Here is a 72089-nt window from a genome sequence, read left to right as displayed (position 1 = left end):
AAATAGTCTGTTGGGTCCTAGCCTTAATATTTCATATTGGGTGTCATATTAAGGACTTTAAAATCAACTATCTTGAATATCTCCCAAAAAGATGTCTGGTTTAGACATTTATGATCTTCCCAAATCTCTTGAAACAAGCTTTCCTAAATGAAGATGATGTCCCATGGAAATCATACTTCTGTCACCTCCTCCAAATTATTCTCCCTACCCCACAAGTTCTTTAAAAGTTTAAAGTCACTCGAGCCCTATTGGCAAGTAAAGGTCTTGGTGTGGTCACATCTTGGAGATGTAGTCACATATTGACAAGCCGGGAGAGTTGGGTGTCAAAGTCTTGAGAAAGTTGGTGGTTCAATCACTTTCTAAGTCACATAGTAAGTTCCTTTGGGACACCTATGAAATAGACTATGACAAGACTCTTAATGATCTTATCTATTGTTAAGATCAACTTCCTGAAACTTTATGGACATTGACAATGGTGACACTGGAAATACAGAAAAAGCATTCTCTTCCCAATGGAAAGGGATCGGCCATAGTCAACTCGGTTGAATAAATGGTAAAGAGAAAAGCTAAGTCTGTGATAGTCCTATGTACCATTATCAAAGGGTCCATATGTTTATATTGCCAAAGTAAGGGTCATTAGTTGCGAAGCTGCCTAATTTACCTAAGGATGTTAAAGTCAATAAGATTGACTCTACTTCAGGTAAAAGTCCACTAATCTAACTCTGTTAAGTTTCTATTTTGAGATTCTTGATACATGATGTGACTGGGTCACATGGTAATGTTTTAAGAATCAAAGAAAAGTAAAGGAACTTAAAGAAAGAATATGCTGAATCTGATCGCATAGATGGATTTCTATCGCGTAGTTTGAAAAATCGGATTCTTGAGCTAATTCTTAGGAGTTATGAGATATTGCTAAGGAATAGATAACAACAAGTTTTCATATGGGTTGTAAGGATAAGTTTTTCCGCATAGTTTTAAAATAGAAGAAAACTTTGATTTTAGTTATTTTAAAATATCCTTACAATGGCATTTGAGGAAAAATTGTTGCTTATATGATTCCATTAATAGCAAGAGTGGAAGTATGAAATTGATTCTTTCATTTGTGGTAATGTATAAATTTACCAAATAAGGAAAGATTCTCATCACCCAAGTTCCAGTTGGACCAGAACTTGGAATCATGCAAGTTCTATAGCACGATGAATGAGAACTTTCAAGTATTGGAAAAATTAAGACTGATTACTTATTCACATGGATGTGTGAGTCAAGTAATGGACAAAGGGATCGACTACATAGTCTTGTTCACTGATTAAGTCCACCATAAAAGATATAAGGTTATTCGTCATAGTTTACTAAAGCTTAGTAAATAAGATTATACTTACAAGCTTAAGTGTAACTCTGAGACATTGGAAAAGGTTCCAATGTAAGGCAGAGCGAATAAGAAGAATCAAATTAGGCAGAAGGATAAAAGTTTCTCAAATCTGAAAAGATGGGAAAGTACCTTAGTATCAGTTTTGTGATCATCTTAATGATTAAGAAACCATATCAAAAATTAGTTCTCTAAGGAAGTCTTAGTGCATTCTTATGACTAAGAAGAAGGGATCTTGAATTGTTGAAATGGTTAAATCAAGAAGATGAGTCATACTTCGTTCCAATACAAGTCTTAGAGTCATACTCCAAGATTGTAATTTGAGTGACATGTCTTAAAGAAGGTTTAAAACACTTAACAAATGTAAGAGTAAAAGTTTTCTACTCTTGTACATTTGAAATTGGTAAGTTGTGATGTTTTGGATAAAACAAAGACCAACTTCGGCCAATTGTGTGAAGTGTTTGTCTTGATTAGAATCCACACTATCTCTTGGATGTTTGACAAGGAAGTCTTATAGGTCAAGAGGACAGTGGGAGTCTTAAAGGTCTTGAAATTCTCAAGAACTAATCAAGAATGAAACCTGAAGTTCTTCACTAGCACACGACTTGAGGTTTATAACCTATCATGTTGACATATTCTGTGCCCATTCTAATCAAAGTTGGCTTTGCATATGAGTTCTTAGAGTTCTCAATTGGTTGCACAACAACTTGGAAGCAATGGCAGGCCCTTGAGCTGCCAGGTGGCAAGAAGTTAAGATTGAGTTCAGTCCATATGAGTTTGGATTTGTCATTATCCTTGTCTTGTTACTATGGTTATGACAATTCACATGGATAAGAACACATACACCATTAAATCTAAGTGTCATAAGGTTTCTCTCCGATTCATGAAAATGATGGTGAGGAAACACTTCCACTAAGTAGATTTTAGCTAGTTAGCAATTGTGATATTTGCATTCTCAAAGTCGTTAGTAGAGCGTGTGTGGTTTACCGGCACACTAACCTGGACTTGTGAGAAGTGGCAAAAAGGTCTAACCATTATGATTACGGCATCCCTCTTCATAATTGTTTAGACACACAAGTGTACTATCTAAGGGAAGGTGTATGTTTTTTTTTGATAAAGTTCTATCAAAACAATCCAGTATCAGAAATCTGAACTTTGGTAAGAAAGTCAATAAAGTATTGATTTCTAGAAGTCCAACTGATTTCTGAGTACATGTCAAAGCTAGTGGGAGCATAAGTGTTATGCTAATAATCATCATGTTAGTGGGAGCATGATAATTATGATAAGTATTGCAAGTTAGCAATGTTAATTATAGAAAACAAAAGGTTTCAATTGGGAAAAAGTTGTTTTGCTATAATTAAGGGAGAGGAAATTATGCTTCATCTCAAATCTATAAGCTTAGATCGTGAGGTTTTAATCATTTAGTCAAGGATATATATGAATTTCATGTTGGAATGGCTCAACATAAGGAAATTCTGTATATGGGTCCATTATTTGCGTTCTTAAATTCGATTATGATTACGGCATCCCTTTTCATAATCTGAATTATGAGAACTTGGCAAATAGAAATGGAAATGTTATAGCAAAAGATTGGTTTAGTCTTTATGTGAGACATCATGAATCGTGTCCCATATGCTTTGGATATAGGACCGATTACATGTGCTATATTCATCCTTTCTAAAAATTTCCAAATGCCTAAGGCATTAAGAAGGAAAAGGTTTAGAACTGGATATGACTAAAAGGATTAAACAATTATCGAGGACAATCTAAGGTTTACCAAAGATTGGTTGCTCAAGGATAATTGGAAGTATACTGATAATTCTGGAAGGACCATATTGACATAATCTATAAGGAGGCAACTCCTGTTCAGAAGTGATAGTCAAAATGGAATCTGGAAATGTTTCAAAGTTAGAATTTTTCCAATCTGTTTAAGATTAGGAAACTTAATGCAAGAAGGATGTTTCCAAGGAGTTGATCTCCTTTGGAATACTCTGTAATGATTTTTTGCCAAGTCTTTCTGACTTTGTGCATAATCATTACAAGAGGATCAATGCATATAAGTTTAGAATCTAACAGATTTCAGTAAATGGCATAAATTTGGAATTCTTGCATTTGCAGTAAGGATTTGGGAGTGTGAAAAGAGAATCATTGAAGTTGTGTTCAATTGATCTAGTTCACAAAGTAAAGATCATAGAAAAACATTGTATGCATACTTGGTGTATGGCATGACTAGTGTTTAGAAAATTTAGTGTGCATGCTTGGAGCATGGGACAACTATTGTTTTAAATTCAAGAATAATGTTGATAGCTGAAACAGTATACAATGAATAATGTGTAATCATATGGTGATAAATAAAAGGTGTTTTATTTATATTCATAAGTTCTGAGACCATATTGGATTCAATTATTATTGTGTTTCACTTTGCATGTTTTGACTTCCCGAATAAACTAGGTTATTCTTCCGGAATGACTAAGTTATTCAAACCATCCACAGTCGGTCATATGTTGGAAGTAGATATGAATTAAGACTGTCATGGGTTGGCTTGTAGATGTCTAAGGTGTTGGACAAGTGGCTACAACACTCATGAGTGCTCATAAGTTCTGAGTATTGGATTCAACCCGCGCTCATTGGAATCACTTCATGGATATTATCACGAGTGATCATGAGACGATAATATCTTATATTCTTCAAACCTAAAGATATGAGTTGTTACTATGAGTTGATAGTACATTGATTACACGAAACGCATTGGTAACTCGATGTTATAAAACGTGTCTTTGTGTATGATTCAACAAGTAGTAGAACAAGCCATATGAGTCGAAGTTTATCCATTCATTTTACCTTCGGGATAAAAGCGATATCTGTGGGCCCCTCGATGATTTGATGATGACAAATGGAAGTGCTCGGCTGGGCCAGGACTGATTTGATTTGTTCAATTAGTCAGTCGTCATAAATCGGAAATCGGGAAACAACAAATGGATAGAGAGAATGATTATAATCCATGTCTCAGTCCATATGATATCTAGAATGGAGGAATATATGATCCCTTATCTAATGGACAAGTCATTGACAAAGGTCAGCGTTTATCGACAAGGTCAGAGTTCGACAGAAGCTTTTAAGAGCTACGATTGCCAGTGGGTTCCTGAAGTCATACGCAATAATAGTTTTAGACTTATCCAAGTGGGAGACTGTTGGATTAATGTCTAAGTCCATAACTATAATTGGTAAGACTTGACCCGACCCGGCATGGTCCATTTGGGTTGCATGGCATCATGCACTTGGATAGACTATAATGAGAGAAATAAGACACTTATGGTTATTAATATATTATAAGTTTTAGTATATTAATAATAAGAATAATAAGATTATTTAATTAGTATTGATCAAGAATTAATCTAGGATTAATTAAGTGATCAAAAGAAGACTAATTAAATATATGGGTTGATTGTGCAAATCATCCATACTTATATAGTGGGCTAATGCTCCATGGATTATCTAGTTGGGCCAAAACCCATATGATGCTCCATGGATGCTCCATGGTGTATTTGAACCCATGGATCCAAGGAAATGAAAAGTCATGACAATTAGGGTTTACCCTAATTGTATAACTATATAAGCATCTTATTCTTGATCAAAATCGGCCACTAGAGAGAAAAAGAAAGGGTTAGCCGATTTACATGAAGTGTAGATTTCTCTCAAGGTATTCCAAGTGTATTTGGTGTTGTGTGAACCATTTGAGGTGTCACACTTGGGGCACTAGGCACTCAAGCTTCATGAAGACATTCTACATCAAAGAGGTATGTATTCTATCTTGTTATATTGATAGTTTTTGTATGCTAGATTAGGATAATACCTTGGATGTTCATATTTGCATGTATAATAGAGAAAACATAGATCCAAGGTATTTAGGGTTGCATGTACACTTAGGAGTGTTAGAATGCTCATAACCCAACAAATTCATCATACTTTGTCTGATGATATGTGGTCCACTACCATGGCCCATACTGATCTAGCGCGCCAGCCTGGCCTGACGCGCTACTGCCAACCCTGCCTGGTGTTCCCTTGCCAGCCTTGCCTGGCGCTCCCTTTCCAGCATTGCTGGGGACTCTCCCGCCGGCCCGACCTGGTGTTCCCTTGCCAGCCTTTCCTGGCGCTCCCTTGCCAGCCTTGCTAGGGACTCTCCTGCTGGCCGGCCTGGCGCTCCCTTGACAGCCTTTCCTGATGCGCGTCTGCCAGCCTTGCCTGGGGCGTGCCCGCGAGTCCCACCCGGCACCTCTGGGCAGCCTTGCCCAGCTACTTACTAGTTGGGAATGAATTGGACTAGCCCAAGGCCTGCCCTAATCCCCCTTGACCTAATTGTCCCCTATATAATGAACAGTACCTCCTCCATGGAAGGAGATCTTCCCTTTGGCTCAGCCGCCACCCTATACTCCGGTCGGGTGGCTCAGCCGCCACCCTCCACCGTCAACCACCATACACTACCAGCACCAAGATGGTTCTCTCCAGCTATGGAGGTCCATCTCAGATTTATCAGCTGATCTAACTTGATCGTTGGAGTCCGCTCCCGGGGCACAGTCCCTGGGACGGCTCTAACGCGGTTCTCTGTTGTGACCTCACAAATCTGTCTCCGGCGTAGAAGCACTTCTGCATAGCAGGTGGTCGCAGCCGATGTCACATCATGTCAATGGGACCAAAAAGGTCCATGAATCTAAACCAAGAGAGATCTACACTAATAATCACCAAGTTCAAGACTTTATACCTCAAATGATTGTTAAATAATGATGATGTTTCGGATCCTCAAGCTCAAGCTTCACTAACTCTCCTTAAACAACTTCCTTTTTTCTTTCCAATGCTACAATCCTCCAAAAATGATATTCACAAGGTCAAGAACACACACAAATATGATAAGGGTTAGGTTTTAGGGTTTCTGAGCTAAGGAGGTTGATAAAGAGGTTGGGGTATGGAACATAATGAGATATTTATTCAGCTTGAACCCTATAAATTAGGGTTTTCTCAAACAGCGTCCAACTCGTCGAGTTCCCTTCACCTACTCGACGAGTTGCTCCTTAAAAACGTGTTGTCTAAAAGCCACCAAAATGTCGAGTTGCCCACCATCAACTCGACGAGTTGGTCTTTAAAAAAAGAATTATACCATAATCGATCTTCTAGATTTCAGGCATCACATGGATGAAGACGATCGAGAGTTCGAGAGCAATAGTGGCGAATAGGAGTACAACGACACACTATGAACATGAATGTGATGAGGATCGTGAATCGAGAATGACCTACCGATTGCCAAAGTATGCGGTGTATGACAGAGTAGACAAGAGGAGTGATATGATCTCCATACACTACAAAGCACGTAGAATGAAACCAAGTCGATAATTTGGGGGTGGAGCACATAACATGAGTCTGATCGATAATGGCATAAGTGGAGACCGGGGAAAACTAAGGACTGAGGAAGGCATGTTTTTTGGTGAAGTATTAGGATTATAGAGCTCAAATGGTTCACTATCTCTCTGCAATAAAATAAATTAGGTATTAATTTTATTTTTGGGACTTTGTGGAAAATGGTTTTTGTCTTGATTTACAAATAATACTCTCTTTTATTTTTCATTTTAATCCATTCAAGAGGATACTTTTATTTATATAAATTAAAATTAACATATAATAAAATAATGGTAATAATAATAAATAAAATTTTATAATAATAGTTAAAGATTATTATCAATGAAAACTAATTATAATTATAATAATAACACAATTAAAACCAATAATTTGTTTTTGTTGGTAAAAAAAATTTCTATATTTTGTTATGGAAAAATATTTCATAGCTAGTGTGACCACCGGCTATTTCGGATCAATAAAATTCAAGCAAGTCATACAAAAGTCAAATGGTTATGACATAAAGCATGAACTGAAATCATACCTTGACCCAATTCACACATGGAACGAAATCACATGTGATTTTGGTGGTTAAAGAGTGATTTAGGTGGAGATTTGGCCGAAATCACCAATATGATGAGGTGGTGCTTTTCCCAATGTGATATAATCCACATACGAATGCAAACATCACATCACCCTTACACCTTATCTATATATATGGCCGAAATCACCATTTATTTCTCACTTTACATCTCCAAAAATCTCCCAATTTTATTCTCAAGAACGAACCCATACATCTTCAAGTTCATACGCTTTATCCCCAATAACATCATCAAATCTTCTTCATAGTTTCCCAGAAACACCTTCAAACATCCCCAGGAAGCTACTCATTAAGTTGATTCTTAGGAATCTTTGTAAGTTTCCTCATATAAGCTAGTATTTATACAACACTTTCATTGTTAGTTCATCTAATTTACACAGTTTATTATGTGTTTAGGACTATTAGATTACAACAAACTTCAAGTGTTCTAACTTGAAGATCATCACTATCACTTCGTTATCCAGCCAAGAACACATTCTAGGTGAGTTCATACCCCTACATTTTTCGAGATTTTCAATGTTTTAGGGGGGATACAAGTAAAACACAACAAACTTGTGTTAAACAAATATGAAATGGCTAAATACATTTTCTTACCACTTATACAAAGATTCTAAATTTATGATATAACTTTATTTTCCAAATTTGTGAAACATATACATTCAAGGTTTAGACTAAAAACGCAACACTACTAATAACAAAGTACAAATACACTAAGTTATTATATATATATATATATATATATATATATATATATATATATATATATATATATATATATAGTACATACAAAGATTTTCATTACCAACGAAACGTTTATTATAAACTATAATAGGTATAATTTATGGGTCATTACACTGTTATACCATTTTAGGAAAAATATATAATTATTGAAAGTATAATTATTTATACACTCTGAAACTTCTATGGAAAAGTAAGGTTTTCATTTACAAAAGGGTTTTTCATTTCATTACCCGTAAACCCGTTGAATCAATTATTTGTGAGACGCATCTTCAAGTACTTACTAAAGTACTAACAAAAGTCCTGAATTATAACTAGAATCTCTTGGCGGGAGAATGAGATGCTTGTGTATAGATCTATATGGGACTGATAATCTCACACCCTAGTTGTTAGCTACAGCTGGACCGACAGGTCTAGGGTGACGAATGTCATCAACATTATGACACCTGAAGAACGTCGCAGAAACACCTTCAAACATCCCAAAAACATCATCAAATCTTCTTAATAGTTTCCCAGAAACACCTTCAAACATCCCCATGAAGCTACTCTTAAGTTGATTCGTAGGAATCTTTGTAAGTTTCATCATATAAGCTAGTATTTATACAACACTTTCATTATTAGTTCGTCTAATTTACACATTTTATTATGTGTTTAAGACTATTAGATTACAACCACTTTCAAGGGTTCTAACTTGAAGATCATGATTGTGTAACGACCCACTTTTCAAAAGAAAATTTTCATTTTTTATTAACAAAAATAATTTCCACAAACCATGAAATCCCAAATACAATTGTTTTCAAAATCCATACCAAATACAATTTTATTTCAAATCATCAGAGTGTCCCATAAAAATGCTTGAGAGAGAGTGCACGTCGCATCATCAAGCCTTGCCCTCGCCCTTAGGCTCATATTTACCTGAAACAAATCAACAAATTGTAACCCGAGTCCCCAAGAGCATACCCCACGCACAATCCACATAACACGTATCATGTTAGCTATAAAAGCTACACATATCACATAATCCATGCATACAACATATAAGGAAGCCATGGAAACCCTCCAAGGTCTTACCCATAGTGCCATTGGAACCCCTACGTGGTCTTAACCACCTGCTACGGGAACCCCCACATGGTCTTCCTGCCATGGAAACACCCACATGGTCTTCTTTCACTGCTATGGGAACCCCCACATGGTATTCACTACCAAGCAAATATCATGCAACTAAACATGCAAATATACTAGGATGCCATGTAAACCCTCCAAGATCTTATACCAAATGCCACGGGAACCCCCATGTGGTCTTAGTCTACTGCCACGAGAACCCCCTGTGGTATTCCATGCAAATTTGATACTAACATAACATATAATTAATCGATAATCCACATATGATCAAATGGGTTGGCCTTGGTGCCTTAGACCCATTGGTATGGTGAGAAGAGTCAACTCTTGAATGCTGAACTGACAAGCTAAGATTAGATATATCACACATTGCTCCTCCTCAACTGCCTATAATCAACACGTGATTAACTTGTCACAATCCCATAAATACCCTCAAAGCCAACCCAGGTCAAAGTCAAGGTCAATACTCCATGTTGACCTCAACTCGTCGAGTGCATCCTAGCAACTCGTCAAGTTCCTCCCGAGTCCATTCCTCTGAATCCGATGTCAACTCACCGAGTCACCTAAGTGACTCGTCGAGTTTATCAAATGTCCAGAAAAACTAAATGTTCATGCAGTCCCAAACCCTAATCCTTCACTGTACTCATTCTGAATCTAGAAAATGGGTAAACCCTACCCGACTCGTCAAGTCAACTAAGGGATTCGACGGGTTCCTTCAGTCCCTCTTATGTTCAGTCCTTTTCAGTGGGATCTAAGGTTCCAAACTTCAGATCCAACTTCCCCTAGTGCACTTACCATGTATAGTTGCAAACTTTACATGCATGCAAGGCCTAACAAGGCTAAAACATCAAAACTAAGCTTCCTACAAGGTTTTAGTTCATGGAAAGGGGATAAGACGGATAAAGTGAGCAACTTTATGCCATTGGGGACCTAGAGACTTCCAGATTTGGAGCCACCTCCTTGTGATAAGTCTAACTCCGAGTATGACTCCATTTTGCACCAAAAATGGTCATTTACTTCAAAGAAAAGGGATCTAAGCAACTAAGGATTAAGGTAATGACTTTATACATCCAGATGGTTGCCAATACACAGTAGATGTTGGATCTATTGCTTCGCTCTTTGCTCCTTCTTCTTCAAGCTCCAAAATCCTTCACAACCACACTAAAATTACTCACAAAGGATCTCTCTCTCTCTCTCTCTCTCTCTCTCTATCTCTCACTCAAGAAGGTGCAAGGTTCAACTAGGATTTTCTCTGGCTGATGAAGTGGTAAGGGAGGCCACAAGAGGAGGATTATGTACTTTAAATCGGGTGCAAACCCTGAAAATTAGGGTTTTCCTTTACAACGCCTACTCGTCGAGTCGGGGCCTTCTGACTCGTCGGGTAGGATTTAAAATTCATGTCCTCATAATGACTTATACTCGATGAGTTGGAGCTCCCCAACTCACCGAGTCGATGCACAAAACCCTAGAATTGATAAATTAAATAATACTTGGAACGGGTGTTACAAATCTCCCCCACTTGAACTAAAATTCGTCCTTGAAGTCTGATGGTCTAAATAAGTCCAGGTAGTGGTCACGTATCTCGTCCTCTAGCTCCCATGTCAATTCGAAGCCCATTCGCTGCTGCCATTTCACGTTTACCAGCTTTGTTTCCTTGTTCCGAAGAACCTTGGTCTTTCTATCTAGAATCACAGTAGGCCTCACAATGTAGTTCAGGGTCTCATGCACCTGAATATAATCCAGAGAAACGATTGTGGCCTCATCGGTGATACACTTCCGAAGTTGTGACACATGGAAGGTGCTTTGAATCTGGCTAACCTCATCTGACAGATCCAAGCGATAGGCCACCTTGCTCACCCAGGTCGTAATCCTGAATGGTCCAATATATCTAGGCCCTAGCTTTCCCCTCATCCAAAACCTGATAATCCCCTTCCATGGAGACACCTTTAGTAACACGAAGTCCCCTACCTGGAACTCAAGATCTGATAACCGCCGGTCAGCATAACTTTTCTGACGGCTCTACGAGACACGTAACCGGTCTCACACCTGCTGAATCAGCCTGGTAGTCTTGATTTCTACCTCAATGCTCCCCATGACCCGGTGTCCAACCTCGCCCCAACAAACCGGGGTCCTATATCTCCTACCATACAACATCTCAAACGGTGGTCAGTCGATACGGGCATGGTAAATATTGTTGTATGAGAACTCTTCCAACGGGAGGTACATATCCCAACGACCTCCGAAATCCAATACGCATGCCTGAAGTATATCATTGAGTGTCTGGATCATCCTCTCGCTTTGGCTATCGGTCTGGGGGTGATATGTTATGCTGAAATGCAACTGAGTGCCCAGATCCTCATGGAATTTCTTCCATAATCTAGATGTGAATCGAATTTCTCTATCAGAGACTACTGACACTGGAACCCCGTGTCTTGCCACCACCTCTCACACATAATTATCTGCCAATTTCTCAGCGGAGATGCTCTCAGAGATTAGAACAAAGTGGGCACTCTTCGTGGATCTATGGCATCCACACCTCTCGCTGTCCTCAGTAATTTCTTGATGAAGTCCATAGTGATCTCTTCGCACTTCTACATGGGGATGGGTAGCGGCTAAACCTTGCCATGAGGCCGCTGATGCTCGGCCTTGACCTTCCGGTAGGTTAAGCACCACGCCACGAATCAGGCGATCTCCGCTTCATGCAGGGCCACGAGTAACTCAACCTTAAGTCCCTATACATTTTTGTAGCCCATGGATGTAGGGAGAAGACTTGTGTGCCTCCTTTAATATTTTCTATCTCACTCCTCCCGATGCTGGAACCCACACTCGGCAACATTGGGTCAAGAGACCTCTACCATCCCGGAAAAATAGAGGAATTTGTCCCTGTATCTGCTCTAACTTCCAATTTTCCTTCTTTAAAACCTCCACTTGAGCCTCCTTGATCACATCCAACAACGATGAGATCACCGTCATCCTTAGACAAATGTTCCTAATCGGGGAACCTGCTGTCTTACGAATTAAGGCATCGGCCACTACGTTGGCCTTCCCTGGATGGTATAAGATCTCAAAATCATAGTCATTCAGCACATCCAACCACCTCCTCTGCTGCATATTGAGGTTCTATTTATCCATCAAATTCTTCAAACTCTTGTGATCAATATAATTAGTGCACCATACTCAATACAAGTAGTGCCTCCAAATCTTGAAGGCAAACACCACTACCCCTAATTCCAGGTCGTGGAAGGGGGTAATTTGCCTCATGATGCTTCAACTTCCTCGAGGCGTAAGCTATCACATGCCCCCTCTGCATTAGTATCGCGCCTAACCCTGAGATCGATACATCACAATACACTACCAAATCATCTAACCCCTCAGGTAGCACTAGAATCGGAACCTTGCATAACCTCCATCTCAGGGTCTCAAAATCTAATTGATGATTCGTGCCCCCATCGAAATATCACATTCTTCTTGGCCAAGCAGGTCAAAGGCACAACAATCTTTGAGAAATCCTGGATGAATCTTTGTTAATAGCCCGCTAAACCCAAAAAGCTATGGATCTCGGATGCGTTCTTTGGTACTTCCCACCGCATCACTGCCTCAACCTTGGTTGGATCAACCGAAATGCCCTCCTGGTTGATGGTATTCCCCAAAAATTGTACCTCTCACAACCAGAAATCACACTTGGAGAACTTGGCATAAAGTCTCTCCGCCCTCAGTGTCTCCAATACCTCCCTCAGATGCTGCTCATGATGCTCTTTGGTCATAGAATAGACCAGGATAACATCAATAAAAATGATCACCAATTGATCCCGCATCGGTCTTCACACTCTGTTCATAAGATCCATGAATGTTGTTGGGCTGTTGGTGAGCTCAAATGGCATCACCACAAACTCATAGTGCCCATATCGAGTCCTAAAAGTTGTTTTCGATATATCCTCCTCCTGAATCCTCATCTGATGATACCTTGACTGAAGATCAACCTTGGAAAACCAAGACACACCCTGTAGCTGATCGAACAAATCATTGATCCTCGATAACATATAACGGTTTTTTACCGTTAGCTTCTTCAACTCTCAATAATCAATGCACATCTTGTGTGATCCATCCTTCTTTGTCATGAACAGGATTGGAGCTCCCCATGGGAACTACTCGGATGGATAAACCCTCGGTTTAGTAGCTCCTGAACCTGCATAGATAGCTCCAGCATCTCAGGCGGTGTTAGCCGATACGATACCTTTGCTATTGGAGCGACACCCAACACCAAATCAATACGAAACTCCACTTGCCTCTCCGGAGGCACTCCCGGTAACTCCTCAGGAAAAACATCCCAAAACTCCTGTACAACCGAGACACTACCCACATCAGTCGTGGTCTCAATCCTTGTATCCAATATATATGCCAGAAATCCCGTACAACCTTGCTACAGAAATCTCATAGCTCTCGCGACTGAGTAGACGGTTGGCCCCTGCGAGGCCCTCTCACCATGAATAACTATTTCTCCCTCACTTGGGGTTCGAACCCTCACGAACTAATCATGGCCCCGTTGGACCCCAACCAGTCCATCCTGACAATCACCTTTAGCCCCCGCAATGGTATCGAGATTAGATCAACACGAAACCTCTCCCCAAGAACATTCAGGACACAATCCTGACACACCCTCGCAACACTCACGGTGCGGTCGCCTGCAATCTCCACCTCAAGGGGGGAATCCAAAGTTCCCAACACATCCCGAAACTTCTTGCTAAGTGCAAGAGACACAAATGATTGGGTAGCTCCTGAATCGAACAAAACGTGAGAAGACATATCATTGACTAAAAAGGTCCATATACATAAGCACAATATACACATAAGCAATGCAATAAATCTAGAGAAGGAAGATAAAATACATACCAACCACGACGTCTGGTGCTGCTCGAGCCTCCTCAGTAGTCAACTGAAATGTACGGCTCTTCACTGCTGGAGCATCTGCCTTAGCACGGAGGCCATCAGTAATCCTCATTGTTGCGGGCGTAGGCGCCGCCACTACTCCTCTCCTTCCCTACAACCTTGGACAATCGGCCTTTTAATGGCCAGTATGTTTGTAGTGGAAACAAATCAAGCTCTTCTTGGGGAAATCCCTACTCACGTGGCCCTGCTGACCACATGTATAAAATACCGGGCCCATCCCCCGACAATTTCCTCACCATGAAATCTCCTACACTTGGCACACCATCTACGACCCTGCTGGCCCCTACTAGATGCATCTGAGGTCTTAGGCTTCTTAGGGTGACCTACTATTTTCTGTGCCTACTCAGGCTTCCGCTTGGTGCGGAATTCAGACTCCATCTCCTGCTCACGAGCATTCTCCACCATCTCATTCAGGGTTTTGCACCCTGTGAAGCTCACAAACTCCCATATATCATCCCTCAACATGGAATAATACCTCGTCCTCATGTCCTCATCGGTAACATATTGTGGGATCAATAATGATCGTTCCCTAAACTTGGTGGTGATCCCCGCCACAGTCTCGGTGGTCTGCTGGAGCTCCTGAAACTCCCTCACCAACCATTTCACCTCAATAGTTGGTGCAAACTCCAAATCTAATTGTAACATCCGAATTCCCAGGTATATTATTTTATTCATTTATTTTGGAGTTTGTAAAGGGACTCGACGAGTTGGTGCTTAGACTCGCCGAGTAGGGTCGCGGATTTTCATCCAGGTTCATAACCGGACTCGGTGAGTCCACGTTGTTTAATGAAACCCTAATTTCCTAGGTTTGGGACTTATTTAAAGGCCCTTAGGGCCGTCATTTGGGGCTACCAAATCCCAGAGAGAAACCATTAGAGATCTAGAGCGATTGTGAGGAAGGAGAGGCCGCTTTTGATCATTTTGTTGGTGTGATTGCAAAAAGGAGGTGACCAAGGCAAGATGAGGCTGAAGAAGGAGTGGTTCTAGTGATTTCAGAGTTCAGAGACTGCATCTTGAGGTATTTATTCAGACCTTCTTCAGTTTTGGTGTTGATTCTTAAAGTTAGGGTTTTCTAACCCCCTTTAAAGAATGGACATGTGGAGCAATTGGTCCCTTCTCGAGTTTATGCTTTGGATATGGACTCAAAGAGATCCAGAGACCTTAACCCTTGGAGATTTATGGGTTATTTTGGGAGCCATGAACATAGGAGGTTATTTTTGGGGCTAAATCACCAAGTAGGACCATCTAGATGTTATATGAGTGTCAAGGTCTGAACTTTACGTGATTATCATGCTTGGGAAGGTCAGATCTATGGATTTAAGGAACAGATTTGACCTCAGGAGGTCAATAGAGTTTTTGCATGGCATGAACTCGCGGAGTCCAAAGATCAGACTCGGTGAGTAGGGCTAGGGTTTCTCGTAAAACACTCAGCGAGTAGACCCACCGAGTTGGGGGAATAACTCAGTGAGTCAGAGAGGGATTAGACGATTGGAGTTCAAGACGGAACTCACCAAGTTGATCTTGAGACTCGGCGAGTTGAGTTGGGGTAGCCCCGCGACTCATGTCAGGTGTGACTCATCGAGCAAGGGGAGGGACTCGACATGTCAAGCGAGACTAGGGATTTAGTGAACACATGTAGACTCGCCGAGTTGCCCAAGTGCACTCAACGAGTCGGGTCAAAATTTGACCGTTGACTTTGGTTGACTTTTAGGGTTTAGTCAACAATGAGGGTTTTTGAGCCAAACGAGGGGTAAAATGGTGTTTTACCCTTCTGAGGGTGCTAAGAGAGGGTTGAGTCTAGTCCTGAGAGTTATATTTATGAGAGTATTACTTTCTGTGATTAGGTGGAGGCTAGATCGTATACTTTACCTTGAGTGGTAATTAGAGTCATGTGATAGAGTTATTGTATGTTATTTATGTGATGTGTTGCACTGCATTATTTCTACGTGATTTATGCCATTTATATATCAGAGTATATAAGAGTTAGAACTGGAAGGTTCACAGAGTTAGGACCAGGGGTCCATGGAGTTAGGGCCCAAGGGCCCACAGAGTTATAGCCTCGAGTGGTTAGTATGTGCTATGTATGGTATTTTGGGTAACTCACTAAGCTTTATGCTTACAGTGTTATGTGTTATGTGTTTCAGGTACCAGTGATGATCGCGGGAAGGCGCCGGCATGATTCGTACACACGCATGGGATTTATGTATTTTGATCTTGGGAAATATTTTGTGAAACAAAGTTATGATACAATGGGATTTTGTTAATAATTGTGTTATGGAAAATGTGTTTTAAAATGAAAAAAAATTGTCTTAAATTTTACGGTGTTACACTAATCGCCGAAAAAAACTCAGCCCATGTCATCTCAGCCACACCGACTGCTCCCACCTGACTAGTCACCTCTCCCCACCAGTCTCGGGCTTTGTCTCTCAGCATACTCGAAGCAAAACCCACCTTTTCCGCATCAGGGCAATAACTCGTGTGCTGGGCGTTCTCTATATTCGCCACCCAGCATCGGCTAACAATGGGGTCCCTGACCCTGAAAAACTTTGGCGCCCCGCATGCCTTAAACTCCCATAATGAAGGAGTTCGGGCCCCAACCTAGCCCACAATAATCTCGGCTCCGAATTCCCTGAGCCTCTCCTCCTTGATCACCATCATACCCTCATTGACTGTCCCAAAGATAATTGGGTTAGTGTCAAGGATGCCCCAGGTAACTGTTGGATTAATGTCTAAGTCCATAACTATATTTGGTATGTACTTGACCCGACCCGGCATGGTCCATTTGGGTTGCACTTCACCGACACAATTTATATGGATAATCTTTTGAGAATAGTATGTTTATGATTAATATTAATATATTATAAGTTCTAATATATTATTATGGAATCATGTTATTTAATTAGTAATGATCAAGAATTAATTTATAATTAATTAAGTGATCAAAAGGAACTAATTAAATATGGACTCTTATATATATGGAATGGGCCAAGTTCATTTAGGTTGGGCTAAGCTTTCATGGATAGTCCATGGAGTGTTTAACCCATGGATCCTAGGAAATGAAAGGTCATGGGTATTAGGGTTTAACCCTAATCCTCCACACTATATAAAGATGTCCTTGGTTGGTGAAATTGGCACTAGTGTGGGTACACTATGAAGGGCTAGCCAATTTCACTAGAGAGAACCAAGTATCCATATTCTCTAAAGTCTTCCAAGGTGTTTTGGTGATTTGTGATTCCACTTGAGGCTTCCACACTATTGGGGCTAAGCTCTTAAAGCTTGAAGACATCAAGCTACATCAAAAGGTATGTCATCTAACTAGTACTTTGTAGTACAGGTGCTTCATAATATGCTAGTTAGGATTAAAGCCTTGGAAAGTTCTTATTTGCATGTATTATAGAGAAAACATAGATCCAAGGTTTATAGGGTTGCATGTACACCATAGGAGTGTTAGAATGCTCAAAACCCAACAGTGGTATCAGAGCCTAGGCTTGTTTTCTATTATACTTGATGCAAGTTGCTGAAAAACTCGATTTTCTGGCTTTCTGGGCACTGGACTCGCCGAGTCCACTGATGAACTCGCCGAGTCCATGAGTAAAATCATCTTACTCGCCGAGAAGGTTCATGCACTCGCCGAGTAGGAGCCCCAGACAACATATTTTCGAGGTTTTTGGCTAGAAATGGACTAGGAACATTACCCTAAGTTGTTTTTGAACTTATAAACTTGTTTTTGATGTGGTAATGTTCATGTTAATCCAAATTCAAAGATAATTGTCAATAGATTCATGTTTTGAATTAGTTTAGTGATTAGGCTAATTACATGAAAAAGTTTGATTTGAATTATCTTGTTCTTATGAGTTGCTTAGATTAATAGAAAAGTTAATTGATTATGTGTTTTCAATCCAAATTAATCTAAGATTTGATTCTAAAATGTGTTTTTGTAACTTGTCCTCAAGTTATATGAAAAGTCACATTTAAGTTTCATAAAACTCATAAAAGTTGGCAATGGTTACAAAAGATGAAGAGTCTTATCCTTAAGTTATGGAGGTTCAAGAGTCACTTCATTAAGTAATAAAATATGTAACCTTAATTAATTCCATAACTTATAAAATAAAGAAAAAGTTAATTCTTTTATTAGTTTAAAGTCTTCCATAACTTGTCCTCAAGTTGTGGAACTTGAAGAGTTTTTGGATTAAAACTACTTTGAACACATAAGTTATGGAATTAATTAGTTTTTGAATAGTTTCAAAACTTGCCCTCAAGTTTTGGAATTTGAAAAGTTTTCACTTATGAATACTTTAATTCCAAGTTAGCCCTTAGAATTTTAAAAGTTAAAATTCAACCCTTATACTTTATAATATTATAAGTTAATAATATATATGTATGTATAAGAGTAAAGTCAGTCTTACCGCTAGTACGCCTCATTCACGAAGCCGGTCTATAAGGTGGGTATAAGGTTGTTTCCTATAAAATGGCAACTTAATGGGTGTCCACTCTCACCCACCGCTTGCTTGACTGGTGGAGGGTCGTTAGCCGAACGGGTTTGACAGGACTATAATTCTCCCTTCATTAAAAGTATTAATGATAAATATTAAATAACTAAATTCTTAATAATTCCCAATCTTAGTTACTTAGGAAAATGTGAATAAGGTGCTAATCCATGAAATTACACTTTACACTTTGTCTAAGTCGTTAGTGGAGCGTGTGTGGTTAACCGACACACTAACTTGGACTTAACAAGGTAGGTAAAGGGTGACTTAATATTTATCATAGTATCGATGGAGCGTGTGTGGTTAACCGGCACATCGATTAAGGGGTAAACACTTAAGGGTACCAAGTAATTTGCATGGTTACTCACACCTTGTTTTGTGATCCTCGGCATCCCAGTCACAAAACCTGAAGGGCACACTCGAGATTGAAACATGCCATTGAACAGTTCAATGAATCTCAAAGATCTAGGAGTTTCAAATCCAATTAAAACCTAATAATACATTTCGTTTATCTTGGTGGAAATTGGTGAATCGTCATTCACCTACCTTCAAATATTTTAGAGCTTGGATTACGGCATACCTCTTCTAAGTTATAAAATAGTTTGTTGGGTCCTAGCCTTAATATTTCATATTGGGTGTCATATTAAGGACTTTAAATCAACTATCTTGAATATCTCCCATAACATATCTGGTTTAGACATTTATGATCTTCCCAAATCTCTTGAAACAAGCTTTCCTAAATGAAGATGATGTCCCTTGGAAATCATACTTCTTTCACCTCCTCCGATTATTCTCCCTAACCCACAAGTTCTTGAAAAGGTTAAGGTCACTCAAGCCCTATTAGAAAGGCAAGGTCTAGGTGTGGTCACATCTTGGAGATGTAGTCACATATTGACAAGCCAGGAGAGTTGGGTGTCAAAGTCTTGAGAAAGTTGGTTCAACTACTTTGTAAGTCACATAGTGAGTTCTTTTGGAACACCTATGAAACAGACTATGACAAGACCCTTAATGATCTTATATATTTGCTAAGATCAAATTCCTAAAACTTTATGGACATTGACAATGATGACATTGGATATCTAGTAAAGCTCTCTCTTCCCAATGGAAAGGGATCGGCCATAGTCAACTCGGTTGACCAAATGGTAAAGAGAAAAGCTAAGTCTGTGATAGTCTCGTGTACCATTATCAAAAGGGTCCATATGTTTATATTGCCAAAGGGAGGGGCATTGGTTGCGAAGTTGCCAAATTTACCTAAGGATGTTAAAGTCAATAAGTTTGACTCTACTTCAGGTAAAGTCCACTATCTAACTTTGTTAAGTTTTTATTCTGAGATTGTAGATACATGATGTGACTGGGTCACATGGTGATGTTTTAAGAATCAAAGAAAATTGAAGAAACTTAAAGAAAGAATATGTTGAATCTGATCGCATAGATGGATTTCTATCGCATAGTTTGAAGATCGGATTCTTGAGCTACTTCTTAGAAGTTATGAGATATTGCTTAGGAATAGATAACAACAAGTTTTCATATGGATTGTAAGGATAGTTTTTTCCGCAAAGTTTTTAAAATAAAAGGAAAAAAATATGATGATTTTATTTATTTTAAAAATATCCTTACAATGGCATTTGAGGAAAAATTGTTGCTTATATGATTCCATTAATAGCAAGAGTGGAAATATGAAATTGATTCTTTCATTTGTGGTTATGTCTAAATTTATCAAATAAAGGAAAGATTTTCATCACCCAAGTCTCAATTGGACCGGAACTTGGAATCATGCAAGGTGTATAGCATGATGAATGAGAACTTTCAAGTATTGGAAAATTAAGACTAATTACTTGTTCACATGGATGTGTGAGTAATGTGAAGGACTAAGGGATTGAGTACACATTTTTGTGCACTGGTCAAGTCCACCACAAAAGATTGATAAGACTATTCATCATAGTTTACTAAATCTTAGTAAATATGGTTATACTTACAAGCTTAAGTGTAACTCTGAGACATTGGAAAAGGTTCCAATGTAAGGCAGAGCGAATAAGAAGAATCAAATTAGGCAGAAGGATAAAAGTTTCTCAAATCTGAAAAGATGAGAGAGTACTTTAGTATCAGTTTTGTGATCATCTTAATGATTAAGAAACCATAGCACAATTAGTTCTCTAAGGAAATCTTAGTGCATTCTTATGACTAAGAAGAGGAACTTGAATTGTTGAAATGGATAAATCAAGAAGATGAGTCATACTTCGTTCCAAAAACAATTTTGAGAGTCATACTCCAAGATTTTAACTTGAGTGACATGTCTTAAAGAAGGTTTAAAACACTTCTCAAATGTAAGAGTAAAAGTTTTCTACTCTTGTACATTTGAAATTGGTAAGTTGTGATGTTTTGGATAAAACAAAGACCAGCTTAGGCCAATTGTGTGAAGTGTTTGTCTTGATTAGAATCCACACTATCTCTTGGATGCTTGACAAGGAAGTCTTATAGGTTAAGAGGACAGTGGGAGTCTTAAAAGTCTTGAAATTCTTGAGAACTAATCAAGAATAGAATCTGAAGTTCTTCACTAGCACACGACTTGCGGTATATAACCTATTGTGTTGACACATTCTGTGCCCATTCCAGTTAAAGTTGGCTTTGCATATGAGTTCTTAGAGTTCTCAATTTGTTGCACAACAACTTGGAAGCAATGGTAGGCCATTGAGCTGCCAGGTGGCAAGAAATTAAGATTGAGTTCAGTCCATATGAGTTTGGATTTGTCATTATCCTTGTCTTGTGACTATGGTTTTGATAATTCACATGGATAAGAACACATACACCATTAAATCTAAGTGTCATAAGGTTTCTCTCCGATTCATGAAAATGATGGTGAGGAAACACTTTCACTAAGTAGATTTTAGCTAGATAGCAATTGTGATATTTGCATTCTCAAAGTCGTTAGTGGAGCGTGTGTGGTTTACCGGCACACTAACCTGGACTTGTGAGAAGTGGCAAAAAGGTCTAACCATTATGATTACGGCATCCCTCTTCATAATTGTTTAGACACATAAGTGCGCTATCTAAGGGAAGGTGTATGATTTTGATAAAGTTTTATCAAAACAATCTAGTATCAGAAATTTGAACTTTGGTAAGAAAGTCAGCTGATTTCTGAGTACGTGTCAAAGCTAGTGGGAGCATAAGTGTTGTTCTAATAATCATCATGTTAGTGGGAGCAAGATAATTATGATAAGTATTGCAAGTTAGCAATGTTAATTACAGAAAACATAAGGTTTCAGTTGGGAAAGAGTTGTTTGCTATAATTAAGGGAGAGGAAATTATACTTCATCTCAAATCTATAAGCTTAGATCATGAGGTTTTAATCATTTAGTCAAGGATATATATATATATATATATATATATATATATATATATATATATATATATATATATATATATATGAATTTCATGTTGGAATGGCTCAACATAAGGAAATTTTGTATATGGGTCCATTATTTGCATTCTAAAATTCGATTATGATTACGACATCCCTTTTCATAATCTAAATTATGAGAACTTGACAAATCGAAATGGAAATATTATGGCAAAAGACTGGTTTAGTCTTTATGTGAGACATCATGAATCGTGTCCCATATGCTTCGGATATAGGATCGATTACATGTGCTATATTCATCCTTTCTAAAATTTTCCAAATGCTTGGGGAATTAAGAAGGGAAAAGGTTTAGAACTGGATATCACAAAAAGGATTAAACAATTGTCGAGGACAATCTAAGGTTTACCAAAGATTTTTTGCTCAAGGATAGTTGGAAGTATAGTGATAATTCTGGAAGGACCATATTGACATAATCTGTAAGGAGGCAACTCTTGTTCAGAAGTGATAGTCAAAATGGAATCTGGAAATGTTTCAAAGTTAGAATTTTTTCAATCTGTTTAAGATTAGGAAACTTAATGCAAGAAGGATGTTTCCAAGGAGTTGATCTCCTTTGGAATACTCTGTAATGATTTTTTGCCAAGTCTTTCTGACTTTGTGCATAATCATTACAAGAGGATCAATGCATATAAGTTTAGAATCTAACAGATTTCAGTAAATGGCATGAATTTGGAATTCTTGCATTTGCAGTAAGGATTGGGGAGTGTGAAAAGAGAATCATTGAAGTTATGTTCAATTGATCTAGTTCACAAAGTAAAGATCATAGACAAACATAGTATGCATACTTGGTGTGTGGCATGACTAGTGTTTAGAAAAAAAAACATAGTGTACATGCTTGGAGCATGGGACAACTATTGTTTTAAATTCAAGAATAAAGTTGATAGCTGAAACAGTATACATTGAATAATGTGTAATCATATGGTGATAAATAAAAGGTGTTTTATTTATCTTCATAGGTTTTGATACCATATTGGATTCAATTATTCTTGTGTTTCACTTTGCATGTTTTGACTTCCCGAATAAACTAGGTTATTCTTCCGGAATGACTAAGTTATTCAAACCATCCACAGTCGGTCATATGTTGGAAGTAGATATGAATTAAGACGGTCATGGGTTGGCTTGTAGAGGTCTAAGGTGTTGGACAAAGGGCTACAACACTCATGAGTGCTCATAAGTTCTGAGTATTGGATACAACCCGCGCTCATTGGAATCACTTCATGGATTTTAATCACGAGAGATCATGAGACGATAATATCTTATATTCTTCAAACCTAGAGATATGAGTTGTTACTATGAGTTGGTTGTACATTGATTGCACAAAAACGCATTTGGTAACTCGGTGCTATAAAACGTGCCTTTGTGTATGATTCAACAAGTAGTAGAACAAGCTATATGAGTCGAAGTTTATCCATTCCTTTTACCTTCGGGATAAAAGCGATATCTGTGGGCCCCTCGATGATTTGATGATGACAAATGGAAATGCTCGGCCGGGCCAGGACTAATTTGATTTGTTCAATTAGTCAGTCGTCATAAATCGGAAATCGGGAAACAACAAATGGACAGAGAGAATGATTATAATCCATGTCTCAGTCCATATGATATCTGGAATGGAGGAATATATGATCCCTTATTTAATGGACAAGTTCGTTGACAAGATCAGAGTTCGACAGCGGCTTTAAGAGCTACGATTGCCAGTGAGGTTTGAAGTCATACGCAATAATAGTTTTAGACTTATCCAAGTGGGAGACTGTTGGATTAATGTCTAAGTCCATAACTATATTTGGTATGTACTTGACCCGACCCGACACGGTCCATTTGGGTTGCACTTCACCGACACAATTTATATGGATAATCTTTTGAGAATAGTATGTTTATGATTAATATTAATATATTATAAGTTCTAATATATTATTATGGAATCATATTATTTAATTAGTATTGATCAAGAATTAATTTATAATTAATTAAGTGATCAAAAGGAACTAATTAAATATGGACTCTTATATATATGGAATGGGCCAAGTTCATTTAGGTTGGGCTAAGCTTTCATGGATAGTCCATGGAGTAATTAACCCATGGATCCTAGGAAATGAAAGGTCATGGGTATTAGGGTTTAACCCTAATCCTCCACACTATATAAAGATGTCCTTGGTTGGTGAAATTGGCACTAGTGTGGGTACACTATGAAGGGCTAGCCAATTTCACTAGAGAGAACCAAGTATCCATATTCTCTAAAGTCTTCCAAGGTGTTTTGGTGATTTGTGATTCCACTTGAGGCTTCCACACTATTGGGGCTAAGCTCTTAAAGCTTGAAGACATCAAGCTACATCAAAAGGTATGTCATCTAACTAGTACTTTGTAGTACAGGTGCTTCATAATATGCTAGTTAGGATTAAAGCCTTGGAAAGTTCTTATTTGCATGTATTATAGAGAAAACATAGATCCAAGGTTTATAGGGTTGCATGTATACCATAGGAGTGTTAGAATGCTCAAAACCCAACAGTAACCTCTACTGAAATGAGCTTACGCAGCCTCTTGTCAATGGCCTCGGTAGTGTCACCTGACCCAACCCCGGATCCAGATCACGATCCTGAACCCCCTGCTCTAAATCATGTCACCACCATACTGCTCTGCAATACCATAAAGCATAATGATAAGGATGTCCATAGAGGGGATCCACCCACACTGGTCCTCCTTAGAGTTTCCAGATCTAACATTATTTCTAGTAAGGTCTTATGCTTTCAGTAGTATGAGCCCAATACTATCTTCCACACCTACATGTACCTTCCCCAAGGCCCTACCTAATAACTCCAATTCATCCCAAAATAAATCATATTCCACAGACTACCACATATGTCAAATCCTAGGCTGCCCTAAGATTTGCTCTACCCACATCAATCAAACCAATCATAACAGGTCGCCTTTATGCATGCAAATTATACACAAAAAAGGATCAAATACACTTTCAGATAAACGATTCTACCCTAGGACCACAACCAGACAAGGAACAAGAAATAATGCTAAGTCAATCATTTTAAGGCTATAAGTTTCTAACCGTATACAATTTTAAATGCATACACATAGCAAGATCCATACGATTATCATAGATAAAATATCAGTATAACATGGCTATCATATTGGGGAACTACTTACTTGGCTCGGCCAATCATGCGCGTTGCACTATCCTCTTTTCCATTCTTTAAAAGTCTTAGCTTTTATTTTATTTTTGAAAACAATTTTACCATTTCCTTAGTTTGAGTCCCGACATACCCAAGAGTGTGCTTGAAACCCTCAAACCAAGGCTCTGATACTAAATTGTAACGACCCAATTTTCAAAAGAAAATTTTCATTTTTGATTAACCAGAATACGTTCCACAAACCATGAAATCCCAAATACAATTGTTACAAAATGCATAACAAATACAATTTTATTTCAAATCATCAAAGTGTCCCATAAAGACACATGGGAGAGAGTGCACGTCACGCCATCAAGCCTTGCCCTTGCCCTTGGTCTTAGATGTACCTGAAACAAATCCACAAAATGTAAGTTAATGCTTAGTGAGTCCCCCAGGGCATACCCCGCGCACAATCCACATAACACATATCATATTAGCTATAAAATCTACATATATCACATAAGCCATACATACAACATATAAGGAAGCCATGGAAACCCTCCAGGGACTTATGCCTAGTGCCACTGGAACCCCTATGTGGTCTTAACTACTTGCCATGGGAACCCTCACATGGTCTTCCTACTATGGGAACCCCTCACATGGTCTACTCTAACCGCCATGAGAACTCCCATATGGTCTTCACTACCAAGCAAATATCATACAAACAAACACGAAAATATACTAGGATGCCATGGAAACCCTCTAAGGTCTTATACCAAATGCCACGGGAACCCCCATGTGGTCTTATTCTACTGCCACAGGAACCCCCCGGGGTCTTCCATGCAAATGTCATACTAACGTAACGCATAATCAATCGACAATCCACATATCATAAAATAGGCCGGCCTTGGTGCCTTTGACCCATTGGTATGGTGAGAAGAATCACCTCTCGAATGCTGAACTGACAAGCTAAGATCAGATATATCCCACACACTGCTCCTCCTCAACTGCCTATAATCAACATATGATTAACTTGTCACAATCCCATAAATACCCTCAAAGTCAATCGTGGTCAACCTGGTCAAAGTCAAGGTCAACAGTCCATGTTGACCTCAACTTGCTGAGTGCATCCAAGAAACTCGTCGATTTCCTCCCGATTCCATTCCACTGAATCCATGTCAACTCGCCGAGTTTATCAAATTTCGAGAAATCTAAATGTTCATGCAGTCACAAAACCCTAATCCTTCACTACACTCATTCCGAATCTCGAATACGGATAAACCCTACCTGAATCGTCGAGTCAACTAAGGGACTCGACGAGCTCCTTCAGTCCCTCTTATATTCAGTCCTTTTTAGTGAGATCTAAGGTCCCAAACTTTAGATCTAACTTCCCCTAGTTCATTTATCACGTAAAGTTGCAAAATTTACGTGCATGCAAGGCCTAACAAGGCTAAAACATCAAAACTAAGCTTCCTACAAGTTTTTAGTGCATGGAAAGGGCCTAAGCTATAAAGTGACCTAGATAGGTCCAGATCTAGAGCCACCTCCTTCTGATAAGTCCAACTCCGAGTATGACTCCATTTAACACCAAAAATGGTCACTTACTTCAATGAAAAGGGATCTAAGCAACTAAGGATCAAGGTAATGACTTTATACCTCCACATGGTTTCCAATACAGAGTAGATGTCGGATCTACTGTAACATCCCAATTTTCAAGTCCAAAAATTTCATTTTTAATTAAGTAATTTATTAAATCGTTAACTGAAAACATTGTCAATATCATATCAATCCATAAACCATCATGAACATGTCTCAAAATCAAACATCAAACTGTAATATAAATCAGAGTACAATCCCAGAAAACTCAATGTAGAAATCATGTGTGTGTGTGTGATGCGCTGTTACGCTGCCGGCTCCTTCCCCTTGGATGAAGAGGTACTTGAAACCAAAACTGAAACTGTAAGCACAAAGCTTAGTGTGTTCCCCCATCGTACCACATGCTATACAGTCATACATGCTGCCGGGCAATTCTGGGGTGCCCGACCTACCCATGTCAAACCATTTTGGGGTACTGACTACCAGTGTCAAGCCATTATGGGGTGCTGCCTACTCGTTTCAGGCCATTCTGGGGTGCCTGCCTACCCTCCGGTCTATCTCACCCAGTCACGGGGACTATTTCACCCTTACTACTATCACATAATAACATATCATAAACATGTTGTTAGACATATCTGGGGTGTCCGACCTACCCTTCGGTCCTAACAACCGATCGGGGGACTAATCCCCTCCTACTACCACTATCACATAGAACATAACATACTGGCACATAGAACATATCAAGTAATAGCAAACCAGACAATTATGTAACACCCGAATTTCGGGGCTAAGCATTTTTGACAATGTAATAGTCTAGGTCAACTATTGTAGGTCAACTATTGTAACTCTCTTTGAAGTAATAAAGATGAAATATTTGAGTATTATGTGAATTATGTGTATTTATGTGCATATTATTTAATTATAAATGTATAATTAACAAAGAATAAAAATAAGCATCAAAATTAAAGTGTGAGATAAGCCTGATATCTCTAAATAAAGTTGTAGTGGTCAAAACAAGGATTACGGGGATATAAAGAACACCGAAATCCGAGTTATAATGAAGAAGTTATGACCCGTCGAAGTTTCACGACGGAATCGGCGCTACATCGGGAAGCGTAAATAGTGAACTTACGATAGAGCGACTTTTAGCCTTAGAAATCTAAACCAAAGTCATAGAATATGTTAAACTGAAAGTGTCCATAAAAAGAACACCCAAATTTGACTTCGTATGAAGAAGTTATAAGATTTTAACGGACCAATCCTGTCTCAGCCTGTTAAAAATATAACTTTAAAAATAAAGTCAAAATTAGCCGACGGAGTCTAAACGAAAGTTGTAGAGTACGTCTCCACCTATTCGTGGATATAAAGAACGTTAAAAACGGAGTTCGTATGAACAAGTTACAAATTATAATAGCATATTTACGTATTAAAATAAAGTATAAATCATATATACGCACACACACATACACACATATATATATACACATATGTATATATCATTAGAAAGGTATCGACGATGCGGTCATTATAAGATTAATGTTGAGTTCTTTCGACATTAGTTTAGTACAAATATCATTAAATCCTTTTAAAATAGTATTATAGAGGGTTGTTTAGTTGTTTATATAACTAAAATGTCATTAAGTAATTATGGAGGATAGTTTTTGAAAATTCAATTAGTATAAATAAGAGCCTTGGACTCTCATATTTCTTGCACCATTCTCTTGATTCAAGAGTCTTTCTCTCCTTATCCTTCGAGCATTTTGGTCCCTCGTGATTCGACTTCTCTTTCTGTAGTTTTTAGTATAGTAAGGTGAGCACTGCACAAATCTTTCTTAAAAAGATTCAGCGACGAAGTTCTGCTCCTGCAGAGCCCGACTCATAAGCTAAAATCCCCTTGTAAGTAAGTTATGCTTACCCTATTTTAATATAGCTTATATTTAAAATTAATATTGTTATTATGAACTTATAATAAATATTTGAGCTATTATTATGACTTATAGAAGTGTCGTTATAATATCTTTTTAACTACTCGCGGTACGGTGAATCTGGTTTAAACGGCCGCATAGGGTTGTTGGATTTCAGAAATGCTATACGCCAAAATGGTTCTACCATCCGGTGTTTTATGTCTGGCCCCTGTGTGTACATAGTGGTTGGAAAGTATTGTCTAAACGTTTATATAATAATAATAACAATAAGACTAATAGTTAGTCACGGTAAATATTAGACTAAAATCTAGTGGTAATAATACTAGGTTTCGTCGAAGGAAATTATTTTAAAGTAAACAAAGCGTTGTCCGAGTACTGAATCACTACCTTTTCAAGTGAGTGCATAGTTACTTTCATCTTACACATAGATATGAAGTATTTTATTAATTATGTGCTTTGTGTGCAAATTATCTGTATACTTGTTATCTATGCTGGATAAATGTTTTTATACAAGTTTTAAATGATTTAAACTGTATATGTATTTTATATCTACAAAAATATTGGGGTAAAACATGGGTAGACGTAATAAGACGATGTGTGATAAAATGATGAGAGGCCTCGATGTTGTTGTTGTTGATCCAGTCATTTAGCGGAGTATAGAAGACGACCACAAACTCTTCTACACGGTCCAGTAGAACAGTGGCAGGCTCGCAACCTGTAGGTGTCTGTGAACGATGTGTTCACCGGTGTACTCCATCCCCCTCATGTTTGCCTTTAGGACATTTATTGTTGAGGAACCCCCTTAGCAGTAGTGTCCATCCCGATGATGATCCTTAGGATAGGTCCCTTATGATAGGTGTTTAGGGACGTAATGTGAGGATAACGGGATCAGGTAATCGGGTTATTGTTGGTCGATGAAATTAATAACCTTATTTATTGTGGGTTGAAAACCCTATGTGCTCACCAGGCTCCCAAGCCTGACCTACTCAATTTTATGTATTACAGGTAGTGGCGCTTGAGCATAGTTGTGATGTGTTGGGATGAGGGATTACAGATATAGGCTTGTAGATATGAAATAATGTAGTAAGGCTTATATCGTATTGTTTATACTTATGTACTGTATCGAACATGACATCCCGAATCTTTTAATGAAATACATTTCTAAGGAAATGCTTTTGATAACTCTTTATCATATTATTGTTTTGGGACAAATTCCGCAATTCTTTTATTAAAAGGTTACTCTGATTTTGAAATAAAGTATAAACAAAACCGGTCTTTTTTGGCCGTGATTTTGGGGATGTTACAAATTATCACAGAGACAATCATCTCAACTATAATCAACTACTAGTGGATCGGCCTTGGTGCCTTAGACCCACTTCTACTGGAAGGTAACTCGCCTCGTAAACTGCGTGTCGAACCTTGCGGAGGAAATCTCTAACAGCTGCTCTGATGACTCCCGGCTATCAGAGACACATAACACTCAATCAAAGTCTATAATACTACTCAGGGTAAAATGACCGTTTTACCCATTCGGTTCAATTGGGACATGCTTAAGTCCTAATTCTAGCTTATCAAGCCCAGCTCTCTTACGATCCATTAAGGATTACATAAGGGCCCACTCATTGTCCAATTTCTGAATTAAACCTTATTTTCCCCAAATAGGCCCAAAAACTCCCAAGTCTAATATAATAATTCTCAAGGGCCCAATCTTGGCCCAAAAAGGCCCAATACTCTAGTTCCATATTCCTAAGTCCAAAATGATACTTCACAGTGGGCCATGGGGCCAAAAAGTCCAGGCCCATCCTCTTAGGGACCAAAACCCCAATTTTCCAAATATGCATGCGTATGCGCGGCGTACCCGGCACGTACGCTGGCCTTGACCAAGACGGGGAGTTTGACCCAGTACGCGCGGCGTACTAGGGAGTACGCCCAGCGTACTGGCCATCTTCTTTGGGAGTTCAATTATGACTAAATCTGTTAAGTCTTTACGTCCAAAATGCCGATCCGTGTTCTTTTAGACCTCCTAAACCATAAAGTCATGAACTTTATGTGCTTGTATGCAAGGTTGGGGTTAAAACATGTTTTTGGTCATTTTAACAAACTTTAAGACCCACAAACACTTGCATGGATGTGGCTTAACCACCAAGGTTCGATTTTTATGACTCTTAGTGCCCTTAAGAGCCCAAAAGGACAACTATTATGGTCTGAAATCATTAAGATGCAAGACGCTTCAACAATTGAGTCCAAAAGTAACTTTAAACACTCCCCATAAACAAATCTAAGAATATAATGGCTAAAGATGGAACTTGATACCTCAAATAAGTCAAACATGGTGCTAATTTCTGGATCTACAAGCTCTTGGTGGATCCTTGCTCCTTCTTCAAGTTCCTTCCTCTCCCAAAGCACCAAAACTACACCACCAACTCTCAAATAGCTCCCAAATCACAAGAACACACAGAAGTAGGCTAGGGTTTTCGTGAAGGCTGTATGAGGGTGAAGGGAGGCTGAACAATAGGGGTGATGTTCTTTATATAGGGAGTAAACCCTAAATTTTAGGGTTTAAAGAGCTGCACACGTACGCTGGGCGTAATCCTGGTACGTTGGGCGTACGTGTTTAGCCTCCGCGCTTCCTTTCCACGAGCACACTGCGCGTACATGGCAATGTACGCCCCGCGTACATAGCTTCCTCGGCCCACTAGCAAGGCCCAAAGGTCAAAGCCCAAACCAAACCACACCCCACTTCAATTAGGATGAATAATAATAATACATGGAAAATCCTGGATGCTACAAATCTCCCCCACTTGAATTAGACTTCGTCCTCGAAGTCGTTGCCACTGCTGAAAATAAATCGGGATAGTGCTCTCTCATCTCATCCTTCGGCTCCCAAGTCTATTCCGAGCCTTTGCGGTGCTGTCACTACATCTTCACCCCTCTACTTCCTTGTTCCCCAACGCATTCTTCTTCCTATCTGGAATGGCTATCAGTCGCTTGATGTAGTTCATACTATCATCCACCTGAATATCCTCGAGAGGTACCACTGCAGAGTCGTCTACCAAGCATTTCCGTAGCTGGGATACGTGAAAGGTGCTATGAATCTGACTAAGCTCGGCTGGGAGATCTAGCATATATGCCATCTTGCCCACCCGGGCCGTAACCCTAAAAGGACCGATGTACGTAGAGACCAACTTGCCACACTTCCTGAATCGAATGACGCCTTTCCAAGGTGACACTTTCAGGAGTACCATATCCCCGACCTGGAACTCCAGTTCCGATCGATGCTTGTCGACATAACTTTTCTGCCGATTCTAAGCAATATGAAGCCTGCTATGAACCTGCTGGATCCTCTCTGTAGTCTTGAGTACCACTTCGGTACTCCCTATGACCCTCTGACCAACCTCACCCCAGCATATTGGGGTCTTGTACTTCTTCCCATACAACATCTCGAAAGGAGGACAGTCAATACTCGCATGATAGTTGTTATTATAGGAGAACTCAGCCAAAGGAAGGTAAGTATCCCAACTACCTCCAAAGTCTAAAACACATGCCTGTAGCTTGTCCTCCAGAGTCCGGATGGTCCGCTCACTCTGACCATCCGTCTGTGGGTGAAAAGCAGTGCTGAAGTGCAGATGAGTACCCAACTCATCGTGAAACTTCTTCCAGAATCTGGAAATAAACCGCATATCTCGATCCGAAATCACTGAGACTGGCGCTCCGTGCCGAGCTAGTACCTCTCGAATGTAGATATTGACCAACTTCTCGGCCGAGATGCTCTCTTGGATCGGTATAAAATTGACACTTTTGGTTAACCGATCCACGATGGCTCAAATCAAAGCCACTCTCCGTGCAGTCCTGGGAAGCCTTGTGATGAAATCCTTAGTAATATCTTCCCATTTTAGTAATTAAAAAAATGAATGAATAGGTGTAATCTTGTCAATACACTAATCAAACTAAATAGGTTTTGCATTTACTATTTTAACCTCGTTATCTATACTCGTCCACAGTCCACGTCCACGTCCACGTCCACGTCCACTGGATCCATGAACCGGGTTCACCAAATTGTGGATACCGTAGAGTCGGTACCGGGTCATCTTCTTCGCAATTAGCATCCGATAACCACCTCGAACCCCTTCCAATCCCACTCCTAATTTTCTTTCGTCGTTACGTCACTGTTTGCACGGTTGGTTGATTCTCACGTTCTGATCTTGAGGTACGAAGCTGTAAAAAATTCGAAGAAATTAGGGTTAACAAGGGGATCCAATTTCTTTCGACTCGAAAGGCGCACTTTTATTAGGTAATTTAGTTATCCGTATCGCTTTCTATTTCATCATATTCTTTCTTTCATGTGAAATTAATTGCTTTATTCATTGATAATGTGATTTGAAAACCTGATATAGTTACTGTATGTTGGGGATTAGGGTTTTTATCTACAAGGATCTTAATTTTTTTTATTTGTTTGTTTAGAGTTAAAACTAGAGTATGGAAGAGTCGAAGCATAAATCTAGTAAGAAGGAAGATTATGTGAAGAAGGAGGAAGAGTTGAAGAGGGGGCATCGTGAGAAGGATCGTACTGGGGATAGAAGTACAAAGAAAAAGAGAGGCACCGAGATAAGGAGAAGGAGAGAAAAGAGAGGGAGAGAAGGCAGAGGAGAAAGAAAAGAGAGAGAAGGAGAGGGAGAGAGAAACGTAGAGACGGTGAGAGGGATCGAAATGGTGGTGGAAATGATGATGTCAGAGATAGAGATAGAAAGAGGCGGAGGAAGATAATATTGGGACGAAAAAGGCTGATGGAAATTCTTGAGATAAGAAAGAAAAGAAGTAAGAAGCTATGAATGAAGAAGAGCGAAAGTTGGATGAGTAAATGGAGAAGAGTTAAAGAATGGCAGGTAACAAGAAAAAGAGAAAAAAGGAGGAGAGGAATCTGAGAGAGAAGAGAGGGATGAACCCAAATCAGGAAAGACTTGGACTTGGAGTTTAGAAGGGAGAAAAAAGGAGGAGGAAACTGGTGTTTCTCTGCCAGGTGTACTTGGTGTTACTGTTACACCTGGCCATGAGCTTGCAGCATGATTCTTTGCCTGAGCATTATGAGATTAATGATTTCCCTGAAAACAATTTTGGTGCTATTACTACTTACTACCAGGGGTCAATATATCCAGCTCTACTTCACAATTCAGTGATTCACAACACAAGCTTGCATCCTCTCTTCCAACTTCACAACCAGGGCGTAAGAGTATGACCAGGGTCAATTCTAGTTTAAGATGTGTTTCTGATTGTAGGTTGGTTGGGACTTTGTTGCTTTGTTTCTTGAGTTGGACCGACAGTGTTGCCAAGTTAGCCTAGGGTTTACTAAAACCTTCCTTCCTTTTTTAACCCAAACACCTTCATTGCCTATGTGATTCGTTATATTCTAAGGGCATTTGATAGGGGGAACTAGATGGTAATAACTTCATTAAATCTCATTATTTGCAGGTTATTATTATAGATTGAGGATGAAGCTATTCAACAACTATGCATTCATTCGGGAGTACAACCACTAAACTAAAGGCAGTAGGGTTTTATTAAAAGTTGCATTACTTTTCATCTCCATTGGTTTGTTTTTCTTTTTGTTGGTTTGTAATATCTACTTTTTTTAGAATCAACTGTTGAGTATCTGTAATATTAACTGTTGTTATAGTTGATACTTTATGGAAATAATCTTGACGAATTGGACAATTTGAGAATCAAGTATTGAGGTCTGGAACTACAGTCAACAGTTTTCATATAATGGAGTTGCATCGAGTCACAGGTGGATATGTTAAATTATGTTTGATAGCATTAAAATTTGCATAATCTTGAATATTTCCCAGTCCTGGGTATATGATTTCACTTGCAGAAACAATTTTCTAAAGCGAGCACAATGGCACTAGTAACTGCATCCAGGATTTTCACTGTAAACATTTTTATTTTGCTTCATGTAAAACATTAAAATAAACCATATCGGCCTCATGATCCATGAAAAGTTTCAAAGGACAAACTTAATATGTGAGTGTGAGATTCCGAGTTTTGGGCGTATGATTGATGCAATACATCGTGGTAACCCCCGATAATAACACACCGCCGCATGGATGATTCGCGAAGGTGAAAAACTGTACTATACCTATTACCAAATGTGTCAAAAACTTAGTTGGGCGTTTTTATATTTAAGATCAGGTTCCAGTTTTCAAGATTCCTCCCGTTGTGATAAAATGTGGTGAGGAGATTAGGAACAAAAATTAATGTGTCAAAATGATATGGTTTTAGATGCCTTTATTAGATTAGATGCTTTTATTCTTTATCCAATCCAAATGGGGTTGACTCTATCCTTAGGAGCCAAATTCTAGGACCCTATGGAGAGTTACTACAAGGATCTTTGGTACTGACTAATGTCAATTTATGGGTCCCTCCAATATCTTGTGTCTGATTTTTGTGATTATAAATACGAGTCTCGCCTCTTTGATGAAGATACAAACGAGTGACTAGTTGGAAGGCAATGGTTGTTAACTCTCCCTCAAGGGCTTCTTGCTTTTTAGTTTTGTTGGGATTTTGAAACATACAAGCAAGGAGGTCTTGGGGGGGTTTTAACAAACAATGTCTTTGTTGTTGTTGTTGCTGTGTGAAAAGTGAAAACTTGGATGCTATTAAGGCAGCTTTTTGCCATCTCTCCCTCAAAGACTTCTGACATTTTGAAATGGCCAAAAGTCTCCAATGTCTGGGGTCTTTGAGGAGGGATGGCAAACCGTTGTCTTGATCATGTATATTTGCTCTAATCCTACAACCAAAAATGTTTGCCAAAATCATGACAAACTTGCTGGGGGGGAAGGACTTAATGGGGAAGGCATCCCATCCCATCCTGAGCTTTATCTTTCCATATAAGCAAAACAACAACACTAACACATGTGTATCAAGTACTGGTTAAGTTGTGTCTTTATTAAGTTCCATGTATAAAAATTGATGGCTTCAATCTTCATCACAATCTCTATCTCTAGCCCTGAGAAACAATGGTGACTTAATGTAGTATTGTTGACATGCTTGCTTGATTTTGCATAGAGAATCAAACTAAATGATTTCAACTTTTAAATTGTAAATAAGGCTAGTAGAATAATCATACTAGCAATGCTTTCTATTCTGAGTATAGCATGTTTTACATAAACTAACAATTTCCTATATTTTCATCATATTAGGATCAATTGTTTTGTTGTTAGGATCTAGGACTAGGAGCAGCAACGAATGTACTTCAATTTTAGCCATTGATAACAGTTCCTTCCTTTTTCTTGTATTTTAATTGTCAAATTTTGATGGCCAAACTAGATTTAACAATTAGCAGCGGAAAATCAGGTGCCTTGTTATTTTGCGTTTGAAATTGTATTATTTGAAATGAGAATTGGTTTAAAGCATGAGGTTGCTATTGGGTGTGGTTAATTCTTAAAGACGATGCAATTTCAAGCAATTTACTTGAGTACAATAAATATACACAATTGGGTTTGCTTTAGAGGGTCATATATATATATATATATATATATATATATATATATATATATATATATATATATATATATATATATATATATATATATATATATATATATATATATATACTATCTTATAAAACAAATCCCACTATTTCTAAAAATAGATTGAATAAAATAATAATATTTTTTAAGATGTCCAAATCATTAAGCTAATTGTACAACTAATCACTAATCAAATAATATTAAAATTTAAACAAACTCCTATAAATCTTTTCTTCCAAAGTTTTGACCAAATCTTTTTTCATCCAAATAAATACTCAACACCCTATAATTTGTTCATTTCATTAATTTTCTTTATTTTTGATATGACATGTTTCCTAAAACAAACTAATGATTGAATTGAAAATAATCATTCTCCATCGAAAAGAAATTAATTGTCGAAACAAACTATTTGTCGCCCGCCGCTTTGCACGGGTAAACGGCTAGTATATATATATATATATATATATATATATATATATATATATATATATATATATATATATATATATATATATATATATATATATATATATATAACCCGCTGAAAATTCATCTTTTGTTATATAAAAACCATTTTATTGCTTTCATCATTTTTTCTTTGTTGGTTTAGTGGTTAACCCCGAAACTATTAGACTTTGGAGATAATGACTCAAGAGTAAATTACATGAATGGTCCTTATGGCTTAGGATAATTTATGTGTTTGGTCCTTAACTTACTTTTTTTTTTAAATGGAAGGTACCTATTGTTTGTTTTTGTTATGTAATTGGTACATATCTTACCTAAAAAGAGTATTTTGCCATTGATTTTTCAAATTTATTTAAATAAACACTCCTTACCCCTTCCCTCTCACCTTACCTTACCTTACCTACCCCATTATTTTTTCCTATTTAAATAATAGTATTTTTATGTAAGATAGGGATCAAATGTATAAAAAACAAACAGTAGGGATTAATCACGTAATAAAAACAAAAATAGTAAGGACATTCCAAGTTAAAAAAAAAAAAGTTAAGGACCAAGCAAGCAAATTACCCCAAACCACAGGGACCAATTTGTGTAATTTACTCATCACTTAAATGAGTAATATATTTTTCGATTTGTACACATTTGGTCACTAAGTTTTTTTTTCTTTCACATTTGCCTTCAACTTGTTTAACTGTACACATTCAATCCTATGACCGGTTATTCCAGATAAACCGAACAAAATGATTTAATAGGGTAATATATTTCTCACTTTTTACATATTTAATCATTAATATATTTTTTGCACATTTTGTCCTTAATATATTTTTTGTTGCAAAATAATTATTTGTTGTTTTTATATACATTCAGTACTTATGATCTAGTTCTTTAAGTTTTTCTCACTAATTCCTAGGTCGGACAATCATTAATGAGGTGTTCGGGACTATTGATGCTTATGGCTACCGCGACCTCATCAACTGCTTGGGTGCTTAGGTCTTGTATTCTGAACGACGTAACTTCTTCATACGATCCCGAATTTTAACGATCTTTATATTCACGTTTTCGTATTTGAGTCTACTACAACTTTCGTATATATTACTTCCGTTAAAAAAATAATATATTTTTACTTACTATATTTATATACGTGTGTTCTTTATAGATATATGTATGAACATTTTTTTATAAAGTTGTAAGTAAAAATATATTACTCCCTCCATCCCAAAATTATTATCCACGTTTGATTTTTGAAGTCTTTCCATGTCAACTTTGACCATAAATAACCTTATTTGTGTTATATAATTTTTGTTGAAACTTATAACAATGAAAATATATTTAAAATACAATCTATTTATATATCTGGCATAAAAAATTATATAATAAAAAGTAAATTACTTAAGATCAAAGTTGAACAAAAGAGACTTAAAAAGTCAAACGTGGACAATAATTTTGGGACGGAGGGAGTACTTTTTAAAGTAAGTAATCTAAGTTTCTTGGTTACTTAGGTCTTTTGTTCTGAACGTCAAAACTTCTTCATACGATCTCAAATTTTAACGATCTTTATATTCACACGTTCGTACTTAAATCTACTACAACTTTCGTTTAGATTACTTTCGTTAAAAAATATATATTTTTACTTATGTTCTTTATATACATGTGTTCTTTATGAATGTAGGTATGAATGGTCTTTTGTAAAATCATAAGTAAAAATATATTACTTTTTAACCGGAGTAATTTAAACAAAAATTATAGTCTCAAATACGAACGCATTGATATAATGATCGTTAAATTCTGGGATCGTATGAAGAAGTTAAGACCTTTAGAACACAAGACCTAAACACTAAACAATCGAGATTGCAATGGCCATAAGTATGAACGGCCTCAAACACTTCATTAATGATTGTCCTATGTAGGATGTTGTAAGAAAAACTTAAAGAAATTGTTCATAAATAGTGAATGTGTACAAAAATAAGGAGTTATTTTTGCAACAAAAAAAAAAGGACTAAATGTGCAAAAAAATATGAAGAATTAAATATACAAAATGAGAAATATATTATCATATTAAGTCATTTTTTCCGGTTTACCTAGAGTGACCGATTATAAAGATTGAATATGTACAATTAAACAAATTGAAGGGGTAAATGTAAACAAAATAAAACTCAATGATAAAATGTGTATAAATTGAAAAATATATTACTTTTTAAGTCATTATCCTTATTATGAATTGATATGACCAAAAACTAGCCAAAGGACATGAGCATATTTTTTAACCGAATTTTAATTATTCTAAACGTACAAGAGTTTTTTTTTTTTTTCTTTTTTATGAAACTTAATGTTCCATAAAAATATGAGACCATAGAGAGCTTGTGAGTTGTGTTAGAAATGCGACAACGGCGTGAAAAAACGGATTTTGGACCGGATTTTAAAAGAGGTTTTGTATTCTATCAGAACCTGTTCATGACAAAACCTATTTTATTATTAAGATAAATTTTGTACCATCAAAGAGCTTTTAGCCCATCGGTATCCAGTGTTGTTCTTTCTCCTTGAGGTTGGGGGTTCAAGTCTATATTATGGTGGATCGAGACGTCGGCTATGCTTGTAGGACCATATGAAGTCGCTATTCTATTATTCTCCTCTGTGATTCTGTATGTGATTCTGTTACTGAGTATGACTATGTTGTTTCTGTTCTTTATGTTTTGTCCAATAGAATTTTCCAAAATAAATAATGGACCCACCCACTTTATATCATATCCATAATGCATGTGAATTGTGAAAGGTATTGGACCACTTGGATCATGCCTTCCAATTATGGTAAATGTGAAATGCACTCCACCACGCACCTAAAAGAAGTGGAAATTTATAGTCTCTCAAATATAAATACAATACATCATTTAAAATACTATGAATATATTTATGTGAAGATAGCTTACGAGTCCAACGAAGTTTTCAAATCGTTCAAAATCCCCAATCATGTTTTTTCTGTTCGAAAAAACCCAACAAACTTAACATTTGTCTAAAATAGCTCAACTATGTTACATTTTTATTCAACTCTGAGTTTTAAAACCGTTCTAAAAACATCAATCATGTTTTATCTGTTCAAAAAAACCCAGTGAATTTAACATTTTGAATAGACAAAAAATGATTACGATTTTTTGAACGGTTTGGAAATTTTGTTGGGTTTTTCCAGACAAAGGTGATGTTCGTTGGATTTTTTTGAACAAACAAAATATAATTGAGGTTTTTTAAACTGTTTGAAAACTTAGTTGGGCTTGTAAGTTATTTTCCCTATATTTATAAACAACTTTAATGTTCAAAAAATAACATAATAGTTTATTTAATATATATATATATATATATATATATATATATATATATATATATATATATATATATATATATATATATATATAATCCTATTAAAGTGTTTGAATATTGATTACAAACCGATGTTAGGCCGTCCTTGGTCCTTGGGGAGAATAATAAAAAATAAGTCTCGTATGAGAACTATTGTTAAAGAAGATTAAAGGTAAGTAAAATGCTATATTAAATAATAAAATGAAAGTACCTTGTTTTTCTTGTATTTAGCCCAATCACATGCCAAATGCAAGTAATGGTATTATACTTTCTTTTTGTTGACTAATATAGCACTTTACTTTCACTTCTTGTTCTTATTTTTTAAAACATTTTTTTTCTTGTTAAACTATTATGTTTAGAAAGTACAATGCTATTGTGGATAAAACTTTTTCAATAATCAAAACATAAAAGTAAGGTATGTTGCTATTCTTTGGAATTTTCCCTAATTAAGTAGTTTGATTGTTGATTAGGCACCATCAAATCATCAACGAGAATACTAACAACTGAAATGCCCACTAGGCAACTAAATGGCGATGCAAGAAATGAGATTTGTGGATGCACGAAATGAGATTTGTGGCATTTTAAAATAAGCACAAAGAGTTATAATATCATCAACGTAAAATGAAGTTGCCCCTTATCCTTATGGAAGGGAAGCTAAATATTTTTCTTAGATCCGTGTTCTAAATAGATTTGCAAAAATTCATTAAAATGACTATTATGTTTTTATTTATTATTATTATTATTTTTCATTTATAGCCATGTACTTTTAACAAAAATTGTAGTTTTAAACTCCTGCCCAAATACACAAACTTAAAACCCTCGTTTGCAACATGGTAACCGCACACATCATTAATGGTTAGCGATTGATCATCGATAGTTGAACATTTAACAAGTAATCCATGTATGGCAATATTATTACATTGATTAGAAACTTAGAATGTTACAAAAGCGTACAATCATTATGTTGATTGTGGTGACTCAACCTTTTCTTAGTCTAAAAACATTTTTTTTGCTAGAATGTGTTTTTATGCTTCTTATGCAAATATGTAAAGTATGACTTATTGAAGAAAAACAATAGTTCGATATTTTTATCATGTATTTTGAATAATAAGGTGTCAGTTGATGATACAACACGAAACATAATTGACACAACACTGAAATTTGAATTTGTGCGCGTCTTGTGTAAAAATCAAGATGTCGTGTTTTGTCATGTTTGTATTCAAAATTCGACACAACTCATACAATATTAATATGCTTTTTTTTTGTGTCTTTTGCACAATCAATTGTGAACTAATTAAATAAACTAATGGTTATTTTTTTGTGTGTGTGTGTTAGTCGCATTTATCGTGTTTTAATTTGGTCGTTTTCTTGTTAATTAGTAAACAAATAATGATATCGATGTCGTGACATTTTTGTGTTGTATAAAAAACATTGTGTCTATGACATGAATGTTATATTTGACCTCTCTAAATAATAACCTGATGACAACTCAATTTACAAGAGCTACATGCACAAAATGTTTTATTGTAATCAAATATTAAAATTATATTAAATGTCTAAATGGTTTGTCTCAAGGAATCCGTATGCTTTTAGATTGCGTGTTTTATCCGTTCCTTTCACAAATTAGTTTAGATATATGAATGTTTAGTTTGCAGTGAATCATCATTTGTTAGTTTATTTATGGGATTGGTATGTGGATCGAGACGGATGATGAGTTGGTATTGAACTGCTGAATTCAATATGGAATTAATCAATGCATTACAACCCAAAAGGATAATGGGAAACAAACCCAACCCAACCCACATATTGTTTTATTAACACCATAATATAAACTAAATGGCCGCTACCAAATGTTCGTAGGAAAGAGCTAACTGAACAATCCTGCAAACAATGAGCGAGCTGCTTCTGCTGCTACTAGGTAGCTATATATGATATGATAGGGTGTTGAAAGTAAAGAAGATTAAGTGAGTTGAGGTGATTTCATGGCCATCCTTTGTGAGACATCAAAAAGCGATTTAAGGTTGCAATTGATTAGGGCTTCGACAAAGTAGCAAGTTTCGTCCTTGGTGTTGCCATCGGGTATGTCCACCACGAATGACTCTATCACAAGTGTCCCACTCCCTGCAGATCTTCCTTCCATTACCTCCGGCTCTGGATGGACAGTTAGGATTGAAGAATAGTTCTATCATAATGTATAAAGAATAATAACATATGTATATACAGTTAGACTGTGTTACGTTAAACACTGCAACTTTTTTGTGATGAAGTAAAAACTACTAATTATACCTTTAGCCTATGGTCTCCACCAACAATTTTGATTCCCCGGATGTGGTCTTTGTCATCCAGAAGTTCCAACCTTTCTGTTCTGGTAGTCGCCGGAAGACCTGATTTCACCTTCACCTCTCTAACACTTCCTATACTCACACCATCCCCTGCCCCTGCTGCACACATCCTGCACCTGCTCACGAAAGGCTTGTACTTTTCAGGTTCGTCAAACCTCCGTACTAATGACCAAACCTGACAAATCATACTAATTATACCATCATCAAATCAAATCAAATAAACCAACCAAACAAATATAATTCGGTACGTATGTTATGCTTATGCTTATGCATGCATTCTCTCCAAAAACTTGTTTATCTAAGCTTAAACTAGATTAAAGCCCGGATACAAAACCAATCGATCATATAAACTAAAACACAAATCCAGAAACATCGATCCAACATCTCTGCATTTTACTACCAAACATACGACAAGACAACCTACCGAAGAAATCGTGTATAAATAATTAAGCAGAGCAATAAACACACCTCACCCCACGTTATTCAATTCTTAAAGATGTTTGTTTATATATATATATATATATATATATATATATATATATATATATATATATATATATATATATATATATATCAGAACCCGAGCCTCCCAAAACTGCATATATAAATCAACAATTTTTTTTTGAACTTACAGATCGACGTAGCATATATTTATACCCATTCAATAATCCTCTGATAGAACAAACAAAAATGCATGCAGCTTAGTCTAGAGAATTACGATATCGACGGGAGCTTTGATGTGTTTGACTACGGCTGAAGCGCACTGTTTATGGTCGGTAATATGCCTGTGATGTCTTCTTATGTAGTCAGCTGCCTCCATTGGATTGCTGCTGACAATATCTTCTTCTTCTAATTCGATTTATCGATAGCAAATAAAAACTTGAACCCTAGGAGCGATTGTAGTTGAATACAACGATCAGAATTGGTGTGCTTTGCTTTTTGAAAGATGAAAGATTGGGAATTTGTGATGGAAATAGCATGTGTGATTATATTTTAAAATATCACAAACAAACAAACGATCTAATCGGAGAACCCCACTACCGACATAGAAAATCATTAAAAGTGATTCGACCCAACCAACAGGCGTTCCCAAGAGAAGCTCCGCGATGACATGCATTAATGCGTAAACTAATGGCCAACATTTCACAGCCGGTCTTTATATCTTTCATATTTAAATTTAGGATAACAGAAAAATCTGCCGAAAAATCCAAATATTTCACCCTAATTTACGAAAATGTCCTAAAGTAAAATTGGTTTATGAAAAAATCCTGATTACCGGAAAAAATGACGATTTGATCCTTTTTTTTTTTTTTTTCTGGTTTATTGGTTTCAATACTTACTCGGTTTCATTAAAGTCCAATTATTTTACCATAATTTTCATTAAAGTCCAATTATTTTACAATAATTTGGGATTTATTCGTAAATTATGGTAAAATAATGAGACTTTATTAAAACCGAGTAAGTAATGAAACCGATAAACCGGGAAAATATGATCAAATCGTCATTTTTACCGGTAATTGAGACTTTTTTATAAATAAATTTTAATTTGAGATTTTTTCATAAATTAGAGTAAAATATTGAAACTTTTCCTGAGATTTCCCTATAACAGTAAGCTAACTTTAAATACTTATCATCTATATTAATTAGAATATAAACTATATAATCAACTTTTATTTGATTCAAATACTAGTTGTAAACCATGTATTATATGAGTTAATTAAAAAAAAGTTAATTATAAAGATCAAAATATTTGAGAACTTTAAATTTATAAAAAAAAAATAAGAAAAATAATGAATTATTATAATAAAAAAAAATTTTATGGTTTAAATTTAAACAAACCATTTAAATAAATAAAAGAAATTAATGAACTTTAATTTTAGGAATTTTGAAATTAAAAGGTAAGTTCATAAATGAAATTGATATCCATTTATTATTATATTTATTGCAATTATTACATTAAAATATTATTTGGAATTTAATAAAATAAAACACTCATCAAATGACATATGAAAAAAAAATTCAAAATAACTAAAAAAAACATTTGACAAATTGAATGAGAGTGTGACAAGTGTATTCGAGGTCCACGGAGCAGCATGAAGAGCATCTGAGAGAGATTCTCGGAGTATTGAGATCTGAGAGGCTTTATGCCAAATTCTCCAAGTGCAATTTTAGTTACGAGAGGTCCAGTTCTTGAGGCACCTTGTTAATCAGAATGGGATATTGGTCGATCCGGCCAAGATTGAGGTTGTTATGCGTTGGGAGGTGCCGAGATCAGGAGTTTTATGGGGTTGGCCGGCAACTATCAGAGGTTTATCAAGGACTTCTTCAAGATTGTCGTTCCCCTCACCAGATTGACCCGAAAGGGCGTTGCTTTTATTTGGGGTCCCGAGCAGCAAACCTTGTGTGAGGCTCTTCGCTAGAGACTATGCGAAGCTCCAGTGTTACCCTTCCGGAGGGAATGGAGGATTTCGTGGTGTATTGTGATGCGTCTATATCAGGGTTGGGTGCGGTGCTTATGCAGAGAAGGAACGTGATAGCATACGCATCGAGGCAGTTGAAGCCTCATGAGACGAGGTATCCCATCCACGATTTGGAGTTGGGGGCAGTGGTGTTCACCCTTAAGATATGGCGCCATTATTTGTACGGGGTTTGGTGTACCATATACACGGACCACAAGAGTTTGAAGTATCTGATGGATCAGCCCAACCTGAATATGCACCAGAGAAGACGGTTGGATGTGGTAAAAGATTACGACTGTGAGATCCTACACCACCCGGGCAAGGCTAACGTGGTAGCCGATGCTCTAAGCCGCAGGACGGAGAGTGCTTCGATTCGAGATATATGTATGACGATACGGTGATGACTCCGGTGTTGGATACCATTTAAGAGGCCCAAACAAAGGCAGTGAGACCGGAAAACTGAAAGAAAGAGCGAGTGATTGGTCAGGTATCCGAGTTTATTACCGAGAGTCAAGGGCTTATGACCTTTCATGGTCAGATTTGGGTGTCATTTATGGGCGGGGCACGTAGCATACTGATGGAGGAGGTTCACATATCGAGATTCTCGGTACATCCCGGGGCCACTAAGATGTATTTGGACCTTAAGAGAGATTATTGGTGGACCTGTATGAAGAGGGATATTGTGTGGGTAGTAAAAAGGTGCTTGACCTGTCGTCGGGTCAAGGCCGAGCACCAGCGTCCGTATGGCAAGTTGTAGCCACTAGACGTTCCCCAGTGGAAGTGGGAACAAATTTCTATGGACTTCATCACCAAATTGTCGAGGACCGCGAGGGATGTTGATGCAATTTAGGTGATTGTGGATCAGTTGACGAAGAGCGCTCACTTCCTTGCTATCAGTGAGAGCTCTTTTTCAGAGAAGCTAGCAGAGATTTATGTGAGGGAGGTGGTGTCGCGGCATGGAATGCCGATCTCAATTGTGTCAGAATGAGATGTTCATTTCACTTCCAGGTCCTGGAAAAAGTTTCATGAGGAGTTGGGGACGAGATTGCACTTTAGCACTGCTTATCACCCACAGATGGATGGGCAGAGAGAGCGAACGATTCAGACGCTCGAGGACATGCTTCGAGCATGTGTTATGGACTTCGGTGGAATTTAGGACACATACCTAACTTTGGATGAGTTTTCTTACAACAACAGCCACCATTTGAGTATTGGTATGCCTCCCTTTGAGCTTTTATATAGGAGGAGGTGTCGGACTCCCATCTGTTGGGGAGAGGTAGGACAATAGGTGATTGGTAGCACTGAGATAGTGCTTAAGACGACTGAGCAGATACATCAGGCCAGACAATGGTAACTGATAGCCCAGAGCCGCCAGAAGAGTTATGCGGATACGCGGCGATCCGAGCTCGAGTTTCAGGTTGGAGATTTTGTACTCCTGAAGGTATCTCCTTGGAAAGGAGAGATCCGATCCAGGAATAGGGGTAAACTAGGGCCCCGATTCATTGGTCTGTTCAGGATGACCGTGAGAATGGGTAAGGTAGCATACCGTTTGAAGCTACTTACCGAGTTGAGCCAGATTCATGATACCTTCCACGTATCCCAGTTGAGGAAGTGTATAGCCGATGAGATGGTAGTAGTGCCACTAGAGGATATTCAGGTGGATACGAGCATGAACTACATTGAGAGGCCAATCACAATCTTGGATCGGAAGGTCAAGGTTCTTAAGAACAAAGAGGTGCCCCTGATTTAGGTCCAGTGGCAACATCGGAGAGGGTCCGAGTTGAATTGGGAGCCGGAGATGGAGATGCGGGAGCAGCATCCAGAGTTGTTTGCAGAGTGAGACTTCGAGGGTGAAGTCTAAGTCTAGTGGGGGAGAATTTTAACATCCGGATTTCCATGTATCATAATTTAAGAATTTGCTTTTGAGATGAGAAAAGGGACTCGACGAGTTGGCGCCTAAACTCGTCGAGTAGGATCGCGACTGATGACTCGGATTAATGAGTGGACTCAACGAGTCGGAGAATCGACTCGACGTGTCCGCGCTGTATGCAGAAGCCCTAAATCTTTGGTCATGTGCCCTATTTAAGGGTCCTTATGGACTTCATTTGCGGCCACTCTTACCCTTGAGAGACACCATTCGAACCAGAGAGCATAGAGAGTGGGAGCTAATTTCTTCACCTTAGAGCATTATTGCCAGGAAGAAGGAGGGGATTCCAAGCTAGGCTGTTTAAGGAGCTCAAATCTGCTATCACATCATCAAAGGTTGTTGTTTGAGGTATGAATCCATGCCTATTTTCATGTATAAAGTAGATCTCATGAAGCTAGGGTTTCTTTAGCCCTTCTTTAGTTGGCATATGGAGCATGTAGAGTCCCATTGAGGAATAGACATTAGATCTGGACCTTGAGAGGTCTAGAGAGCCCCAACCATCCATTACAATTAACACAACACAAAATATCCCAACACTAGGTGCCTGTTTTAACCCATAGACAGATTTATCAAGACGATATACATGATTTGTAAACTCCTCATTTTCAAACCCTGGAGGTTGCTTTAGGAAAACTTCTATTTGAATATCTCCATGTAAGAAGGTAGTCTTGACATCCATTTGATAAACTTTGAAGTTCTTGAATGAAGAAAAGGTAAGAAACAGACAAATTGCTTCAAGTCTAGCAACAGAAGCAAATGTTTCATCATAATCTAACCCTTCTGATTGACAAAAACCTTAAGCCAAAAGCCTTGCTTTGTTTCTAATGATGATCCTGTTGGATTAGTATCCCATCTTCATCCATCTTGTTTTTGAAAACTCAGTGAGTGCTATAATATATTTTCTTAAGTGACCCATTGCAAGATGGATCAATGTATATTAACTGTATATTTTAGTTTCAGGGTAAAGAACATATTTGATATTTAGATAGCGGTTGCTCAAGACATATGATTGAATTCAAGTTTTTTCTAGAAGATTTCTTAATGAAGGATGGTCCTACTGTTACATATGGAGATAATGGAAAGGGAGCTACAAAGGGATATAGATCCATCAAGTGCAACTCCATTATATAGGTCATGACCCATTTAACTATACAGGTCACAAGTTGGTGGGTTTGGAACATAAACCCAAATACGACCAGTCAACCTACTTATTTATATGGGTTCACAGGTTGGTGAGTTCGTGGGTCAAATTTGGGCTCGTGGTTTTGTGGGTCAGATTTAGGTTTGTTGTGCCATATGTGAGATTGTGAGGGTACAACTAAGGAATGGGCTGCCATGGTAGCATGCGAGGGCTTTAGTTTCACAGTGGTGGCTGAGACGTAGAAGTGACAATAGGAGTTAAGGGGCGGGGGTAGTCAGCGGATCCTCCATGACAGGGTTGTTTGCTTTGACGGTCATCCATGTGGTTACTACCATGAGAGTAAAATTTGTTACCATGAGAGTTGTCAGTGTACGATACAGTTGGCGATGATGCATGGTCTATGTGATAAGGTTGCGAAGAATGCAACTTTCCTCGCATAGAAGCTCGGAGAAGGCATGCAGAATGGTTGGTGGAGGATCACGATGACGAAGAATAGTGGTGATGTGTTCATATTGTGGTGGTAACCCATTTATAAGATGTGTAACAAGAGTTTTCTCGGGCATATGAGCTTTGATATTGGCTAAAAGATCAGCAACATTTTTCATTTTTTGACAATATTTAGTAATTGAGAGGTCACCAAGTGTCATAGAACGGATTTCATTGTCCAACTCTAACGTTCGTACACCCTTGTTATCGTGAAATAAGTTTTCCAAACTCTGCCAAACAATGTGAGATATGACGTGTTTTTAAGAATCATGTTGAGACTTAAGTAGCGGCTATGTTAAGGTTTCATAGAGCATGCATGTCTTCAAAACAAAGTCTAACTTGTACTGTTCTTCATTGGTCTAGGATGTGGGTTTGGAGGAGTCATTGAGAAATCCTAGAACACCAAACCCACGACAGTGGGTTTCAAATAAATCTTGGCATCCGCGTTGCATCATCGTAGTTCCCAAGATCATTAGAGGTACATATGCCTTGATGCTTGTGATTTCTTAAGGTTTTTGATTTGTTAGAGAGATAGTGGCATCACCCATGGTGGAGAGCTAAAGGTAGAAAGAAGTAGAAGAGAGGAGGTTCAGCCGACAACGGCTAGGATTTAGCCTTCGGCTTATGGGGATCGAAGAGAAATAATAATAATAATAATAATAATAATAATAATAATAATAATAATAAATAGATAAATAAATAAATAAAGATGCACTACATAGAGTGGGCTATAATGTAAATGGGCTATACATTCTAATTAATGGACTATACAATCAAATACAATATACCATAAATATGGGCTACGTTAATACCTTGGTCATCCGTATTAATGAAGGACGATATAGAGAAGGTAGCCATATTTTACGACACGTGTCCGATGCACTGAATGCCAAGCAGGAAAGCCTTGTTTATGATTCCAGCTCCCAACGCCTTTCGAATTAAACAGCAGGCCATATATAGCTAGCTGCTGGTATTCTTAAAAAGACTGCGAAAAGGGGGGCCACAATCACTAACCTACATTACATGCAACCGCACATCTGGCCCATGTTTCACTGGCATATTATATCTGGAATCCCCATAATGCCCTTTTGCTTCAATATACATTTGGATTATTCTATAGGCGTCATTTGTTTGGTTTCAAGTTTCATTTAATTTAAATTAAATTCGTATCTTATATTGGATTTATTTTGGTTTTGGAACTCCTTCTATGTTTTCAAGTTTTTGTATTGTACACCTAGATGAGAAAGTTAGTAGTTATATAATCGTTTTAATATATATATATATATATATATATATATATATATATATATACACACACATTTAAGATGATAATACATAATTGAATTATATTTTTATTAATATGTAATAAATACTTTAATTTAATTAAAAGAATCCAAAGTCCGTTACAAATTAATTTGTTTACAAGATATAATTGTGAAAACTACAAATAAAAACCTATCATGCTCATTCACCTTTATAAAGTCTTGATCGTATTCCTTTAGGTTCCAATAATAAAATTAGCAAACGTGCTTAAAAGTTTTAGATTAGGAAAAAGAAAGAAAATGAGCGTACATTTTGACATTTCTTAATTGATGATTAAAAATGCAAAAGGGCAAAAAGGTCAAAATAATATTAATAAAATTGGTCAGGGTACGTGGCAAGCTCGAAAAACCACGTGAGGAGATTCTCTCTCTCTCTCTCTCAGGTGGCCATATAAAAAGTCTTACCAGATCTCACTAACCACCGAAAGAGTGTGACCCAAAATTTAATCTCTCCTTCCTTCTTGAGAGAGAAGAAGAAGAAGAAAATATTGTGTTTGTGGGTATTTTTCTTTACATATTTATATTTACATATGCGTGTTTGAATTATCGAAAATTGTTTGAGAAACTTGTGAGACAACCGATAGATTGATCAAGTCTAGAAGAAAAGCTTGGATCAATTCATCATAGATATATACATTCGGTCGCAAGCCTGCTGCGGGAGTTCTCCATTGATTGGAGCTTTCGCAGCAGTGGACATGTAAGTTTTTCTCTGTCTCTCACCGATTATACATTAAAAAAAAAAAACACGCTTTTAATCGAGATATATACCCAACTGAATTGAGTGCTGATAAAATTTTGGAGCGAATTGATCGTTCGCTTGGTTAATAAATGTTTTTTTCTTTTTATCAAATTCGTCGTGATATTTGATATTCATATTTCGTATACCCACTGCGAGAGTTCTCCGTCGATTGGAGCTATGTATCGCAGAAGGACATTTACGTCTTTCTCTCTCTCTCTCTCTCTCTCTCCCTCTCTCAACAACACAAAATAAATGACAGAAACAAGCAATTCATGGATATATATATATATATATATATATATATATATATATATATATATATATATATATATATATATATATATATATATATATATATATATCATGTATCGACCGATCGATCCAAATGATCGGAATGCTGAGTTAAATTTAGGAAGTTGGGTGAAAATTGATAGTTTGTTTAATCAATTAATTGCTGGTGTAATTGTTACAGATTTGTCCGATGCGAAGTCCGATTCAATACGTTACGGAAACAGCTTGAGTTTGATCGCAGATTGGTCTTCAAGGTATAAGGTATGTATTGGGATTTTGTTTATGAAATTATTGTTTGAGAAAAATCCTGCAAATCGATGCATAACTTGAGCGGTTAACAAACTTGATTTGTTTCCGTTGTGTCATGCTGCTGTAATGCTTGCTGCTAATCTATATCGATTGAACTATTCAATATGATGGGCTAGCAGCTAGCTGTTGTGGGTATGCATGTCCCCACTTTAATGATGCTAATTTGATTCAAAATTCAAGTGTATGACTTGTTTTACTTTGCGCTATTAATTAGTTATGCACGTCATTCTTAAGATGTTCGTGATCAATGTGTAAAACGTTTATTTAATTAATAAGTAATTTTGGCCTAATTAATTAATTATACAAGTTACTACTGTTTTGTTTTTTATGAAAGTAATATTTTGTTTATTTAGTCGATTCTACATTAAATATTGTTTTCAAAAGAATTTGCAATTTTCTTAATTAAAGTTTTAACATTTAACCAGCAAGAAAATAATAGTCCTACTTGATTATATAGTTGACAGAGCAATTCATCTGGATTGTAGACAGCAATTATTGTCCGGGTGTTGCTAGTATATTTTTTCCTCATATAGTTTTAGTTATATAATACTTTATAGTTTATAGTAAGTTATATTTTGATATTTGATTAGTGAAGACTTAAGTGGGACCAGATTCTCATAAGTCATAAGTCTCGTGAGTTGTCAGTTTTACACTGTTAGCGTTAGGGGGCCTAATTATATATGGACCCAAATGCACCTGGTGCGCATCAACTACATATACAGATACCGCCCATGCTATTTAGCATTTATTCGTGTATCTATATTTGTTTGACAATTATTATGTCTCACTATATTAAAAGCTTCCAAAGAGAAAGAGAGACATATTTCAAATGAAATAAGGAAAATAATGAGCAAAAGTTTATAATATATACCCATAATATTTTTAGAGGCTTTTTTGAAACATCGAAATTTATAGAAAGACAAAGACTTGCTAAGAGAAGGAGAGCAGACAAAAAGGGAATAACACAAAAACTTATAAAATGCTAAAAGACAACTAACCCAATTGACCCCTTCACAAGCACCAAAACTATCCTTAAAATTGACCCAATTAAAGGGATGATGCAATCCATGATTTTAGTTGCAGAGGAGTCAATCTTATTGAATACTTTAAGAATTTACTCGATTAAAGGAATCATTGATTTTAGTGATGATGCACTCCACGATAGTGAGATTTGAGCTCTAAATGTCCATTATGTCGGAAGGGGAGAAATTATTGGTAACATCATGTAATTGATCAAATCCAGCAGCTCGATCGGGTGTCTGAGATTCCTTGTCCTACTCCAACTTATGTCGTTTTGGTGTATCATTTCTAATACAAAGCAAGACTTCCTTCGAATCTAGGGCCAAGAGATACGAGAAACGGGATGCGAAGGTGCACCCACCGGCCCTATCATCGAGCCAAAAGAGGGTTTTAGTGCTTGAACCCACTTTGCGTGAGAGATTTTCAGCAAAGTCAATCTCCAAACCATCAAGCCCTTGTATAATTTTGACAACATTCCCCCAGACACCATGAAATGATTTCTTTCACCAATTTAAACACATGCTTCCTAGCAAGATTGTGAAATCCGCATTTAACATGACACCACCATAAGACGAAATCTTCAGATTTTAAACGCCAAATCCATTTGAAAAGTAGGGAAAGTTTTATGCTTTTTAAACGCCAAATCCCTCTTTTGACCTCCATCATCACCAACTGCCCAATGTATCCTAAAGAACCAAGGGCCACTACAGAACACCTAACACTATGTTTCCACTTTGATGAACCTAAAACTTGTTCAATTCGATGTTGAATTCGAGAGCAACATCATAGATAGACCAAAACGAGAGTTAAATTTGAGACCACCATAAACTCATGGTTATCCTAAGGCCACACCGTATTTGTAGGTTTATAGTGTCCGGAGTGGGTCTTTAGTCTTGGAGATAAAGGCCACTCCCCTCTTTTGACCTCCATCATCACCAACTTCCCCTATCCATTATTCTCTTTCTTCTCACCGCCTCCAACAACCTGCGCCATAACTATCACACGTCTCTTTCCCTTTTTCCTTACTGCCCAATGTATCCTACAGAACCAAGGGCCATTACCGAACACCTTACACTATGTTTCCATTTTGACGAACCTAACACTTGTTCAAATTGATGTTGAATTCCAGAACAACATCGTAGATAGACCAAAAAGAGAGTTAAATTCGAGACCACTATAACCTCATGGTTATCCTAAGGCCACACCGTATTTGTAGGTTTCCAGAGGGGAGAGTCGGTGATCGAAGGTAAAGGTGGATAAGAGGAGGTCCATCGTGAAGGGGTGGTCGGGGTGCTTCCAATGTCATGCCAGAGGTGAAAGGAGGCAAAGTAGGTGGTGTTGGACTTTCATAAATGGAAGAGACAGAAAGAGTACTAAGATCATGTTTGGCAGACTAACTAATGAGCTAGTTTTTAGTTGATAAAGTGGCCTATAAATTAATAGTGTTCGATAAAAAGTAGCTTATAAGCTAGATTAGAATGTAAAATGACATAAATAGACTTTTAGATATATAACTAAAAGAAAACAGAGTAGATATAATTAAGGACATTTGGAATATTTTTTAAGAACTTCATAAACTTATCAAAATCTATCTCAAAGTAGCTTATTAAAAGCTAGCTTATAAGCTAGTTCATAAGCTAAAATAAACTATTTTTATAGTTTTACCGAATAGTAAATTACGACAAATCAGCTTATAAACTAGCTTATTTTTGCTAAATAAGGCTTAAGTGCGTATCGTGGTTGATGGTTTGTAGAAAGCTTTTAGACATCTTTTCAATCTTTTATAGAAATAGTCTAGGGATGATAGGAATGTCAAAAATTAGAAAAGACAAAACTAGTGGTATTTTAATCATTTCATAAATATTTAAAGGGATTCTATAGATGGTATGAGGAAGTGAGACTAAAAAAGGAGGATTTACTAGACATAAGGATTAATGGTTTTAAATTTCCAAAAATATGACCAAACCTACATAAAGATGAAACCCTAAAACTATAATTTACTCGGAAAATATGGACTCATTATAGGCCTATATAGTAGGAGTGATAATTATATAATTTGATTTGATAAAAACCTAGGAAGAAATGATATCGGATCTCTATTCTAATAAGTGAATAGTTTTGATCTTTTTTTGTCAAGTGTCACTCTAATACAATTCATTATTAACATTATATCATGTGTCATGCAGATATATTAGGCAACTCATTTCAAAATTCAAATTTATATTTTATAATTATATGTTAAATTTGAAGTTATAATAACTTTAAAATTTTAATATATCTCCTATTTAATAATTTATTTAAAATGATTTATTTAAAATAATTAATTAATAATTCTAAATTTTTATTATAAAAGTTTAATTAATTTTATAACCCGTGGGAACCACGGGTTATAAACTAGTTAGTTATCTAATATATGAAACTAAATTGCTTGCAAAAACAAAATAATGAGTGAACTGCATCTCAAACTTAATTATAGTTGTTACGGTACAAAAATAGTGCATATTCTTTAACATATATATTTAAATTAAAAAAAAAAACACACACTTTATGGATAAATGTTTTAGCATAAGTCATGTATCAATTATTAATATTAAGATAATCTTCCCCTCCTACATTGATTAAATAGCTATATTTTTAATTTATATATCGTATTGCATGTAAATGTTTAAAATATGTTAATATTGAAAAGAACAATTCAAATTGGAACCAAAAAAATAGGAACGATGAGAACCGATCATTTAAAATTTAATACTTTTTTATACTCTACAATTAAATATCAATATTAGTATTTTTTTTATAATATAAAAATTATTTAACAACATCCACAGAGTTCAATGATCACCATTTTTATTAAGATATAACATAATTTTACTTTTGTTTTAAAAAATATGACAATATTGATATCCAATTTTAAAGAATGGGAAATTATTAATTTTAATACGTTCTTATTATAATCAACAAGTGTTAAAAAAAAACTACAAAATAAAATAAAATTTATGTCATCATTAAAATGTGACTGACCGTTTCTCAACCTTTTGTGGTTATTTTTATTGGAACTTTTCCCTAATATTAAATTCTATATATTTTGAAAATGGACTGTATTTCGAATGGGTGTACTGATAACAAAATCCCAAAACAAAACAAAGGTATCTAATTATTATTACTTGCATCCCAGAAAAATACTTGGATCTTGGAAGTGTTAGAACAAGTTTGAACAACTCTACACCTAAACTTATACAAATCTTTATCTTATCTTTCGAGAAAAGAAGGTCCAAATGTAAGAAGACTAAATATTATTAATTAGAACTCCAAACACGAAACAGTATAACCTTGGTGGAAACAAAGTAACAAAATAAAGGTATGTTATACTATGACTTCTTATTCTAACATTAATCATATAGTACAATATAATATACAGCTTTTTATTCTAATTTTTATTTGTGCAACACTTTTACACTTGGAAGTCCCATTTTATATTTACAGGAAAAAAAAAAACATATATAATAATACATATTCTCTTTCTTAATAATCATTTTTTAGGGAAAAAAAATAAATAATAAAAAGTAAACAACTAGTTTGATGAACCCATGCATAGTCTTTTATTGGAGGGACAAGATTAGGTATCTGATTATCAGCATGGCAGAATACATAATTTTTCCTTTTTGTAGGCACATTTAATTCTTGTAAATCCTTTAGAATATTTGTACGGATGACCTGAGGTGTGAGAAAATCGAGTCGGGTGGCAGTGATGATTGGATTTAGTTTTTATATAAATATGATGATGATGATGTCATTTGTTTTCACTTGTCCTCTTATATTGGAACAGACGGACGGATGCTTCAAGCATAGAGAACGCTAATACTAAAGTTTTCTCACATTGATATCAACTCCATACATGCTATACTACTATACGACAAGACAGCTACCAGACAAATAACTTAGTATTCTGTTTGATTGGTAGTTGCTCTTGCTTTGTTACCTTACACCCATCACCCAATTTATAAACGTCATCTGGTCAAAGTTTGGAAGTGATAGTTTCGAGGATCACACAAAACAAAACCCCAATGTGTCGTGTTTATATTATTACCAACTTAATTTAGTATCTTATAAGAAGCCGAATCATCCTCAGAATAAGTGTTGCTTGCTTTGGTGAAATAAAAAAAGGAACTGATCTATGTTGTCGGTGTTTCCGAGGTTCCAGTTTTTCGTATATAATCTTTTTATGCCTTGATTGTTTTGGGTGCAGAGAACTCCATCTCAATAAACATAAACATAAACATAAACATGTGTTGATTAAAGAGAGTGTATGTTATGTTTATGTTTCAGGGTATCTGAAGCATCTATCGTTGTTAATGATGGCATGCAGTAGTAGTATATCGGTTTCCAGCCAACCGGAAAGCCCGATAACAGGAAAGAGACCAAACATCCTTAACCGCTCGATCTCGGGTCAAAATTTGAGACAACATGCGAGAATTCAGAGAGCATACTCCGACAACAATCTATGCTATTCAGCAAAGGCCTCCATGAATCAGCCTAAGTTGAAAAACAGCCCTTCAATGGGAATTTTCGACTTCAATCTATCGCGATCTATCATCCCCAATTCCCTCAAGACACTGCTGTTTGAGACAGATTCCGAAGAGAGACATTGTCATGAATTGAAAGATGTGAGCGATATAGAAATGGACAAGAAAAGAGCTAACTGGGTAGAGAGGTTAATGGAGATTCGAAGCCGATGGGTTCAAAAACAGCAGAGTAATGAAAGCGATGGTGAGAATCAAGAAAAAGAGTGCGATGATGAAGATGATGGGTGTGAAGTGGATTATAGCGATGATGAAGGTATTGAAAGCATCAATCAGGAAACATTCTCCCAGCTGTTGGATAAAGTTTCTTGGTCTGATACCAAAGATTTCTCACAACTGGCTTTTCTCTGTAACATGGCCTATGTTATCCCAGAAATCGAGGTATGTATATAGATATAGATGTTGTGTTACTAGTCTTTTCCAGTATTGGGCAAAAACATAAAAATTTGTGGTGTGATTGTAGGAGGACGACTTGAGACGATACTATGACTTGACATTTGTAACATCCTCATTGGAGAAGAAAGGTTTAGCTGAAGCCATGGCACACGACTCGGTTCGCTTACCTGTGAATGTGAGGGAAAAGGAAATGAAGCGAATAAACCGCACTTCAGCTTATGAGATAGCAGCCTCAGCAGCAACATATGTAAGATCCCATGCAGGTGGACTTATAAACCTTGTGTCTGAACCAAAACATAAGGAGGATGATGTTGCAGATTACTCTCCAAGTCTAAGAGTCTACAATTCAGAGATGGCTGCGTATATGGCAGCTTCCACTATGACAGCAGTTGTTGCAGCACCTGAGAAAGAAAAACAGGAGGCTGCAAAGGATCTTCAGTCCATTCACTCCTCTCCTTGTGAATGGTTTATTTGTGATGACTCCAGTATATACACTCGCTGCTTTGTCATCCAGGTACTTTTTTTTTTTAAAAAAAAAAAAAAAAAAAGACAGTAGGCTCCATAACCTATAAAAGGAGTGGATTGGGTTTCAAGTATTTGATTCTTATTATTGGTTTAAGTGCGATTCAAATGTTTGGATAGAAGTAAGTTATTATTTGAATCAAAGATTATTAATCTCATTTGGCAATTGCAGGGTTCGGATTCAGTGGCATCGTGGCAAGCAAATCTCTTCTTTGAACCGACTAAGTTTGAGGTAAGCAAATCAGGTGGTTGCTTTTTTTTTTTTATTATTATAAATTAGTCCATAATAACAGTGTAATGCACCTACACGTTCCTTGATGGTAATATGGTATAGCAATAATGAGAAACAAATGTTACAGGGAACAGAGGTGCTGGTTCATAGGGGAATATACGAGGCTGCAAAGGGAATATATGAGCAGTTCATGCCACATATTGTAGAGCATGTGGAGAGATACGGTGAAAGGGCAAAGCTTCAATTCACGGGGCATTCTCTTGGGGGCAGCCTGTCTTTACTGGTTAACCTGATGCTGCTCACCAGGGAAGTTGTCAAGGCCTCGGCTCTACGGCCCGTCGTCACCTTTGGTTCCCCCTTTGTCTTCTGTAACGGTCAAAAGATTCTGGACCAGCTGGGGTTACACCAAAACCACGTTCACTGTGTCATGATGCATAGAGACATCGTCCCCAGGGCTTTTTCATGCAACTACCCGAACCATGTTGCCCAACTACTCAAACGTCTATGCCCCACCTTCCGCTCTCATCCCTGCCTAAATAGAAATGTAAGTCCTCTAACCCAAAATCTTATCCTCATACTTTCTAACTCCTATTCCTATACCAACACGGTCTCTAATGTATGCAGAGTTTGTTATATACGCCACTTGGGAAAATGTTTATACTCCAACCGGATGAAAACTCGTCGCCACATCATCCTTTACTCCCTCCTGGGAGCGCTTTATACTCTATGAAGAATAATTCTAATTCTGGTTCCACCAAGACCAAGGCGGCTATTCGGGCCTTCCTAAACTCCCCACACCCAATAGAAACGTTGCAACATCCTACAGCTTATGGCTCCGATGGCACTATCCTTAGAGACCATGACTCAAGTAACTACCTAAAGGCGGTCAATGGAATCATAAGACAACACACAAAGACCTTCAAGAAGAAACCAACATCACAGCAGAGGAGCGTTTTGTGGCCATTGTTGACTTCACAATCTCCACACTACTGGAGTCAAGAAACAAAGCTCAAAGACAACAACTTCACAGTTTCGGTTTCAGATCAAAAGAGGCTGATTACTACAGAGGTGGCGTGAGTAGCATTAGGTAGAGAAAACTAACTTGATTGGGGTGATGTGATGTGATGTGATGATGTTCATAAAAGGTTTCGTTTCAAATTCGTTCAACTAATTACATTATTGTATATTGTGTTCCATCTTAGCCCCCAATTCCCATTGTATGTATGTATTACCAATAAATGTTAATAATGAAATCCCCAGTATAAAATTATCTGTTTCCAACTTCCTATGAGTATTGCTAGCCATACATACCATCATATTATTCGTCAATTATATATGCATTAGGAGTTGTGCTGTGCTAAGAAGAGAGGAAGATTCATAGTGTCTCGGTAAATGAGATTCAAATGGTAGAGTTTTACCAGTCATTTGTAACTGTTTTTTTGCTGTGTGCGCTAAAGCTTTCTTGCTTTATGGGTGTTCGATAGATCTTGTTCCACAACGTTTTTTATTTTGAGAAAACAATATTTAGTGTAAATAAACATCAAAACAAAATCAGTTTACAGATTTTATTATTATTACGGTTTTGCAAAGAAGGAAAAGCTTTGTTCGAGTATTTGAGCAATTACGGCTGTACCGAAAACGGGTAAAAACCATCCCAACAGCCAGGTAAGTAATAAATTACATTAATATGGCTAGTTTTTTGGTACAAGTCAAAATGCAAATGCTCTTTTCGTAATTTTTAAAAAATTACCATGTTGAATAAAACGGTTAGGCGATAAAACATAATCCTATTTGGAGCATTGGAAGATAAAAACATAATCCTAATAATCATTCACCAAGTTATCATGTTTATTCCACATACCTCTCTAAGAAGCTCTTTTGAGTCCCTCTTATCATATATAGCACTTTACTTTCATTTCTTCTTATTACAACACAGCATTGTACTTTCATTCTATTTCTTGTTAAGGCATTGTAATTGAAAATTCTGCCCATTAATATTATAGCTATTTGTAACAACGAGGTGGGTTACCTTTTTTTTTTTTTTGTATAGGTCATCCAATTATTCAATTCACGACATTTCTTTAAAATCTCAAATGTGGACAAAATTAAAATAAGATGGGTATGAGTTGGCTTTCCTGAGTAGAGCAAATTCTTTATTTTGTGAATTTATCCCACAAACCAAAAAGTACAACATGGGAATAAGTAAAAACTATCTTTGCAGTGGGTTGTGAAGAACAGAACAGAACAGGGATTATAATCCAAATCAGCAGTTTGCTATATAATAACTAACGGGTATCGTATATTTAAAGTATGATAAGAAGAAATGTTATAAAAGGACACTAGGACAAGGTTGTAGAAAAAGAATAAATGAAAGTACATTACCCTACCAGTTAAATATTGTTTCCAACTTGCATACAAAAAACCAGAATTCTGTCATGTTATGTGTGTGTTTTATTGTTGGTCCTAAATCTACAGTTGGGAAACCGCCATAGACATTTCAAAGGTGACTGTTCAAACCCAGAATAGATGCATATAAGAGATTCAACCCGGCCAGCATGCCCCTAGATATATATATATATATATATATATATATATATATATATATATATATATATATATATTTTTCAGAATTCAAATGAATGGAAAGGGACGAGTGTGGGAAAAAAGAAGATAAAGAGAATGAGACTGTTTTGATCCACATGAATCGTATTATGCACCTAGCTAGATTGTTTACGTATACATATAATTAAACAACTTTAAAAAGGTTTTAAAATGAGTGAACTATGTTTACTGCAACCTAGCTATTGTACTTGCTAAACAAATTTTCAAGACTATTACATGTGTAGTGTTTGTTAATTTAAAACAGAAAGCAAGAGCTGCAACTGAAACTCCATCATATAAGTATTAAGTAAAGATTGATTAACTTCAAAAAGTTGCATAACACTAGTATCGTACATAAGACGTATCAAGAAAGCTAAAAGAAAAGGTTGAAAGTTACATGTTCATTATTTCCCTCCAGCAGCCATCCTCTTTCGTATTTCATGCGCAGTGTTGAATATCCCAAGTGTAGGCTGGTTGCACACATAGCACTTTTTCTTCTTTGCATGATGCTGTACAATCACAAATTCCAAATAAGTCCCCTCCCCTCCTTGTAATTGTATGTATGTGTGTGTGTGTGTGTGTGTGTGTGTATATATATATATATATATATATATATATATAGAGAGAGAGAGAGGGAAAATCAATCATACCTTTAAAGCACAATGCTCACAGAAATAATGCTTGCACTTGGTCATTACAGGATCAACAAACGGCTGCCTGCAGATAAAACAAGCAAAGGGAAGTCCATCCTCATCTTCATCATCATCACCATCATTATGCTCATCATCATCATCGTCATCATCGCCCTTCAATGCCAATTTCCTCTTTCTTGCCTTCTCTGCTTCATCCCAGTCTCTCTCCATCTGCCATCCAGACTTATAATCCCCACGGTCATGCATAAACTTACAGGAATCACCATACCCACAATACCCTGTCTCCTTATAATCCTTACAAATGTCCGGCTGGTAATCAAACCTAGCAGAAACCCTGATATGAGCAGAAGCTCTCAATGGTCCATGTGATCCACCTGCTTTCTCACTAGCAACAGTTTGCTCCCGCCTAAAACCTGCCTTGTAATCCGTGTATCCATGAATACCTTTATACAGCTTCTCATCACCATTTCCATTTCCATTCCCCTTCCCTTTCAAAGCCTGGTCTGCTTGCTTCAAAACTCTTTCCCGAATCGCCCTTGCATCTCTAGAAAAGTCCGTCTCTGTTTCTAATGTTGCAGTGGCTCTACTGTCATTTTGAACTTGAATTTCTTTTGAGGAATCAAACTGGAAAATTGTTGCTTTTGTGTTGTCAGCCTCTGCTTGTTGTTGTTGTTCTGATGTTGTGGATCGCTTAGATGATCCAGTAGCAAAATATAACTTATTGTCTGCTGCCACAGCCTTTTTCTTGTTGATCACAACAGAAGGTTCCTCTTCTTCATCCATTTCATCATCCTGAGCTCTTTTTCGGATGTTTTTCTTCTTTGATGGTTTTCTAAAAAAGTTGCACACTGTATAAAAAAAAGATCAGATTCCATAGACAGTCAATGGGATTTGAAAACAATCAAGATAAACAACATACCTTGTTCGGTGTTTGGTTGTTCTTCGGGTTTTTCAGCCATATGGATCGATTACAACTTAGAGTTTTGGATATTTGTAGTCGTGAATGATGCCACAAAATTGCTGTTATGATGGTATGACAGCTGTAAATACATGATGATGATGATGATGATGAATTAATTAGTGTTTGGTAAGAATACAGAATAACCAACATCAATTCAAAATAAACAAATTTTCTTTCGCAATTTGTTAAACATGTAGACATAAATTGTTAAAAAAATAACCAATAACAGTACACATACTTCAACCCTAAAGCAGCCTTTGCTAACTTCAAATAAAAGTAAAAAAGAAAACAGAAATACTCCTAATGCCATATTGCCATTTGAGCCAAAATGGCATCAAACCGTGGCCATTGGTGGTTGTAAATGTTCTTGGGGTCAAGGAAGAAATCGAAGAGGGACGGTGAAATCACAGCACTCCGTTGATTAAGGATATAGAGACCAGTCTGATGAAATTCTAGGACATGTATAGTTTAGCCCAATACATTTCTCCTAAGCATTTCATCGAACAGGTAGGAGAACACACTGAACAGACACACATTAGGTAGAAAAAGGGGGAAACAACATCGATTCCAGCAAAGTCAGAGAACAAAAAAAATCGATTCTATTAACATAAGAAAACGATTTCAGCGAAAAGGGACGAATTTTAGGGTAGAACAAAAAACCTTACCTTGATGGCTGCTGACGACGAGTTTGACGGAGCTGGATGGAAGCGCTGGCGATGTTGGCGGAGAAGGTGACCGGTTGGTGGCGGAGTGTTGGCGGAGGGTGGGGTAAAACAGATATGAAGAGGGAAGGTTGCGGAACACTTCTGAGGGTCTAAATTTCGAATCACAATTATTGAGGAACGCCAAAGAACAGAAAGAAGTGGGCGGTGGTATCGGCGTCGTTACCGGCGTCGGCGTCGCTGGCGGAGGGAGGCGGGGGATGGTTCAGATCGGAGAAGGAGTGGCGTCGATGGAGTAGAAAGAAGTGTAGAGCGAAGGTTGCTGAAACGCTATCAGGGGGCAAAAGCGAATACGCGTCCTCTTTTTTTAATTCAGACTTGGAGTAGAAATAAGAGAGGCTTTTGTTAAACTATTGGGTAAATTCCGCATATATCAGAAAGCGTGTTTAGTCCCTATTTTTAGAAATTAATTCGGATCGTTCCTCGTATGTTTAAAAGTTGCGCATTTGATCCCTACCGTTAATGGTGTTACGTTTCTACAGTTAAACCATAGGAAAATGACATAACTACCCTTATTTTTATAATTATAATTATTTAAAAAATACACACTAATTTAAAACTAACACACCACCCTTATAGCGAAGGCAACAAATCTTGTTCCTGTTTCTCTGCACGATCACGTACCCTAACTCGTTCATTTTAGAATGACATAATAAAATCCAGAAATCACGTAATAAAATCCATAGGAAAAACACCAAATTAACTGGTAATTGGAATCAAACCTAGAAATCACATAATCAAACCCACAACTCAGGAGTGAAACCCATTCAGACCGATAAAATCAAACTCAGGAATTATATACCAATTCAAGGATTCAATTACAAAGCATTCAAGGATTCAATTACAAAGCTGAAGTCCATGATTCAAAAAAAAAATCAAAAACTAGATTCAAAATGCAAATGAAAAAAACAGAAGACTGTCAAAATCAAAATTCTAGCCAAGGTTATGTACCAATGATTTCAATTTCCATTTCATGTTCTTGTTCTTGAAGAAAGTCAGATTATATGTTCTTGTTTTTGAAGAATTACCCTTTCCACCATCCACTTACTGCCAACCACCACCCATCTCCCAGCTTCTCCACGACCCGAACCAAACCAAAATCCGATTCAAGACTACAACAGTCCACAACCTAGAAAAATCATAAAAAATCCCCAAAATGATGACTTAATAATCAAAAGGAAATACTTCAAACTTCTTGAAGGAATAAAATTTGATGAAATCGAAGCTTAAACCTGTGAAATCGGAGCAGAAGTAAACTCGATGACTTTAAAAAAACCTAGGAATTGTCTTCAAAAACCTAGAAATCGTCTTCAAAAGACCAATATTTTGTCTTAAAAAGCCCTATAAATGAAATCGAAGCTTAGACCCATAAATCTGTGCTGAAAGTAAATTCAATGACTAAAAAACCCAAAAATTGTTTTTCAAAAGCCCAGAAGTCGTCTTCAATAAGACCCAAATTTTGTCTTCAAAAACCCTGAAATCGTAGTGTCTTCGTCTTCAAAATAAACCGAGACATCAACCCATATTCATCTTCAGTTTGGTGTACCTCAAACGATGAAACAAAAACATCAAAGAACACATAACCACACACATCTCCCTGTTTCTCGTCTTTGATGATGATGAGGTCCAACAGAGGGCTATCGGAGGGTTGCCAGAGTGAGAAGAGGGGAAGGAGAATGATGGCTTCAGGTTTGACGGGAGAGAGAGAGAGAGAGAGAGAGAGAGAGAGAAAAAGAGAGAGAGAGAGAGAGTAGAGATAAGGTTTATTTATTTATTTATTTATTTATTTATTTATTTTTGTCATTTTAGGTAAAAGACTGAAATACCCCTCTAATGTGGGTCACTTAACGGAAAAACAAACGGTTAACGATGTCAGGGACGAAACATGAAACTTTTAAACATATTAGGGACGATCCGAGTTAATTTTTGAAAATAGGGACTAAACACACTTTCTGGCATATGCACGAGGGACGATTGATGTAATTTACCCTAAACTATTAATATTGGGACCATGGATATCCGTCTTTCCAATTTCAGTCGTGCGATTCTCTTCCGCATAAACTCACTATTTACCATCTAGCTCCGGAGTGCAAAGAAAAGAAAATAAGAGAATGGAAAATAAAAGAAAGTAAGAAAAGAAAAGAAAGAAAAATAAATTAGTCTTTCGTGGTCTCGAGTTGGATTGAAATAGAACGAAAGTTAAATTTTTATTCTTTCTTTTCAAATCCTCTCAAATCGAAACGAAAGTTAGGAGGGAAAGTGATTCTTCTATTTTCTTCCACTTCATTCCTTTAATGAAACTCGGGAGCATCAATCTCTCTTACTTTCCTCTCATTTCCGTCTATTTCCTTTCTTTTCTCTCCTTAAGTTGAACTCGGGAGCGGGGTTACATGTTTTCGGCTGTTCCTTCTTCTCCCCACGTTCTGTACAATTGTTTGTTCTCCTTCCATCATTCTCTTCAACTCCTCCCCACATTTGATCCCTTGTCTCACAAACCGGCATCCCCCACCACCATCTCCCCGTTCCCCTTTTGTATAAATAGAAAAGGAAATTGATATATATATCGAGCTGCATTTATGGGTTTGTATTCTGAACCAACGCGACATATTGATTCCCCTGCCTCGACGACTCACCACACAGTCTTGTTATTGCCATGATTGCTCAATAAAATCAAGGTAAGGCCATAATCTACACTAAATGTATGATATCTTTGGTTTTTTTAACATTTCCAATCTTAGGGCAAATATTTGTGGTTTGTTTGTCTGGAACATCACAAGAGAAGACAAGAGCACAAGGAAGAAATAGATAGTAGGTTAATATTTATGCAATTCTCTTTGTTGTTAATTTTGTATGTAAGATTTTTATTGTAAACCCGTGATTTATCCTGGGAAGTAAAGTGTTTTAATTAGAGTAGAATTCCGCAATGTATGTAAAACTCTGATAATTCTCTTAGATTCGATGATAGAAAGATTCGGGCCATTACAGCATGGCTCGGGGGGCGTAAGCGTACCAAATGGAAAAGTTAACATCCACCCGGTTAATGAATCCACATTCAAATTCAAACAGACATGATTCGTTTTCGTTTTCCATGTACCAATCACAACAAAATGGTCCGAGCACAAGTCAAAACATGAGTTCAACATGTATCATTTACCTTCAAGAGGGGGATTATCTAGAAAATGGGTCAAATGGTCTGTCGGTTGTGGTGATGGTGTATCATTTGATCAATCACATAATAATATTGGTTTCGGTTCACAATCACAAAATAATACTGAGCAATTGGAGTTAGAGTTTGGGTCTGTTTTTTTTTTTTTTTTTTTTGATGGGGGGGGAGGTGTGGGGGTCTACCACGGGTTAAAGGAAGTCGAGTTATAAGGGATGTTGGAGGAACATAGGTCTTCACCAGACTAGCCATTGGCCTCATCATCGCATCATCAAAGGTAACTTAATTCTTGTGCTTCAACTTATTGTCACTTTGTCGTATTGGAACTTGAAGTTTCTCTCCATTATTGATGGATGACAGAAGGGTATGATTGTCATTTTGTCACCTCGGTTGTTTTGGTTTGGTTGTTCATGCAAGCCAGTGTAGAATAGACGAAGGATGATAATGAGAGAAAGTAGGTAGGTCATAGTGTGAACGAAGGATGAGGCATATGCTCTACTCTACTATATTGGTTGGTCTGCAACTATAAGCATATGGGGAGAATGAATTCTTGATTTGATGGTGGCATGCTCTGTGTCGTGGTTTTTGTAGGGAAATTTAGGGTTTGTGGTGGAGATATGGATACCAACTTGGATCGTGATATCACTTTCCGAACTGATATTTCTATCATATGTTTGGGTTACAAGAAATTCAGCCTAGGATAATCCAAGTGGACACTTACGTTTCTAGGCACAGAAAACGTAAGCCAATATGCTAGAGGATTCTGTGAAAGTATGATGAAAACAAGAGCTTAAGATCGTAACCCTCTTCTGGAGAGGAAGAGTTGTTTATATATTAAACACGATTAGGGTTTCATTAGGGTTAGGTCGTCATTAGTAGCTTTGGAAGCAAGTAATGTCAATCCGGATTTAATGAGGATCCTAGACCCCGCCAAAGGGGCGCTGCCCCTTTGGAAACCCCGGACCCCCAACTAGTCGTCAAATCGGCTTCTGACTCGATCTTATACATGCGTGCACTCCGCACAACCCCGTACATATATTAGAGTACAAATCATGAAGCCCCTTAGCTCACATGTTGGTTCCAGTTACTTAAAATGACATTGTGACACTAAAATCACCAACCGTTTTATCATGTCTATGATATGATGATGGCACGTACAACTATGATATGATATGATGTTCAACAAGTGGAGGGGAGGTGAGGATATGAAGTCACTTTTTTTGATTTTTTTTTTGTCGGCTGCTGCCCTATGAAGTTTTAACTTCACTCAACTCTCTCAAAGTACAATATTGGTTTTCTGTCTATCTATCTGGGATATGTACAACTTTGTAGATTTATCTCCACTCTCTAGTTTCTACTTAACTGTTATACAGTATTTGTTACTATGTTTTCCAGTTTCTAGTCATATGATATGATCGTTAGTTAGTACACACAATAACATTTTGTACCGAATTCAATGGACATGGACCTTTTTTCTCACGTTGCATTTTACCGTTAGTAAAAAGTGATATGAGTTTCACTCCTTTACGTTGGAAGCAAGCGTATATGTTTTCAATACTTGATGCTTTTAATTCACAAAGTCCAATGTTGGTTTGACAGTCCTCGATCACCATTTAAGCATCACGTATCTTTAAATCGGAAAAAACAAATGATTGTATTTTACCTACAATATTAGATGTTACAAAAACTGACATGATACGAAATAAATAAGTTTGGTTGATACCCAGTTAATTAAACAAGATTAGTTCAACTTAACTTTTTTATTTACATGCAAGATTTTCATTTCTCTTTCAATACTTTGCAGTCAGACACGGCCACTCCATCATCTTTATGACCTCGCACCTCTTCTATGCCTAGCCAACTTTTACTTTTTCCACTTTGTCCAAAAAACTTACTACGAACTTTGCCTCCCAAACACTTGCTCTTTCTGTTTTTCACCTCTTAAACTTTCAACGTGTTAAAATTTTTAACCAACCACGACACATCACATTTACAAGCCTAAACCCTAACCTGCTAATTCGACATGAAAACAGATTAACATGACATAATCATTAAGCGTTTGAGGTTAAGATCCAGCTCTCACTTGACCTGTTTAATATTTTATTTTAACCCGACACAACTCGTTTGGCGTGACTGTACAATACACACACACTTGGTGACCTACCTATTGATAAAACTTGTGGTAATTCACCAAAATACAAGATGACAACATAAAAAGAAAGAACAGAAACTAATTTACAATTACAATCACCGAAATGAACGTTTTGTTGATTCAGATACAATTGAATATTTCTTGCGAAAACAGAAGCCTATAAAAAAAAGACAATCTTTATAGTTTATAGATAGGTGTTTTGTTTATAATTAGTAACTAACTAGAGTACTACTTGGTGCGTAAACCAGGAACATTCTTGAGTCCCATTTTACCAAGAACAAGTCTGGAAATGGATGGTGGAACATCAAGTCCCATGCTTCTGCTGAACTCATTTGCCAGCTCCACAAGCCTTTGCTTATCCTTACCAACCGTCTTATTGGAGTTGTAATACCCGAGCCATGCCTGGTATGCGGATTCTTTATTTTTCATCTCCACATACGACAATGCTCTCTCCACCTACCACCATAATTATTAATTAATTAATTAATTAATACACACCAAATTTAAACTCTCTCTCTCTCTCTCTCTCTCTCTCTCACACACACACACAACATGAGAGAGAGAGAGAGAGAGAGAATATCATATAAGACCGATGGACCTACCTTTTTCTTTGTGTCTGGATCCAGCAGAGGCACCTGGGCTTTTGAAATTGGCAGATCCCTAAGGGTGGACAAGAAGAATTCTTCCCATGGTGCTACCAACAGTATCCCTTCCCCTTCCTTACCTTTCCGCCCTGTTCTTCCAAGCCGGTGTATGTACTGAGCTTTATCAGCTGGAAGCCCAATCTGCATGCAACATAATTTTAATAATGTCAGGGTGTTTGTTATTTATAAGGAACATTAACGACTGCTACATACCTGAATGACAAGTGTCACATCTGGATAATCAACTCCACGTGCAGACACATCCGAAGTTACCAGAATAAGACCCTTTGATCTCCGGAATTCATCAGAAACCTGAGTCCTGTAACTTTGGGACTTTCTAGAATGTATTTCTCGCACATTTAACTTCAGCTGACTAAGCAGCTCTGCCACCAATTTCGTCACCATGGCAGTCGTGCAAAACACAAGAACCTGCAACCAATTATCAAATCATCATCATGTATCAACATTCAAATAAAATAATAAAATGCTATACCTTATAATCACCATCATCTGCTATATGATCTTTCAGAAGGGCGTACAGCACGGAATACTGCTTCTCCAATGGAGCAACTAGATATTTTTGTTGGACCTTCAAAAATATATAAAAAAAAAACACAGTTTAACACGTTCATACCAACTAAATTAATGCCATGGTATTGGTACGGTACCTACCTGTGTATGCGTCTCTTCGCTGCCTTCTTCAACTGCATTGATATATTCATGATCTCTTTTCAAAGCAATATGACAGATTTGACGAACCTTGACATCAATCAAAAAAAAAAATACTTATTACTATTAAGTTTGCTTGTTTTGCAAGAAATGTGAAAAAAAAAAGAAAGAAAGAAAGAAACCTCAGGTGGGACAGTGGCTGAAAAAAGAAGTGTCTGTCTCTGTTTGGGCACAGCTGCTATGATGGTCTCGATGTCTTTACGGAATCCCATGTCCAATAAATGATCGGCTTCATCAAGAACCAGAACCTTCACTCCCATGATCCGCGTGGCAAATCCAGATGTATTCATGATATGATCTTTCAGCCTTCCAGGTGTCGCCACAAGGATCTGACACGGGTTTGCCTGGATGCGTCTTTGCTCTGTAGCAAGTCTCGTGCCTCCGATCACAACTTGAACGCCCACAGAAGGATGGTATTTCAACAGCTTATTAGCCTCCATTGCAGCCTGATTTGCAAGCTCTCTGGTTGGACATATCACAAGGACTACAATTGGAGGCCACTTCTCGTCACGCCCAACAGGTGCCAACTTCACAACCACTTCAATTGATGGGAGCTGAATGTTTTTTTTTTCAAATAATTAATAACTTTTTTAAGAAAATGTATTTTGGGAAACAGTGTATTACCAAAAACGCAACAGTTTTTCCGGTGCCTGTCCTAGCCTTGGCCAGCACATCCTTCCCTGCAAAAAAAGAAATCAAATTACTTGAATGAATTCCACACCAGTACTAGTGTTATGCACAAACCTTTGAGAATGACTGGAAGTGTCGCCTCCTGTACGATGGTCATCTTCTCATACCCAGCATCCTTGATTGCTTTCAGAGACAATGGTGAAACAGAACATTCATCAAACCTGGTCTCACTTAGATAAGATTCACTTGCTGTTGCATCATCACTTACAACTCTTGGGCTTGCGGAATCTTGAATGTTCAGTCCAGACATGGAATGCCCATCATCCTCAAAATCCTCATCTTCTTCTTCATCACTGCTCAATTCTGTAAAGCTGTCGGTTAATTTTGTTTCATCATCCGAAATCATTAAACTTCCTCTTCCTATACTTTGGACACCTGTCCTTACTCCCCCACCACGACCTCTTCCTCTTCCATTGCCACTGAAACTATCATCTCTTCTATTCGAAACAAATCCATCATCTTCCCTCTCGGTATCGCGCACATATGGCTCTTTTCCTTTAGAAAAGGAATCAAATGAACCCCAAGTTTCCTTCCCCTTATTTGAATCACGAGAGACACCACCATTTCTCCTCTCTACTTCTCCCGCATATCTCCCTGTTGAACTACTTGGCCCTCTCCCTCCTTCAAACCTATTCTCTCTCCTAGACCTAAACTCTTCATCCCTGCTTCCAAATTCACCACCAAAACGCCCATTTCCTCTTGAACTACCACCAAATGAACTCCTAAGTCCACCTCTTGGACTAGTACCGAAAGAACTCCTGCTTCCACCTCCTCTTGAGCTACCACTAAAAGAACCCCTATTGCCACCTCCTCTTGAGCTTCCACCAAAAGAACCCCTATTGCTACCTCCTCTCGAGCCACCCCCTCTTGAGTTACCACTGAAAGAACCCCTATCGCCACCTCCTCTTGAGCTACCCCCGAAAGAACCCCTATCGCCACCTCCTCTTGAGCTACCTCCGAAAGAACCCCTATAGCCACCTCCTCTTGAGCTACCATCGAAAGAATCTCTATTTCCACCTCCGCGATATCCTCCATTATAATCATCAGATCTTCTATTTACAGCTGAACCACCCCTTCCTCCTCTATCACTACTCCTCCCATCATCGTTCTCGCCATAAAACTGTCTTTTCTTAAACGAGCCAGACTCGCTAAACCAATCACTAAGATCAGATTCATCCTCAATTAAGCTCTTAGTAGCCCTAATTTCAGAACCGTGGTTTGAAACTCTAGTAGAAATATGTAATTCCAGCTGGGGAGTTGTCATCAATTTCGGAAACCCTACGTTGTTGGAGGATGATAGAGATTGGTACTTTAGTCTATCTGAAAAAGCACGAGCGAGAAAAGGGCTGGCCCTGGATAATGAGGGGTTGGCTTTCATGGTGATAAGAGTTACCGGGAGTGAAGAAGAGTTCAGCAGATGGAGGTCTGGCACCGAAAGGAGTTTTACTGGCATGCTACGGCGGAAATGGAAACCGGAATTGCCGTAAAGAGGTAGCTGTTGTGTCCGGAGAACTTGTAGAAGCGACGGAGATAAGGTGTGAATGGGGTTTTAGGGCCCTCTGAAAGAGGGTTTAAGATTGCAAATGATGCAAGATAAGGTTAGTTATAGGGTGCAGTGTGGGGGGTGTTGTACAACGACACGATACGCATATACACGACTATAATTTAATAAAATCCTCTAATAAATGATTTTTTTTTTTTTTTTTTTCAAATGTCAATCTTTTACAAGTTTAGATATTACGATTTTGGAGTATTTTTGAAATAAGTATTTATTTTTGATTTGTTTTATTTTCTTAAATTAAAATTATATACTTATATATGTAAAGTATTATTATATATATGATATTAAATTATAATAAATATGTTTTTTTCTTTCTTATTTAAAATTATACATTAAAAAATATTTTCCGTTTACATTTTAATTGAATGTTTATTTTTTTAAAATTAACCCGAATAATATACGGGTTTCACACCTAG

General features: G+C 37.2%; 3 protein-coding genes, 1 long non-coding RNA gene and 1 pseudogene across 6 annotated transcripts; 2 read left to right on the top strand and 3 right to left on the bottom strand.

Annotated features, from left to right (window-relative positions):
- The first annotated feature begins 32714 nt into the window (after positions 1–32714).
- Positions 32715–34404, top strand: LOC145007534 (uncharacterized). Its single transcript, XR_013662988.1, has 2 exons — positions 32715–32986; positions 33157–34404. It is a non-coding gene; the product is annotated as an uncharacterized LOC145007534 (long non-coding RNA).
- Positions 34405–41830: 7426 nt separating this feature from the next.
- LOC145004921 (abscisic acid receptor PYL9 pseudogene) lies at positions 41831–43247 on the bottom strand (annotated as a pseudogene). The gene is made up of 3 exons (XR_013662463.1): positions 43092–43247; positions 42318–42548; positions 41831–42213 (listed from the first exon to the last, which is right to left on the bottom strand). The product of XR_013662463.1 is annotated as an abscisic acid receptor PYL9 pseudogene (transcript).
- Positions 43248–50143: 6896 nt separating this feature from the next.
- LOC145005605 (alpha/beta-Hydrolases superfamily protein) lies at positions 50144–59088 on the top strand. Of its 2 annotated transcripts, none has more exons than XM_078964716.1 (7): positions 50144–50405; positions 50920–50999; positions 56434–57028; positions 57111–57557; positions 57738–57797; positions 57925–58341; positions 58422–59088. In XM_078964716.1, the coding sequence occupies exons 3-7, from the start codon at positions 56591–56593 to the stop codon at positions 58872–58874; spliced, it is 1815 nt and encodes a 604-aa protein (XP_078820842.1). In that variant the 5' UTR covers positions 50144–50405; positions 50920–50999; positions 56434–56590; the 3' UTR covers positions 58875–59088. The 2 variants fall into 2 exon arrangements, with proteins under 2 accessions (XP_078820842.1, XP_078820841.1); XM_078964715.1 differs by having other exon boundaries at positions 56394–57028.
- Positions 59089–60695: 1607 nt separating this feature from the next.
- Positions 60696–63037, bottom strand: LOC145005706 (Zinc finger (CCCH-type/C3HC4-type RING finger) family protein). Its single transcript, XM_078964818.1, has 4 exons — positions 62678–63037; positions 61971–62091; positions 61049–61899; positions 60696–60907 (listed from the first exon to the last, which is right to left on the bottom strand). The coding sequence occupies exons 2-4, from the start codon at positions 62008–62010 to the stop codon at positions 60803–60805; spliced, it is 996 nt and encodes a 331-aa protein (XP_078820944.1). The 5' UTR covers positions 62011–62091; positions 62678–63037; the 3' UTR covers positions 60696–60802.
- Positions 63038–68108: 5071 nt separating this feature from the next.
- On the bottom strand, positions 68109–71705 carry LOC145004090 (DEAD-box ATP-dependent RNA helicase 31-like). The gene is made up of 8 exons (XM_078962991.1): positions 70167–71705; positions 70047–70102; positions 69545–69976; positions 69366–69452; positions 69187–69282; positions 68907–69122; positions 68652–68834; positions 68109–68505 (listed from the first exon to the last, which is right to left on the bottom strand). Exons 1-8 carry the CDS (start codon positions 71563–71565, stop codon positions 68278–68280), a joined length of 2697 nt encoding a protein of 898 aa, XP_078819117.1. The 5' UTR covers positions 71566–71705; the 3' UTR covers positions 68109–68277.
- Between the last annotated feature and the right edge of the window lie 384 nt (positions 71706–72089).

Source organism: Lactuca saligna, chromosome 7 (assembly GCF_052625555.1).
Source record: "Lactuca saligna cultivar CGN05327 chromosome 7, ASM5262555v1, whole genome shotgun sequence".
NCBI lineage: Eukaryota > Viridiplantae > Streptophyta > Magnoliopsida > Asterales > Asteraceae > Lactuca > Lactuca saligna.
This window is presented reverse-complemented; position numbering and strand designations above follow the sequence as displayed.

Coding starts and splice junctions, on each gene's coding strand:
- LOC145005605 (XM_078964715.1), top strand. CDS start 56,420: ATGATGGCATGCAGTAGTAGTATATCGGTTTCCAGCCAACCGGAAAGC. Junction 57,558..57,737: donor CTCGCTGCTTTGTCATCCAG/GTACTTTTTTTT, acceptor TGGCAATTGCAG/GGTTCGGATTCAGTGGCATC. Junction 57,798..57,924: donor TTGAACCGACTAAGTTTGAG/GTAAGCAAATCA, acceptor CAAATGTTACAG/GGAACAGAGGTGCTGGTTCA.
- LOC145005706 (XM_078964818.1), bottom strand. CDS start 62,010: ATGGCTGAAAAACCCGAAGAACAACCAAACACCGAACAAG. Junction 61,900..61,970: donor ACAACCAAACACCGAACAAG/GTATGTTGTTTA, acceptor TTTTTTATACAG/TGTGCAACTTTTTTAGAAAA. Junction 60,908..61,048: donor GTGAGCATTGTGCTTTAAAG/GTATGATTGATT, acceptor GTGATTGTACAG/CATCATGCAAAGAAGAAAAA.
- LOC145004090 (XM_078962991.1), bottom strand. CDS start 71,565: ATGCCAGTAAAACTCCTTTCGGTGCCAGACCTCCATCTGCTGAACTCT. Junction 69,977..70,046: donor GAAAAACTGTTGCGTTTTTG/GTAATACACTGT, acceptor AAAAACATTCAG/CTCCCATCAATTGAAGTGGT. Junction 69,453..69,544: donor CAGCCACTGTCCCACCTGAG/GTTTCTTTCTTT, acceptor ATTGATGTCAAG/GTTCGTCAAATCTGTCATAT.